At 35.0% G+C, this 60,948-nt stretch overlaps 3 protein-coding genes across 3 annotated transcripts; all 3 read right to left on the bottom strand.

The window, feature by feature from the left end:
- Window positions 1–10,740: 10,740 nt before the first annotated feature.
- LOC100248889 (wax ester synthase/diacylglycerol acyltransferase 5) lies at window positions 10,741–14,514 on the bottom strand. The gene is made up of 7 exons (XM_010663636.3): window positions 14,054–14,514; window positions 13,338–13,898; window positions 12,714–12,780; window positions 12,474–12,583; window positions 11,874–12,083; window positions 11,607–11,744; window positions 10,741–11,070 (listed from the first exon to the last, which is right to left on the bottom strand). Exons 1-7 carry the CDS (start codon window positions 14,384–14,386, stop codon window positions 10,921–10,923), a joined length of 1,569 nt encoding a protein of 522 aa, XP_010661938.1. The 5' UTR covers window positions 14,387–14,514; the 3' UTR covers window positions 10,741–10,920.
- Window positions 14,515–32,623: 18,109 nt separating this feature from the next.
- Window positions 32,624–33,394, bottom strand: LOC132255191 (wax ester synthase/diacylglycerol acyltransferase 11-like). The gene is made up of 2 exons (XM_059743058.1): window positions 33,126–33,394; window positions 32,624–33,025 (listed from the first exon to the last, which is right to left on the bottom strand). Exons 1-2 carry the CDS (start codon window positions 33,312–33,314, stop codon window positions 32,624–32,626), a joined length of 591 nt encoding a protein of 196 aa, XP_059599041.1. The 5' UTR covers window positions 33,315–33,394.
- A 3,516-nt stretch (window positions 33,395–36,910) lies between these two features.
- Window positions 36,911–40,907, bottom strand: LOC100852926 (wax ester synthase/diacylglycerol acyltransferase 11). Its single transcript, XM_010663638.3, has 7 exons — window positions 40,561–40,907; window positions 39,819–40,385; window positions 39,432–39,498; window positions 39,135–39,244; window positions 38,127–38,336; window positions 37,809–37,946; window positions 36,911–37,226 (listed from the first exon to the last, which is right to left on the bottom strand). Exons 1-7 carry the CDS (start codon window positions 40,843–40,845, stop codon window positions 37,071–37,073), a joined length of 1,533 nt encoding a protein of 510 aa, XP_010661940.1. The 5' UTR covers window positions 40,846–40,907; the 3' UTR covers window positions 36,911–37,070.
- Between the last annotated feature and the right edge of the window lie 20,041 nt (window positions 40,908–60,948).

The following is a 60,948-nucleotide window of genomic DNA, read 5'->3' as shown; positions in this document are numbered from 1 at the left end:
CAAAATGGGCTACTAAACCCAACACTGTCCTGATGGAAGTGTGTTTGACCATGGGAGAGAAGATCTCATCATAGTCAACCCCTTTCCTATGTGAGTAACCTTTTGCTACTAAACAAGCTTTGAAATTTTCACCATTTTTTTTTTTTTCTGAAATCGCTTTTTTCTTCTTGTACACCTGTTTACATCTTATTGCTTTCTTTCCCTTGGGAAGCTCCACCAAATCCCATGTCTAGTTTTTATGCAAAGACTGAATCTCTTCCACCATAGCACCCATCCATCTACTTTTCTCTTGGTTGTGTATTGCCTCTTGAAAAGTAGTAGGATCCCTGCTACTAGTAATCAATGCATAAGAAACCAAATCTTCAAAACCATACCTGGTAAGTGGCCTAATAGTGCGTTTGTGTTTGTCTATGACTATACTGTGATGCTACTGATATTTTGAACTAGACTTCCCCGTATTTCGAGCATGATCCTCTATATCATGGGTCTCTAATCCCACATGTATCAACTGCTCATTATTGCTACAATTTTTTGGTTCCTGTTTCTCTCATTTCTGAGTACACTATAACATGCCTTTCTCATCAAAAATCACATCTCTACTGATCACCACCTTGTTTGCCTTTGGATCCTAGAGCTTGAAACCTTTCACCCCTTTCTAATACCCTAGAAAAATACATTGTCTAGACTTCACATGAAGCTTTGATATCTCCTCATTAGGAATGTGCACATAGGCTGGGTTCCCAAATACTCTCAAACTAGAGTAATCTATCGGATTGCCTGTTCATAACTCCTTTGCTTCTTTCCCATCTAATGCTGCTCTGGGTGACCTGTTGATCAAGTAACATGCCATGTTCACTGCTTCTGCCCAAAATTTCTTTTCAAGGCCTACATTCAATTTGAGACATCGAGCTCTTTTAGCTATTGTTCTATTCATCCTTTCTGTTACACCATTCTGTTGTGGTGTCTTACGTACTGTGAAATGTCTCTTAATCCCATGTTGCTCACACAATTCCGTGAACTTTCAATCTATATTTTTAGTACCATTATCTGACCTGAGGCATTTTATATTTCTCCCTGTCTGGTTTTCTACTTTAGCTTTCCACAACTTAAACTTGGCAAATGTTTTCGACTTGTGCCGCATGAAGTACACCCAAACCTTTCGTGAGTAATCTTCAATAAAACTCATAAAATACCTATTTCCTCCCAATGATGCTACCCTTACTAGTCCCCAAACGTCTGTATGAACTTAATCAATAAACTCCTCTGTCTTGTGTGTGGCTGTCTTGAACTACACTTTCTTCTGTTTCCCAAAAACACAATACTTGTAGAAATCAAGTTTACATATTTTGATACCCTTCAACAGATTTCTCTTATGAAGCTCCATCATCCCACGCTCACCCATATGCCCTAACCGCATATGCCACAAGACCGTACTGTTTGACTCAAACTTTGTGGTTGCAATTTCACCTACAATTGTGGTACCTAATAGTTTATAAATATTTCTTGCTAGTTTTTACCTTTTCATCACTCTCATAGCACCTTTACTCACCTTCATTACTCCATTTGTAGACTTGTAACTAAACCCGTTACAGTCTAAAGTCCCTAAGGAAATAAGATTCTTACTTAAATCAGATACATGTCTAACATCACACAATGTTCTAACAACACCATCAAACATTTTAATTATGATATTCCCTATTCCAGCAACTTTACATGAAGCGTCATTACCCATCAGAACAGAACCAGAATTTACTGACCTGTAAGTGTTAAACCAATCTTTATTGGGTGTCATATGATATGAGCATGCTGAATCCAAGATCCAATAATCTGTAAGATGATCTAAATTGGATGAAACCAATAGCATATCACTATCACCACTCTCTGAGTCTTCTTATGCCACTACATTCGTAGACTTTGATGAACCCTCTTTATTTTCCGATATCGAGCTCCCTTTATTTTTCTCTAGACAATCTCGTTTCATGTGCCCCATTTTTCTGCACTTATAACATTGCATGTCATTTCTCTTCCTAGATTTAGATCAAGATTTATTGTTACTCAATTAGCTCTAGGACTTGTTTCTCCCATGTTTCGAATTACTCTTTGCCACAAGCCTTTCACCTTGAGAACTCTCATCATTGGTTTTCTTCCTTTAATTGAATCCTAAAAGAATACTCGTGATCTCCTCCAAATCAAGAGTTTCTTTCCTCCACATCAGAGTTGTAACCAGATTTTCATACATAGAAGAAGCGGGAAGATAATTTAGTAACATCAACGCCTTGTCTTCGTCTTCGAACTTCATATCAATTCGCTTCAAATCACTGATGATCTGATTGAACACGTTGATATGTCGGCTTAGATATGAGCCTTCTGCCATCTTAAGATCATATAGTTTCTGCTTAAGATACAACTTGTTCGTCAACAACTTAGACATATACCGACTTTCCAATTTCAACCAAATTGCTGCTAGTGATTCCTCATCCATGACATGGTACATCATGTCATCAGCCAAACAAAGCCTGATAATTGCCGCAACCTTCACTTCCAAATCCTTCCAATCCATGTTGTTCATTCTTTTTGGTTGCTTTTTGTATAACGCCTTCACCATACCTTGTTGCACTAACAGATCCTTAACCCTTCTCTGCCATAGACCGAAATTCCCATATCCATCGAACTTCACATAAGAAATCTCAGACATCGAACCTCACACTCTGATACCAATTGTTGATTTACGTGCAATGATTTATGGTGAAAATTAAAGAAAATGAAAATGAAGAAAGACACAGATTTAACGTGGTTCGACAAATTGCCTACGTCCACGGGAACAGGGAAGAAGACTTTCACTCCGCTTCGCTCTGACATTTGCCCATTTTTCTTCATATGTTTTTTTCAATAAATATGAGCCACATACTACAACAATAATAAAAAATATAAAAAATAATTCAAAAATTCATGTGTATTTTCAATTTTTATATTAGGAGATTATTTAAAAAGCTATATAGAAAATATATGTATACATATCAAGTTCAAATCTTTTTTTCATTTTTGTATTTTTTTTCTCTGTTTTATTTTCCACCTTCCTTCTCTCCTCGATTTTCTAATTTTAGAAGAAGCTTAAATAACATACTCAAAATTTCGTCTTATTGACGCTTTAAGATGGTAGAAACCACCTCAAATATTTTTCCAAACCATAATAATGACGAGAGTTTAATTTAAAATTGAAATTTCATGAGCTGATGAATAATATTCAACCTAGACATACTCTCCACATGTAATGAAAAAATCATTAGTTTTAATATATCTTCCTATCTATCTTAAGACTTAAATTTGAGTTCAAAAATTGTAAATGATTTGGGGAAAGTATTTATTCAAGTATAAAAAAAAAATAAAAATTCTAACTCAAAATTTTAGGTTTTGTTTGGTAACTGTTTTCGAAAACAGTTTTGAATTTTTTTTTTTAAGAACAGTTTTTAAAAATTGTTCTCTACTGTTTTATAAATTAAATAAAAGTCAATTTGAAAACTTAAAATGTTTTTAACCTATTTTTAAATATTTTTTAAAAATAATTTTATATCTACTACTTTATTTTTAATCATTCTATATGCTTACATAATTATTTTTTAAAACGGTCTTGACAAAAAAGTAAAAATAATAGGAAACAACTAAAAAATGATTTTTAAAAATAAAAACAGTTTCTGATTAATAAGCATGTTTCCTTAATTTTTCTTCTAAAAAATCAAAAATTGTTCTTGAAAATAGTTATCTAACGTACTCTTAAGTTTTTCTTTTCTTCCAATCAGTCACATGTATAACCTGTATTTCAAATTTCAACTTTCCTTATATTTCAATTCACATCACCATTACAATATTTTTTTTTAAAGATTTTCAATATTTGAAAATTATATTTTTCTTTTAATTTTTTGAAAATTTTTATCATTAAATATTTCTTTTAAAAAATGAATAGTATTCATATGCAAAATTAGTATGGGTAATTTTATCAACTATATTTTCAACTCTTTGATATTTCTTCAACGTTTTACTCCTTTATTGATGATTATAGGAAACAATCCTAATCCGAGGTCGATGTAAAGTTAAGTCATGTAATGTTGATTTGAATAAAAAGTCCAGCCTATCGCTAGTCGAGACAAATTATAAATGTTTTCAGAACCGGACAAAACATTGAACCGGAAAAGTTATTGGTTCACGGTTCACTGGTCGGATCGGTGGTTGAACCACGGTCGAATCGGTGACGTCATAAATATATAATTTATATTTTATTAAAATTAAAAATAATTTTAACTACATATAATTAAAAATTAATAATATTTGTAATATTATTTATTCATTTTTATATAAATGTATTAACATTTTTAATTTATTAAACAAAATATATACAATATTTCAATATGAAAAGAAAATGGTAAAAATCATATTTAGATATTAAACATATTGAAAATGAAAAAAAAAATGTATTATGTAATTATATATATATATCATTTTTTAAAAATAACCTATATATTTGTTCCTTGTTAAATTTCAACATAAGGATGGTTGTAGTAGAGTGAATAATATTGTATTAGGAAACGTCAAGGTCTATGGTTCAAGCTCTCCTGGTTGCAATAAAAAGAGTTGAGTTTTTCCTTAAATTTCTTGATTCCATATTGAAAGTAGATGAAACATAAATAGATTTATAAACCTCTTTCCATTCCTTGCAAATTAGTAGATTGTTGGGTCAGGCTATAGAGCTCATTGCCTAATTTAATAGGCCATTTTGCCAAGAAAACTCATCATAGGAGTGGACACTAGGCCAAAGGAAATGTGGGCTTGGCAAAAAGAAAAAGAGGTGGTGGGGTTTGACCCATTCGGTTCTTAAAGAACCATCCGGGTCATTGATCCAACCGCTGGTTTAATCGGTTCAAGACCAATCCAATTGATAGATGGTCCAAAAAGGGGAACTGGATAGGAAAGCCCTCCGGCTGGCGGTCCAACTCGTCATGTTTTTAAAACAATGCAAATTATCATCAACCAACCACAAAAAACCACAAAATGCAAGCACATCCTAATCAACCTAGCTAATTAGGATGATGCTCGATAACGAATTTAATCCAAATTCCAACTTATCCAATTGAGAAACAAATTTATAAGATACACTAACCAAAGGTTTATAGTCCCTATTTGGTAGCAATCAACATTATTAGTATACATGAAAGCAAAGATGAGTACACAACATTTTCCCAATTAACATAATTCAAGCATAATGTAATATGGTGATCAGTCTTTTTTGTGTGTAATCACTCTTTATTTAATGAGATTTTCCTTAACAATCCCTCTTGCTATAACAACATCCTTCATGAGCTTGAGTGTTTCTTCAATATCATCACATAGCTGGTGAGGGTCAGGAATGATCGCTTCATCAACCGATAGAATAAATGTCATTTTATTTGTGTAACTTAGAAAGTGAACGATCAATCCCGACACCAAAACACAATTATTATGCTTATTAAGACTAACCAAACTCAACTCTATGTTATAAATTATAATGTTTTCATAGCCAAATGAAATTAAACAAAAGGCATATTTTGGCTTAATGAGATGTGTATATATACTTACATGGGGTTGCTTGCCCACAGCAACTTGGAGCAATGAAAGCCTGACCATAAAAACCGATTTCTTCTATAGGTCCAACTATGTTTGAGAAGCACAATGTGGTGTGATTTGGAACTCTGTGGAGTAGAAATGCTGCAGCCTGTTTTACCAAATGATTTCTGAAGTAGAATGATTAATTTAGACTAGAAACACTGAAATTAAACAACCAAGGGGGAATTGCTAGCATATATATATGTGTCCAATTTTTTGTGTATTTGGTTCCAAAAAATTGCAAAGAAGTTCATACGCACCTTAATTCCAAATAACTTGAGGACTAACTTAACAATGAGAAATGTGTATGCAACTTCTTGAGACTGCTTCTTTCTGTCAGTGGTAGCCTTAGCTTGGCAAACATAGTCTAACAGGTCATCTTGTAACACAATAGTGAAGGGGAAAAGCACAGATCCAATGCAGTTACCCCATTTTGCTTTGGTCCCCTTCTCCATCATATCAGCTAAAGCCTAGCATTTTGATGATATGATACGATATAATCAATCAAATTTACAGTACATGGATAATTAATTTACTCAAGTTCATTTATAAATTTGAAAATTCAGATTTGATGCATACAAAAAATGTTAGTTGCACCATCATTTTTACTATCTTAACGACCATATTTTCATATAAATCTTTTGAATTCAACAGGAAAATGGCTCACATGAATCCCTGGGGAAGGTCTTATATTAACGAGATCGAGGGCCCTGAGGCGAATGTTCTCAGGAAGATTATTTTTCTTCTGTGTAGCTACTGCCTCTCCCTTAGCCTCACCTGCCATTAAGGAGATATGTTAAGAATCTCACCTTACATTAGATGAAGTATTCTAGTTGTTTAGGTATAAAGTTGCAAGCTCACCATATCTTTCTGTTGAGATATTGAGAAAGACCAGCCAATGACGCCCCCATAACCACATCGTTGATAGTCTGCAATGCACAAAACCACAATGATATTTTTAGTTTGTGTCATGAATAAGAGTGAGAAAATGATTTTAAGAAGCATTTAATTTTATATTAAGTATTTGATAAAATTTGAGAAACGCTTTTACAAATGTGAAAAATTATTTATAGTGTTAAAAAATCACTTGTATTGTTTTTTGAAGAAATATTTGATAGACAATTATCTTAAAACATTTTTAAAGAATATACTTTCATTAAAAATATTTTGAATAAAAATATTATCAAATACACTCTAAGAATGTACTTTGAAGTGTTTTTCTGAGAACCCTGTGATCCTAAGCTACAAATATGTGGTGTAACTCTATCGAGTTTAATGCTAAATACTTTTCTATGGTTTGGGAAATTTTCTTTTGATTTTTTTTTTTTAGAAATAATTAATTTTAATGTCAATGAGAATGATAGTACATAAATTAAATATTTAATAAAGCAAGATGCCTTTAGACGCAACATCAACATCCTTTTTCAATGTTTAGCAGTAGAAGTCATGTTAGGGCTTGTTATAGCAAGTGGAGGTGAAGTTAGGGCTTGTCATTTATGGTTCATAACTAGTTTGGAAATGAATTTATGGCAGCATGGATCTCATGTGTGTGACATGTTGGAAATATTTTTTATTTTAAATAAAATAAGATAAATGTTTTAAGTTTTGTGTTCTATTTAAATTTAAATTTAAATACATTATTTTCCCTAAAACATGTGACACATTGAATACAAACACATCTCTTAGTGTTGTAACCATCTTTTATAGTCATGACACACTTTTAGTGGTAACTACTACTTGGTATTTATTTTGTCTCCTTTGATGGAAAGAAAATATAAGAAAATATCATATTTTATATTAAAACTTTATATAGATAAGAGTCTCTAGTTTATAGGAAGTTTGTGAGTTTTCATAAGATATAAGGTCTTAGAAAAACTAGCCAAACAAATCCCTAATTTTATTATGTTTTTTATTTACTCCCAAAAATTGTGAATTTGATGGCCATAGTCAGAGGTATGATGTTGAATTTCTACTTTTATTATTTTCAATTTTGAAGAATGTTCTAATATGACATTTAATATTTAATATAAAAAAGGTACGTAGTTGATTATTTATGATTCCGATGTTAATGTCCACACATTTTGTTGATCCTTGTGTTGATTTTTAAGTCTTGATAGAGTGGCCTCAATCTTGGGTCCATTTGAGATTGCTAGAGAATAGAGAGATCAAAAACGAATTTGACTTATTTTATGACAAGTTTGGTCCGCAATAAATACAAGAGAAAGAAAATGAAGGGTAAATATGAAAGTTTTAAAAAATTATTAAAGAAAAAGTTTAGATTTAATGAAATTTCAAATTTTAATGTATGGTGAAATTTATCTTATATATATATATATTATTTTATTCTTTATAATTTGAAAAATAAAGGAAAACAACTTTTATCATGCCACTTCACCACCAAGCTAAACTTCATTGATATTTATAAAAGCACATAAAATCGATTTATTATAATCTAAAATATTAAAACTAATAATTTTTTTAAATTTATCAAACTACATAATCATTTTTGTAATTAAATTAACATTTTAATATTAAATATAAGAAAAGTATAAACTTGTAAATAAAATTTTAAATATTTTTAAATAATTAAAAAGTAGTCATATCTGTATCATGATTTTTTTATATTCTTAAATATATTTAGCTAAATAAATCATCATATTAAACTGTTTTTGAGTATATAAATCATTATTTTAAATGGGTTGTTGAGCATAATATATATTTTTTCTCTCTCTCTATATATATATACCACAATTTTTATCATTTATTATTTCTTTTAAATATAAAAAATCTTAGAGAATTACACCAAAAAACAATGACTTTTAAAAACTAAATTTTTTTTTTAAAAAAATTATCATCTAAAATTTTAAAATATTTAAAATAAATTATAAGGACACAGGGTAAACATGTACCTTTTTTTTAATATAAGAACTTCTATTTTCATATAGAAATTATTAAAACTTTTTGTTTCTAAAAAAGAAAAATGAAAAAGTGTATCCGAACGAGACATTTTTAGTTAGAATATTGTTTGAGGTGGTGCAAATCCCTCACAGTATCTCTAACAACCTATGTAGATATGTACCCAATTTTGTAAGAATCAGGAAAAAACTATCTTGAAATTTTGAGATATCATGGAACCCAAAATTTTGCAATTCTTTGACTTCATCGTTCTAATTAACCCAACTTAAGACCCAGTTAGGCTCAAGCCCAAGCCTGGCCCAAGTTAGGCCCATTCCCAGAACAAGGCATGACCCACATGTCTTATTCTCATATAAAAATTTCAAAGCATACATGCATGTGACATACATATAACATTAGAAAGTTCAAAATTTATTCGAAAATAAAACATTTCACTTAAAACACATACGATTAAAACTGCAAATGACCATAAGAACACACAGATCTTCATAGTTCACATAGATGTAACATGTACTAATCATTCTTATTTTATGGAAATTTTATGGACAAACCCTCTTGCAATGACAACATCTTTGATAAACTTAAATGACTTTTCAAGATCATCACATAATCGGTGAGGGTCGGAAATTATTTCTTCATCAACAGAAAGAACAAATGTCATTTTATTGATGTAACTTTGGAAATCAATCATGAATCCCTACCACAAAACACAGAGTAAAAAATCAGTCCAAATATAATTTCTTTTGCACTTTTTCATGATTTCTCATTTCTAATTTTTTATAAATTCTTTCTAATTGTTTTTACAACATATTTTTTTAGTCAAAATTTACATGAAGAATAAGCCCTAAAAGATAGTTTCTTTTAGGATTTATTATTGAGAAGAAAAAAGTTAATAGAGAAAAAAAAAAAAGGATAGGTATAGAAGAGAAGAATGTGAAGAGTGTTTTTATGATATTGGAAATTTGTAGGTGATGTGTTAATATAGTTAGTATTTTAAAGTGAATGTGTAAATATAATAAATGTAAAGAAAAATTTGATGAATACAAATATAATTTTTGGATCATAGTTCATACTTTCAAACCATGAAGGTCATTTTTCCAAATTTGGGTTTTCAATAATCCATTTAATCAAATAACTATATATATATATATATATACATGAGGTTAGCCGTAAACGCTTGGAGCAAGGAAAGCCATTGGATGGCCATAAAAACCGATTTATTCCATAGGTCCAACTACATTTGAGAAGCACATTCTTGTATGATTTATAACTCTATGGTATAAAAATGCTGCAACTTATTTGCCATGCAAAATAATAATAATAATAATAAAAATCCTAGGTAAGATCATAAGAAGAAAATAGAAAGGAAAGAAACAAAAAATAGACAATAGATTTTATTATTATTATTATTATTTAAGAACAGGAGTTTGAAAATCTATAATTTCCTAGGTGATCTATTTCAATATTAAGGATAAGGAAATTCATACCTTAGCACCAAATAATTTGAGAACCATCTTAATAATGAAAAATGTAAATATAGCTTCATGGTAATGCTTCTTTCGATCGATTGTGACTTTAGTTTGACTAACATAATTTAAAGGGTCATCGTATAAGACAATGGCAAAAGGGAGGAACATAGATCCAGTCCAATTTCCCCCTTTCACTTTAGACTCCTTCTCCATCATCTCAGCTAAAGCCTAATTAACATGAAATTTCATGATGAATAAACCAATCAATTTGTTTTGTAGCACATGAAGGATTTCAAGGTGATTGTTGTTAAAACATTCTTTTTCTTTTTTTACCATTTTGTCACTAACACTCTATTGAAGATATTTCTATAGAAAATTAATTAATATTTTCATTTAAATGGAAAATGTGTTTTGAAAGCATTTTGATAGTTATATCCATTAATAAAATGCTAGGGATCAATATAAACTAGGAGATGGGTTCTTCTGTAAGCCAGCCCAAAACTTCATATTAACGCTATTACAATTATTTAATAATAATAAAAATTAAAAATTATGGAAGAAATTAATGAAATGAAGTAGAAATTTAAGCCTTAAAATTAAAAATGGATACTGCAAAAGATCTGAGGAATCAAAAAAAAAAAAAAAAGAGAATAAAAAATTAAAAGATAAAATTAGAAAGAACCCATAATTAGTCATCAAAATACAGTAAATAAAAATGAAATAAAGTCCAAAAAATATGAACTTGAATTAAGATAAAAATACAGTAGAGAGGCATTTTTATTTAGTAGAGAGCCATCTAATACAACATCATTATTGCAGGAACCTTAAGACAATGATTTCAGAACATTATATATATTAATTACATTGACCCTAGCCCTTGCTACATGACATTCTGTGGAGTTTAGTCTCTAGCCATCACAACATTCTTGATGAGGTTGAAAGACTCTTCAAGGTCATCAAACAGCTGGTGAGGATCAGGGACTGTACTTTCATCAACTGATAGAATGATATTCATTTTATCCACATAGCTCACCACATGAATCATCAATGCCTGCAATAGATATTCAAGAGACTCGAATTCAGATTGAATCAACCACCATTTTTACAGTACTAAAAATGGCTAATAATTCATAAGAAAGAGAAAAGTTTATGTTTCATGAATAAGAGTTAGATAATGATTTTAACAAACATTTTTATCTTTAAGTATTTGATAAAATATGGGAAACGCTTTTACAAATATGAAAAATTATTTATAGTATTGAAAAATCAATTATCCTGTTTTTTGGAGAATTATTTGATAGACATTTATCGTAAAACATTTTCAGAGAATATGCTTTCATTAAAAACATTTTGAATAAAAATATTATCAAACGCATTCTAAGAATGTAATTTGAAGTGTTTTTCTCGAGAGTGTTTTACTTAAAAGTATTAAGAGAATTATCTATCAAATGTTTCTTTGAAAATATCTATAAGTGGCTTTTTAACTTTTTGAAAGTGATTTCTAAATTTTAATTTTTTTTTTGTAAAACATTTTATAGGCTAAAGCATTTTTTAAAACATTGTCAAACAAAGTTTAAGAAGACTTACATTGGGTTGACCAAAACAACTTGGAGCAATGTAGGCTATTGGATGGCCAAAGAAGGCAATTTCTTCTTGGGGTCCAACTACATTTGAGAACCATATTGTCGTACGAGAGGGGACTTTGAGGCATAGAACACTTCCAGTCTGTTTACCAATGAAAGAAGTGAGCCTATATTTACCACTTTTAATTGTTTATTAGACAGTGATATTAATTAAGCTAGAAGTACTTAATTTTGAGGAAACAAGCTAGGGTTGAGTGATATTAATTCATACCTTAGTGCCAAATAAGTTGGGAATTGACTTAGCCATGGAATGTATATAGAGAGCTTCAAGAGAGGCTTTTTTTCTATCCATAGCTTCCTTAGCTTTTTGAATGTAATCTAAAGGATTGTCTCGTAATGCAATGGATAAAGGGAGAAGGACATAGCCAATCCAGTTGCCCCATTTTGCTTCAGAGCCTTTCTCCATCATTTCAGCTAAGGTCTGTACGATATCAATGTATACATGCATGAGACAAGAAATTAAGGACTTGTTTGATAATTGATTTTAATATAATTTTTAAATTTTGAAAACAAATTTAAATAAAATAATTATTTAAAAATGATGTGTTTTCAGAAAATATTTTTTGATTATTTTTTAAGAACCATTTAATAAATAATTATAAAAATATGGAGATCAATTAATAATAAAACCTATTTTAAAACATAGAAAACATAAATAACATTAATTTTAGATTTTTAAACAAACTTTTATTCCATAAAATATCAAATAACAGTTTTCAAAAACTTTTGTTTCATTTTTTGAAAACACTTCCCAAAGAGAAATTAACTAATTCCTTCACGAGGGCTTGATAAAGAAAGTAGAAACACCCACATGGATCCCTGCAGATGGTCTTATGTTAATGAAGTGAGTTGCTCTGATAGAAAGGTTCTTGGGAAGATTATTTTTCTTCTCTGTTGCCCCTTTATTCTTCTTGCCTTCAGCTACCATGTAGAGCATACAAGCTTTATAACATCCTTTTATACATAGAGAGAGTAGCTAGGTGGTGTATTATAATTACTCTTCACCGTACCACTTAATATATGAATTTTGAAAATTAAAATAGGAGCTCACCATATCGCCTATTGAGGTACCGAGACAAACCAGCCTGTGTGATTCCCACCATAACATCATTAACAGTCTGCACATGAGAGCCACAAAAATTTTAGTTCTTAATCTCTCCACTAATGATTGAGAGAGGAGTTGTAAACTTCTTCAAATATATGATTACCCACTCTTTCATTGAAGTGATCGAAAAGTAAAAAAGCTTTGTATTTCTCTGCTTTAAAAAAATAAAAAAATTATGGGACATAGTCGAAAAAAGAAAAAATCATAGCTTTGTTTGTTAAGTGTTTTTTATAAACATTTATGGAAAATAATTTTTATTCAGGAATGACTCTAGAATATTTTTAACTTGATTTCTATATTTTTAAATATATTTTTGAAAATAACTTGTGCTTTTAATTTTTAATTATTATTTATATTTATATAATTATTTTAAAAAACAATTATCACAAAAACAAATGAAAATATAAATAAAAATAATTGAAAGTTGTTCCTTGAAAATACCTTATTTTCTAATTTTTTTTTATCTAAAGTGTTTTTCTATTTATTTTATTTGAAAAACAGGAAATTGTTTTTTTTAAAACAGTTGCAAAACATGTATTTGTTTTCCATGCATGCAACAAGTTGACTTACAGTGCTCATTGCATTTTTTATCATCACAACATCCTCCAGACTAATCGTCCTGTGAATAATTCTCCGTCCTGTGGATCCAACATTGGGCGGACCCCTAAGAGGCGTGTCTCTGTCCTTCAAGAACAACACTGTGGCGATCACCATCAAAACATCGATGATCGTATTCCAAACCAGTCTGAAAGCCTTCCACCACTTTCCAGACCCAGCCGATGATTTTGGTTTCTTCATCATGGGAACCGAAGGCAGAGCCGTGGGATCCGAGGCTTTGCGTGTGCATGCAAGTAAAAGAGACATGAGAGACGTGCCATCGCCGAGGGAGTGGTGAATCCTGAAAACGGCGACGGCCTCGGCGTCGGAGGTTTTGACGTTGAGGAGATGAAGGTCCCATAATGGCTTGGAAAAGTCTAGGGTTGTTTTAGTGAGGTTGCAAATGTAGTCTTCCACGTACTTGTCTGATGATGTTTCCATGTCGGAACACATGTCTGGAACTATAACGTGCTTTTCCAAATTAACTTTTGTCGGAACCCATTTCATCTCTCCTCCCTTTTCCTCCTCCATAACCTGATTTTGAAGATGATTTAATGGTTAGCAAACAATGGAAATAGATTAATAACACTGAAAAATTTCACAATGCCTTTTGGAATAATACCGCTGCATTTTAGTTCAAAAATGTTCAATGTAGCTTTAAATTACTAAATGGAAAGTTCATTCCTTACCTGCAGACTAAAGAAACGAGGGTGTTTAAGGAGACTATGCACCAGGTTGGCTTTAACCACGTCAGGGTCGATGCGAGTTTTCGAGCCTATCATGGCGATAACATAGAGATTGCAGTCAGGTTCATGAAACAAACAAGCCATTGGACTCAATGGCTGATGATCTTCCTGATCATGACGCTTAACCACCATTCCCTTTTCATCACCTTCTTTAGGCACAATTCTAATAGGCTTAAGTGCGTGCTTCAAACCTTCTAGGGTTTCCATGGTGCTAGCTGATTTCAGAATGAAAAACAACAGAAGAATAGAAATCGAAAGATGGCGTGCCTCCACCATCGTTGGCTGTGCTCCTATTTATAGGATCAACCTGGGTTTAGGACTAGAAGTCATATTGCCTTTTTCCAGAATCGAATTTCACATTGAATTTAGGATTAAGGACGAGAAGTCATATTACTTTTTTCTAGAATCAAATTTCAAATTGAATTTTGGATTAATGATGGAGGCCAGATAAATTTATTAAAAAAAAGAAAGGATTTGAGGGTTTTGCCACAAAAGATTAGTGATGGAATTTTTGAGTTATATGTGGACGGTCATTGAACAAGTCGTCTAAGTTTTGGACGGAACCTGGGCATCCCTTTCAAATTTATGATAACCCCCAACCACCATACCAAACTTTCATGCCACGTTTTAATTATAAAAAATGCCCAAAACCACATAAGGGCATGAATTGGTTTACGTAGGGTTTGTTGATTAATATAATGAAATGAAGGGAATGGGTAATGAGTCATCAATTCCCGGAATTAACTTTTCTCATTTGAGGATGAGTCATCAATTGTAAAGTGAGTTTCATTTTCATTTCAAATTAGATACATGCAAACTTCTCAAGAATATTCTTTCAAGTCCTTATATATATTATATCCTTTAAAATTTTATTAGATAATAATATCTTCAAGTATATGATTACAATATTAGCAATACACATTGTTAAAAGAACTAAAGTTATAATGCTTTCTAAATAAATATATGGAAACCATTCAAGAATATGTGAGTAATTTGAGATATAAATTATAGTACAAACAAATATAGCAAATCTTAAAAATGCTTCTTAAAATATAATACTTTAAAATATATTTCTAAATTTATTATACTTTATGTCACAGAGTTGAGTTGGGACGTGGGCATTTCAATAGGAAAATTAAGGATATATTTAGTAATGTTTTAGAAACTTGTTCTAAAAAACTGGTTTATAGGGACAATTTTTAAAATAGTTTTATGATTTTTTTTTCTAGAACAAAAATATGTTTGGGAGTTTAGAATATTCTCAACTTGTTTTTTATGTTTCCAAATATTTATTAAAAATAAATTTTATTTCTAATGCTTTATTTTTAATCAATCATTCTCCTTATTTTTATAATTATTTTTAAAACAATCCACAAAGACAAGAATAAATAATGGGAAAAATGGGTCTTTAATTACTAATTTGAAAAAATATGGAGAAAAGAACAACAAATTTTTTAAATATATGTATCGTTTTGTGAGTCATATAATTATTCCCAAAATGATCATTTCACTTGTTATGTTAATAACACCAATTGATATGATTCCCCTACGTAAATGTTTCTTTTCCTTTTAACACCTTTATTATTATTATTATTATTATTATTTGAGAGTTTTTTTTCCTCCAAAGACAAACATCTTGTAGGAAAAGTTGAGACATTTTTTTATTTTTTTTGCCTATAAACAAACCTCGAAAAAGTGAGGTGGTTTAAAGAGTGTAGGCTTTAGAAATGGTGAAGTTCATGGATTATAGATGAGTTTGGATTTGACAGGAAATAAGGTTTATAATTTTGGTTCATCATATTAGGACTTCTAGGAATTTTTTTTGTAGATTAAGATAAGGTTAATTTTAAGGACTTTAGTTGTTTGAGACATTTTCTTTGTTTTTGGTTTTATTTTCAATCTAAAGGGAGAGAAAGTACATAGATAAAAAGTAATATTACTATTTTATCCTTCCATTTCATTCATCAAGTTATGATATTTCTTTATCCCATAATAAGACTTTTTTTTTTTTAGTTTTATTATTAAGAAAAAAGAACTCTCAAAATTTATTTTAAAAAAATGAATTTTTTTTTTATTTTAAACTATATAAGGGTATTATTGTTAATTTTTTTTTTAAATTTTCATTAGAATGGAAACAAATAATAATTTAAATATTGAATTCCTAAATTCATACAAACACTAAAAATGCAATCACTAAATTTATTTTCATTTACCAAAAAATAGAAATAGAAATAAAATATTCATTTTCATTCCTTATTCCCCCTATATCAAACACTCCTAAGTTTATTTATTTTTTCAATGAGTTACCTTAACTTAATTACAACTAGATAGATGTGGACATGAGGAGTTAGTATCCACTTATTTTTTAGGAGTATATCTATGACTTTCTCACGACCATGGTTAAATGGATCGAATTAAATTTTCTTTGATTGAGTGAATGCGACTCCATTTTGATTTCTGTCTCGGTGGGATGTATTGACTTTAATCGAGTGTCCTTCCTTTTAGAGTAGTCCCTTTCAAGTTAGTATAAAATTATAAAACAAATTGGTCTATATACATAAAACATAAAATTGCATTAAGGAGTTGCAAAGAGTTTTATCTTTTGTTTTAAAATTTTTTTCCAACTTCTTTTTCGGTTTATTTTTTATTTTTTTTACTAGTTTATTTTTTTGATATTTATTTTAATTTTTCTCTTAATTTACTTTTCCAATTTTTTGTCTTTTATTTTATTTTAAAACATCCAAAGAGATACATTATAGTGGAAATATTGATGTCAATGAGACATGTTTTATTTCAGGCATCCATCCCTAATAAGATCAATTCGAGATAAAGATAAATGCCTTAGGTAGAAGTTTTGAGATTTTTCTTTAAAACTCCATTTGGTGTGGGTTCGGATGATATTGCATTGTTTCACCTCGCTCCACTTTGTTTATATATATATATATATATATATATATATATATATGTAGCTAAATATATATTTTAAATTTATTTTTTATTTTCCTTATATATATATATATTTGTGTTATGGATGTCAATGAAGCGGGTTTTATTTCAGGTATCCACTCTTAATAGAATCGATTTGAGATAAAGATAAATGTCATTGGGTAGGGGCTTTTGTATGGGTTTAGATATTGTATTGTCTCGTTACACCTAGTTTATATATATATATATATAACTAAATAAAAACTATTAATATTTTTTTTTATTTTCCCTCCTTTTATCATAATTAAAACAAAAAATTCATATAAATTGTAAAAATTATACTATTTAGTTATGAATTATATTTATTTTAATGTAATTAAAATTACAAAATTGAAAAAGGGTAAATGGCCTTAAGGTGCTTTATTAAATTTATTTTTAGGGAGGAGGACAAGAATAAATTTAAATGATTAAAACCAAGTTGAGACGGGATGACTCATCCCAAACTTGTTTTGTTCTCATCCTATATAGAAGCCATCAACATATTTTCTCTCTAAGCGTAATGTTAAATCTACCACTTAATGCACCCTTGAGTAATTACTCAAGAACAAAATAAGTCGATAATTTTCAAGTAATAGATTACTTATAAATCGTATGGGAAATTAATCCGACTTGTTAAATGGGCTTCTAACTCATTAGAACTCTAAAACAAAGTTGTTGTCCATGACCCAAGTATCATACTTAAGAAATGATGCAGTAGGAATCCAGCATCGATTCCTAGTACATAGTCCATGACAAAAATAAAAAATAAATGCCACTTTAATTAAACTAGTAAATATGAGCTACAATTTCTGTATGTTTGGTGGCCAAATAGACAAATCAAGTACAAAAACTTTATGGATATGACTTGTGAGACCCCGTGGTCCTAAGCTACAAATATGTGGTGTAACTCTCTCGAGCATTATGGTTTGGGAAATTTTCTACCGATTTTTTTTTTTTGAAATAATTAATTTTAATGTCTATCAAAATGATAGTACATAAATTAAATATTTGATAAAGCAAGATGCCCTTTAGACACAACGTGAACATTGTTGATACCTCGCGTCTCTTACGATCCACGTAGTTGCCAGATGGATGGACACGTGATTTCAACCCATAAAGGTTCTTGATCCAGTCGTTATACCTGCAAGAAGGCATCCGGACAGGGTGTCCGGACGCACCCTCCGATGGTTTTGTTAGCCATGGTCAGAGAGAGAGATATAAATCAGTTGGCCTTTTACCAGGTATTAGGAGGTTACCAGGGGGATCCCTTCCTTCTTCGTGTGAAGGCATATATATACAGCTTCAGGGGTACTGTTCCTCTCATTAATGGTGATGAGATATTTTATGTTGTTTATGATGACAATAGGCGTTAGTAGGAGCATCATCACCCTACGAGCGGCTGTCAGAAACCATGGTAGGTGATGCAGCTGTCAGAGATCGCGGGAGGTGACTTGCTGTCATTTCATCTTGTCTTCTCACTCTGAAGGTGGCAGGATGTGGGCCATGGCCGTTTGTTGTGATAGCGTGTAAGACTCGCTTTACTTTAATTGATGATCCAGACGATTATATCCGGATGACACATGCTGATTACCAGGATGTATTGTGGAGCGGATGCATTATGAAGGTTGTCCGGATGTCTGTGCTCTGCCAGCGACGTTTGCTCTTCCTTGGATAGGAGAAGCTGAAACGTCATTTGCCTTTCCTCGAGGCGGTCCGGATAGGAGGACTGCATTATGCGTATCCTTAGGGGGAATCCGGATGATGATGGTCCGGCTGATAACACGTGTCACTGTGAGATGCGTGCCACGTGTTTCCCAGAGGGAGGGGTCCCTACATTGCCCCCCTTTTTAACTTGCCTATTTTGCCAAAAAATGGGCGGGTTAAAAAATAACTGGCCTTTTTGAAAACTGAAGAGGTCTCTTCGTTTGACTGGGCCACGTGGCGAGTGGGGGTGCGGAAGCCAAAAAAGGCTTTTATGATGAGCCGCCGACCCTGTGTATCCCCAGGCAATATGTCATTTCAATGATGGCATTTGTTTGGACGTTTGGCTTTCCGAGGGCCTGTCCTCCTATAAATAGCGCACTGTACCTTCTTTTTGCATTTTTTCTACTGTATTCCCTTGAGAGCCTTTCTTCTTCCTGCTTCTATTGTGTCCTTTGCTTCTTTGAGTAAAGAAACTCGAAAGCTCTTTTGTACCGATGATTTTGTGTCGCGACATTCGTTTGCTGCTGGTAATTTTGTATCGAGACAACAACCTTTCTCCTTCAGGGCTTCATTTGGTACGTAGACTTTTGCTATTGTTGTTCCTTTTGTTGCGTTTGTTGGTTCTTTGATCTTGGTTTCTGATTTGTTTGGGTTTTGTTTGGGTAAGTCGCTTACGACTGTTTGTTTGAATGTTGGCATTTGTTGGTGCTCTGGGGGGTTTTTTGTTGGGGTAAAGTCAAGGATTTTGGAATGGGTATACTGGTGGTGCGAGGTTTTCTGAGTGTTGTTATTGTGTAGGGTTTGTGGGGTTGTTTTGGCTGTGTTTGACTGTTGCATTTCTCGTATGTAGGTTTTGGTTCAATTTTGGCCTGAAAAATGTCTTCAAAGAAGAAAGGTGCTTCATCTGCGCGAGTTGGCGACGCTTATGAAAAGTCCACAGACAAGTTGAGCGTGAAGGAGTTTCGAGATCGATTCTGCATTCCAAATGGCGTAATTGTTGAATTTCTTCATGGGGAGGACGTGGTGCCTACTGAGAAAGCCGAACAAGGTGCTGTCGTCTTCTGCAAGGAACAATTCAATGCAGGGCTCCGGTTCCCCTGCTAGCGTTGCTCATGGAGTTTCTCCATTTCACCAAGATTCCACCCGTCTTCATTCATCCCAATATTATCCGGGTGCTGATGGGATGCAGCATCATCAACATGCTGTACAACCTCGACCTTACAATGCTGGAGGTGTTCTTCGTCTACTCACTGAAGAAGGCGAAAACTGACATCTTCAGCCTGTCCGCGCACCTGTCTTCCCTTCAATTGGTGACGGAACTGCCCGACTCGACGAAGGGAGGGGCAAAGGGACGGGTGATGGTCCGGGGTGCATGGGCGGGGTCGAGGCATCCGGCGAGGCCCTTCTCTCCAAACTATTCCTTCAAGATTCTGGGTAAGTTTGCTTTGCGACTTCTGTCCTGATTTTTACCTTGTTGTTTTCATGTTGATCTCTCCGGATGGTATTCTCAACCTCTGTTGCTGTTAATGCAGGTGCGGAAAAAAGGGGCCACCTCGTGGATTGGGTGGAAAAGGAGTCTTTTGGCTGTCTCAGCAAACTTTTTGAGATAGACGCCAAGGAGAGACAGTGCAAAACGTTGCTGACTGTGCGGAACCTAATGGCGGTCGTCCGGGAGCCCCAAGAGTACGTCATCAACATTCTCCCCAGGAAGATGCCAAAGGAGGTAGTGTCTGGGGAGCATTATATTGTGAAGGATCTCCCGATTTACCAGGCGTCAAAAGAGGCTAACGTTGAAAAACGCAAAGCGCTTCTGGTCAATCGGGAGAAGAAGAAAAACGAAGGAACCCTTCGCAAGGCTCCCGGACAGAAACGCGACGCAGACTCTCCTCCAAAGAAAACTCCAGCAAAAAGGAGGAAGCTGGTGAAGAATGGGAAGGGAGTGAGGGAGCCCACTCTTCCCATGGAATTTGCTCCTCCGCCCATTACTCACGAGGCGGAGGTAATGATAGAGGAGCCAGTGAACCTCGCTCCTCATTCTATCTCAAGCGGGTCCGGACACATCGCGGGGCTGAATCACTCAAGCACCTCTTTGGCAGCGGTTGCCCGTCCGGCAAATTTGGCTGAGGAAGCTGCGTCCATCAACCATCCGGACTCCCCTACTCCGGGTGTTGATGCAGTTGAAGCCGTTTGCGCGGACCCGATGGAGGAAGCTGGGGCGGAAAGTCAGAGTCAGCCCTCTGACGATCCGGACCGCCTGGCTCTTGTTCTGGTGATGGGGCCACCCTCAAAGAGGCCTCGCTAGGTGCGCAATCTGAGGTCCGGACTCCACGGGCGGCTTCAAGAGCGGCAGCAAGAGATTGAAGTTAGTTGCTCATCTGCCCACGACGCTCATCTGGAGGGGGGCGAAGTGGAGATGGTAACTGAGCTCCAGCCGTCCCGGTGGTGGTCACGGCTGAGGTTGCACCCGGGGAGGTCCATCCGGCCGTAAATGTTGAGGCCCCTCATCCGGAACAAAAATCACCTTCTGCTGCTTCATCCGGGGGGGACCTATTAATGACGCATCTTGCTCCTCCGATAGCTCTTTTAGCTATGCAGAGTTGGAAGATAAGCTGAAACAAATTCCACCCGGCTCGCCTGACATCATGCCCTCAGCCCAGATGTTCGAGACGGTGGAAACGGTAAACTGTTTTTCGTGCTTTTTTTATTCTTTTGCTATTTTGATGTGTTGTTGTGGTATGATTTATAACTTTGCTTTGCTTGCTTACGTGTCAGCTGGTGAGTGGTCTCCGCGGCACGGCCAAACAACACGATCTCTTTTCTGACCTGCTGCGGACCACTGATTATATGAAGATCTTCGCCTCTCGGCGCAAAGATGTTGAAGATCAGTTGCGCCTGAGACTGGCGGAGGCTGAAACCAGCTTATCCACTGCTCGAGAGGACAATGAAGTCCTTCGGGTGGAATTAGCTGAGGCTAAGGACCGGGAGGAATCATCGATTGCCCGTCTGCATGAGGCAGAGGATGAGATAGCCCGGCTGAAGGGGGAGGTGAGGCACCTCCGGACAGAGGTTTCTATCGAAAAGAAACAGAGGGAAGATTTGCAGCTGCGCTTGGTTGCACAAAAAGAGGAGCTAGAACGGGAGTTTGCTGTAGAGAGGGAGGAACTTGAAGCAGAATACCAAAAACAAGTGGATGATACATTCATCTTTGGGTATCGGTGCTGCATGAAGAAGAACGGCATCAAGCGGGACGTCCCTTCAATTCCTCCGGGTGAAGAAAAGAAGCTCTATGAGAAGCCTGCTCCCTGATAGTTTATCTCTTTTTGCAATTTTCTGCTGTAATCTTCCTTTTGTATTTTTGTGGTCCGGAGACCTCTTTGTTCATACATTTATCCATATCAATAAAAATAGTTTTTTTTCATTTGCACTTGTCTCTGCTTTTTCATTGATAGTACTGCTTTAAATTAGACACATTCCAAGGTCTAAGTAATGGAGTTCCGTCCAATTTTTGTAAATGACAGGCTCCATTGTCATTTGCCTTAGACACTATATAGGGTCCTTCCCAGTTGGCTTGGAATTTCCCTGCACCCACTTCAGTAGTATTTTCAAAAACTTTTCTAAGGACTAGTGTACCATTTTTGAAGCTTCTTGGCCTCACTTTGCGATTGTAATGTGCTGATGCCCTTTGTTGATAATCTGCCATCCGAATGGCCGCGTTTTCCCTCACTTCATCTGCCCAATCTAAATTTCTCCCTAATTCCGCGCTTGCATCATCTTGCTTTGCTGCGTCAGTCCGGATAGTAGGAAGACCTATTTCAGTAGGAATGACTGCATCCATTCCATACGTGAGGGCGAAAGGAGTGTTTCCTGTTGGTCGTCCGGGTGTGGTTCGATAGGCCCATAGGACGCCGGGTAGCTCCTCCACCCACTTCCCTTTAGCTTGCTCAAGCCTTTTCTTTAGGGCATTGATTAGGGTCTTGTTTGTGGCTTCTACTTGCCCATTACTTTGAGGATATCGTGGTGTGGAGTATGAATTCCGGATGTTCAGCTCCGAACAGAAATTCCTGAATGCAATACTGTCAAATTGTGGACCATTGTCAGCTATGATGGTTTGGGGGATTCGAAAACGGCAAACAATGTTCTTCCACACGAACTTGGTGACATATTTGTCTTTGATGCCTGCATATGCTTCAGCTTCTACCCATTTACTAAAGTAATCAGTGGCAACAAGGAGAAATTTCTTCTGGGCAGGTGCTGCTGGGAGGGGTCCCACTATGTCCATGCCCCACTGCGCAAAAGGCCATGGGCCTGAGACTGTTTTCAATGTTGCTGATGGCGTATGTGGAATGGGAGCATACCGTTGACATTTATCACATTTTTTAACATATGCTGCCGCGTCTTTCTTCATTGTTGGCCAATAGTATCCTTGCGAATGAGCTCTATGTGCCAGAGATCGTCCTCCCGAATGATTTCCGCATATTCCCTCATGTAACTCAGCTACCACATACTGGGCCTCTGAATGCCCTAGGCACCGAAGGTAAGGTCCTGTGAAGGATCGCTTGTACAGGTGCCCCCCAATCAGGGTGAAACGGGCAGCTTGTACCCGGATTTTGTGTGCTTGTTTGGGATCTCCGGGCAGAATGCCTGTCCGGAGATATTCTGCGATGTGATACGTCCATTCTTGATCATCCGCTTGATTTGCCTCAATGGTGTTGCAAGTAGAAATTTCTACAACAGAGGGGTTGGGTTGCACATGTATGGGCAATAGAATGGCTTCTTTGATAGGGAGGGAGGCAGTTATACCGGCCAAAGCGTCAGCGCGCCTATTGTCAGCTCGCTTGATTTTTTCGATTGTCCATTCGGTGAATTGCTGCAAGGTGTTTCTTACTTTAGCTAAGTATCGCGCCATGTGTGCGTCCTTAGCCTCATATTCCTCCTGGACATGTTTTACCACGAGTTGTGAGTCGCTGAAGATCCGGAGTTTGGAGATGGATAGAGCAAGGGCGAGGTCCAATCCGGACAGGATAGCCTCATATTCTGCTTCATTATTAGAGGCAGGGAATCCCAGCCGGATGGCTTGCTCCAAATGTTCCCCAGTTGGGGACTGTAGTAAGAGCCCAACTCCAGAGCCTGATGAGCGTGAGGCTCCGTCAACTCGCAGAGTCCACCATTCTTTTTTACTTGATTCGTCATGTTGGCTGGGCCTTCGGGAATATTCTAGCACGAAGTCAGCCATTACTTGGCCTTTCATGGCCAATCTGGGTTGGAATTCGATTCCAAATTCGCTTAGTTCAATGGCCCATTGCAGCATTCTCCCGGTTAAATCTGGCTTGTGCAGAATGTTGCGAAGGGGCTGGTCAGTTAGTACGATCACTGGATGAGCTTGGAAATACAGGCGGAGCTTCTGGGCAGCGCTTCGAAGGGCTAAGGCTGTTAGCTCCATTTTTGAATATCTGGTTTCTACGTCTGCTAACGCCCTGCTGCCGTAGTAGATAGGCTTCTGCTCCTTGGGTGAGGGGCAGCGAAATAGAACGGCGCTGATTGCCCATTCTGATACCGCCAGATACATATACAATTTCTCCTTTGAAACGGGGCTGCTCAAGATGGGCGGTTGCGTAAGACAATACTTAATCTTTTCGAAAGCGTTCTGGCAACTGTCCGTCCATCCATGTGCTCCAACTTTTCGTATTGCCAAGAAGAAGGGTCGCAGTTCGTCAGTGAAGCGGGCTATAAAACGCCCTAGTGCGACGAGCTTGCCTGTGAGGCGTTGTAGCTCCTTCTTGTTCCTGGGAGGGGGTGTTTCCATGACTGCTTTGACTTGATCTGGGCTGACTTCTATGCCCCTTTGGCTGACCATAAATCCCAGAAATTTGCCAGCACTTACGCCAAAGGTGCATTTAGAAGGATTTAGCTTCATGCCATACTTTCGTAAGAGGTGAAAAACTTCTTGTAAGTGAAGGACATGCTGCTTTCGGGTTTTGCTTTTAACCACGATATCATCAATATATATCTCTACCGTGTGGCCTATTAGAGGTTCGAAGATCTTAGTCATCAATCTTTGATAAGTGGCACCAGCATTTTTGAGTCCGAACGGCATGACTTTGTAGCAATAGAGGCCGTGTGACGTTATGAATGCTGTTTTTTCTTCGTCGTCCGGGGACATGGGGATTTGATGATATCCGGAGAAGGCATCCAAGAAAGAGAGCATCCATTGCCCGGAAGTGGAATCCACAATCTGATCTATTCGAGGCAAAGGAAAACTGTCTTTTGGACATGCATTGTTGAGATTGGTATAGTCTACACAAACTCGCCACTTTCCTTCTTTTTTGGGTACCACCACTACATTTGCCAACCACTCCGGATAAGAAACTTCTCTGATGAATCCGGCTTCGAGCAATTTGTCCATCTCATCCCGGATGACTTTTTGTCTATCCGGGTGAAAACGCCTAATTTTCTGCCGGACGGGTCTGGCAGTTGAAAAGACGTTAAGCCTGTGAGATGCAATAGAGGGATGGATTCCCTTCATATCAGAATGTGTCCATGCGAAGATGTCATGGTTTCGTCTGAGAATACTTTGCATGCTCTGAGTTTCCTCTTGTGTCATGAGGGAACTGATGTTCGTGAGGTGAGTGTTTTCCTCCGAAATTTGGATTGTTTGTAAGGGATCTGCTGCCGGGGGATCTTTGTCCGCCGGATCCAATAATTGCTATTGGTCATGTGCAATGCTGGGTTCAGGGGGAGACGCATCCTCCTGGTTGGCCCCTGCTTCCCGTGCTATCTGATAGCATTGGCGAGCGGCTAATTGGCTGCCATATAGGTCGATTTGGCCATGGTTGGTGAGAAAACTCACCATTTGATGATATGTAGAGGGGATAGCTTTCATGTAGTGGAGCCATGTGCGCCCCAAAATGACATTGAAGGGTGATAACTCCTGTACTACTGAAAACTGTACGTTGAGAGTGACTGGGCCTGCTTGGACCGGCAGTACAATGTCTCCTAAGGACGTAGTTGAAGACCCGTTGAATCCGGATAGGATTCGTCCAGGGTTTTCGAGGCCTGTGAGGCTGTGTCCCATGTGGCCAACGACTGATGCTTGCACAAGATCGGCTGAACTGCCTGGGTCAACCAAGATACGCCGCACATCGAAGTCCCCAATTTCCAGAGACAAGATGAGGGCGTCGCGATGTGGTTGCAGTGTCTGGGTGGGATCTACCGGTGGGAAAATGATTGTCCCATCTATGGGGCGAGGGCCCCTTCCCGTTAGCCCAGACCGGATGGAATTGATGCGCTCGCGTATTGATGCGACCCGCAACAATTTTTGCCTCTTTCGCATAGAATCGTACTCCTCGTCAGATGGACCCCCGTTAATATAATTTATAACGGCCTTGGGGGCAGTTGGGGCCCTAGGGGCTCCGGGGTTGTGATGTTGGGATGCGTCCCTTCCTCCATTATCTGATCGGAGGTATTGCTTCAAATGCCCTGCTTTTATGAGCCTTTCGACCAGAAACTGGAAAGATCGGCATGTCTCTGTTGTATGGCCATGATCCTTGTAGAAGGCACATCTCTTACTGCGATCTCTTGTGGATGGGTCCGTTGCAATGGGTCTAGGCCATCTGAAGTCGGACAAGCCCTCGATCATTGGGAGAAGTTTCTCATATGATATGGAAAGAGGTGTGAGAGGCGGCATTTCCAGGCGACTTGACCCTTCCTGCTTTCGGTCAGACGGCTTTGGCCGATCCAGAGGTTTATTATTTCCCTCCGTATTATTTCTAGATGGCCGTCCGGCAACCAAAACTTGCTGGGTGGCTGCGCGTACGTCATCTTCGAGCATTGAATATTTGTTGGCGCGCCTGAATAAGTCATCCATCGTTGTAGGGGGTTTTTTGGCCAATGATTCGAAAAATGGAGTGCCCGGACAGATGCTTCGCTTGAAGATCTGTAGGACAACATCCATACTATAAGCCTCTACTTGAAGCACGGCCTGGCCAAATCGCTTCATGAATTCCCTCAAGGATTCGTTATCTTGCATTTTTATATTCTGCAGGGTGCTGATATTTTGCTTGTGTCATGCGGAGCACAAGTATTGCCCCACGAAAGCTTCGGACAGGTCCCTGAAATCGCCAACGGAGTTGGGAGGTAGGCGATGAAACCATGAGAGGGCCTGTCCTTGTAAGCTGGCGGGAAATACTTTGCATAGCAGTGCATCGTTGCCAATATCGAGCGTCATAAGCTGTCGATAATGCATGATGTGATCGAAGGGATCGTTGGTTCCATCGTATGTGGAAAACTTTGGTACGAGGAATCCCCTTGGGGGCTCGTAATTAATGATATGAGAGCAGAAAGGCGTGGAGAGCATGTCATCCAGCCTTTTGCTAATAGAGCCAATGGGTGGCCCATTTGGGATGTTTCTCCCAGTTGGTTGTTCCGCTGGGTGCGAATGAACGTTCCGCATCACGGGGGTGACTAAGGGGTCACGATGCGGGTGAACGTTTTGCACCATGGGAGTGGTCACGGGGTCAGGGCGTGGTACCCAGGTTGTGGCCATTGGTGGCCTTGATCTTCCAGGCTCTTGTGGGCCTAGTCTTGCGCGCATTGAGTTCGACAACTGAGATTTTTTATCACGTTGTCTTTTCGCTGAAAAGTGAGTAGAGTCTGAGCTTTCCTCACGGGGAGCTCGAGGCATAGGCGTGCGTGGCTCATGAGGTCTTACGTTGCATGCTCCTGGGATAGCTCCTGTTGTCCCAGGATGTATTGATTCTGGTTCTTGTTGAGGCCTTGAGTATGCTACTTGGCCTCTCGAACGCTGACGTCGAGGAGGTCCTGATGTTGAAGCCTGGATGCGTAACACAACGTTTTCTTCTCTCAATCTTTCTGTCTCCTGGAGGAGAGCTTTCAGCTGTCTTTCACTTGCCAACTGTCTCCTTTCGATGGCTAGGCGCCATTCAAAATTATCATCCCCTCCTCTACCAGATGAATGGCTTCGGGACGGTGTGGCCATCTTTTTTAGTGACTGAATCAAAGTAAAAAGTTCCCACAGACGGCGCCAATGTTGATACCTCGCGTCTCTGACGATCCACGTAGTTGCCAGATGGATGGACACGTGATTTCAACCCATAAAGGTTCTTGATCCAGTCGTTATACCTGCAAGAAGGCATCCGGATAAGGTGTCCGGAAGCACCCTCCGATGGTTTTGTTAGCCATGGTCAGAGAGAGAGATATAAATCAGTTGGCCTTTTACCAGATATTAGGAGGTTACCAGTGGGATCCCTTCCTTGTTCGTGTGAAGGCATATATATACAGCTTCAGGGGTACTGTTCCTCTCATTAATGGTGATGAGATATTTTATGTTGTTTATGATGACAATAGGCGTTAGTAGGAGCATCATCACCCTACGAGCGGCTGTCAAAAACCATGGTAGGTGATGCGGCTGTCAGAGATCGCGGGAGGTGACTTGCTGTCATTTCATCTTGTCTTCTCACTCTGAAGGTGGCAGGATGTGGGCCATGGCCGTTTGTTGTGATAGCGTGTAAGACTCGCTTTACTTTAATTGATGATCCGGACGATTATATCCGGATGGCACATGCTGATTACCCGGATGTATTGTGGAGCGGATGCATTATGAAGGTTGTCCGGATGTCTGTGCTCTGCCAGCGACGTTTGCTCTTCCTTGGATAGGAGAAGCTGAAACGTCATTTGCCTTTCCTCGAGGCGGTCCGGATAGGAGAACTGCATCATGCGTATCCTTAGGGGGAATCCGGATGATGATGGTCCGGCTGATAACACGTGTCACTGTGAGATGCGTGCCACATGTTTCCCAGAGGGAGGGGTCCCTACAAACATCCTTTTTCAATGTTTAGTCGTCGAAGTCATCATGTTTACCATGAAGACAACGTATCATAGCAAGTGGAGGTGGAGGTGAAGTTAGGACTTGTCATTCATGGTTCATAACTAGTTTGGAAATGAATTTATGGCAACATGGATCTCATGTGCGTGACATGTTGGAAACATTTTTTATTTTAAATAAAATAAATAAATGTTTTAAGTTTTGTGTTCTATTTAAATTTAAATTTAAATACATTATTTTCTTTAAAATATGTGACACTAAATACAAACACATCTCTTAGTGTTGTAACCATCATTTATAGTCATGACACACTTTTAGTGGTAACTATTACTCGGTATTTATTTTGTTTACTTTGATGGAAAGAAAATATAAGAAAATATCATATTTATATTAAACTTTATATTAGACAAGAGTCTCTAGTTTATAAGAAGTTTGTGAGTTTTCATCAGATATAAGATCTTAGAAGAACTAGCCAAATAAAACCCTAATTTTATTCTGTTTTTTATTTACTCTCAAAAATTGTGAATTTGATGGCCATAGCCTGAGGTATGATGTTGAATTTTTACTTTTATTTTTTCAATTTTAAGAATTTTCTAATATGACATTCAATATTTAATATAAGAAAGGTAGGTAGTTGATTATTTATGATTCCGATGTTAATGTCCACACATTTTGTCGGTCCTTGTGTTGATTTTTAAGCCTTGATAGAATGACCTCAATCTTGGGTCCATTTGAGATTGCTAGAGGATAGAGAGATCAAAAACGAATTTGACTTATTTTATGACAAGTTTGGTCCGCAATAAATGCAAGAAAAAGAAAATGAATGGTAAATATGGAAGTTTTAAAAAATTATTAAAGAAAAAGGTTGGATTTAATGAAATTTCAAATTTTAAAGTTGGGTGAAATTTATCTTTTATATATATATATATATATATATATATGTATATATTATTTTATTCTTTATAATTTGAAAAATAAAGGAAAACAACTTTTATCATGCCACTTCACCACCAAGCTAAACTTGATTGATATTTATAAAAGCACATAAAATTAATTTATTATAATCTAAAATATTAAAACTAATAAAAAAATTATTATTATTTTTTTAAATTTATCAAACTACATAATCATTTTTGTAATTAAATTAACATTTTAATATTAAATATAAGAAAAGTATAAACTTGTAAATAAAATTTTTAAATATTTTTAAATAATTAAAAAGTACTCATATCTGTATCATGATTTTTTTATATTTTTAAATATATTTAGCTAAATAAATCATTATATTAAACTGTTTTTGAGTATATAAATCATTATTTTAAATGGGATGTTGAGCATAATATATTTTCTCTTCTCTGTCTCTATATATATACCATAATTTTTATCATTTATTATTTCTTTTAAATATAAAAAATCTTAGAGACTTACACCAAAAAACAATGACTTTTAAAAACTAATTAAAAACTAATTAAAAACTATTTTTTTTTTAAAATTATCATCTAAAATTTTAAAATATTTAAAATAAACTATAAGGACACAGGGTAAACATATACCTTTTTTATATAAGAACTTCTATTTTCATATAGAAATTATTAAAACTTTTTGTTTCTAAAAAAGAAAAATGAAAAAGTGTATCCGAACGAGACATTTTTAGTTAGAATATTGTTTGAGGTGGTGCAAATCCCTCACAGTATCTCTAACAACCTATGTAGGTATGTACCCAATTTTGTAAGAATCAGGAAAAAACTATCTTGAAATTTTGAGATATCATGGAACCCAAAATTTTGCAATTCTTTGACTTCATCGTTCTAATTAACCCAACTTAAGACCCAGTTAGGCTCAAGCCCAAGCCTGGCCCAAGTTAGGCCCATTCCCAGAACAAGGCATGACCCACATGTCTTATTCTCATATAAAAATTTCAAAGCATACATGCATGTGACATATATATAACATTAGAAAGTTCAAAATTTATTCAAAAATAAAACATTTCACTTTAGATTTATAAAACACATACTATTAAAACTGCAAATGACCATAAGAGCACACAGATCTTCATAGTTCACACAGATGTAACATGTACTAATCATTCTTATTTTATGGAATTTTTATGGACAAACCCTCTTGCAATGTCAACATAAACTTGAGTGACTCTTCAAGATCATCACATAATTGGTGAGGATCGGGAATTATTTCTTCATCAACCGAAAGAACAAATGTCATTTTATTGATATAACTTTGAAAATCAATCATCAATCCCTACCACAAAACACAGAGTAAAAATTCAGTCCAAATATAATTTCTTTTGCACTTTTTCATGATTTCTCATTTCTAATTTTTTATAAATTTTTTCTAATTGTTTTTACAACATATTTTTTTAGTCAAAATTTACATGAAGAATAAGCCCTAAAAGATAGTTTCTTTTAGGATTTATTATTGAGAAGAAAAAAGTTAATAGAGAAAAAAAAGAAGATAGGTATAGAAGAGAAGAATGCGAAGAGTGTTTTTATGATATTGGAAATTTGTAGGTGATGTGTTAATATAGTTAGTATTTTAAAGTGAATGTGTAAATATGATAAATGTAAAGAAAAATTTGATGAATACAAATATAATTTCTCGATCATAGTTCATACTTTCAAACCATGAAGGTCATTTTTCCAAATTTGAGTTTTCAATAACCCATTTAATCAAATAACTATATATATATAGACTTACATGAGGTTAGCCGTAAACGCTTGGAGCAAGGAAAGCCATTGGATGGCCATAAAAACCGATTTATTCCATAGGTCCAACTACATTTGAGAAGCACATTGTTGTGTGACTTATAACTCTATGGTATAAAAATGCTGCAACTTATTTGCCATGCAAAAATAAAAAATAAAAAATCCTAGGTAAGATCACAAGAAGAAAATAGAAAGGAAAGAAACAAAAAATAGATATTAGATTTTATTATTATTATTATTATTATTATTATTATTATTTAAGAACATGAGTTTGAAAATCAATAATTTCCTAGGTGATCTTCAATATTATGGATAAGGAATTTCATACCTTAGCACCAAATAATTTGAGAATCATCTTAATAATGAAAAATGTAAATATAGCTTCATGGTAACGCTTCTTTTGATCGATTGTGGCTTTAGTTTGACGAATATAATTTAAAGGGTCATCGTATAAGGCAATGGCAAAAAGGAGGAGCATACATCCAATCCAATTTCCCCCTTTCACTTTAGACCCCTTCTCCATCATCTCAGCTAAAGCCTAATTAACATGAAATTTCATGATGAATATTAAACCAATCAATTTGTTTTGTAGCACATGAAGGATTTTAAGGTGATTGTTGTTAAAACATTCTTTTTTTTTTTTTTTTATACCATTTTGTCACTAACACTCTATTGAAGATATTTCTATAGAAAGTTAATTAATATTTTAATTTAAATGGCAAATGTGTTTTGAAAGCATTTTGATAGTTATATCCATTAATAAAATGGTAGGGATCAATATAAACTAGGAGATGGGTTCTTATGTAAGCCAGCCCAGAACTTCATATTAATGCTATTACAATTATTTAATAATAATAAAAATTAAAAATTATGGAAGAAATTAATGAAATGAAGTAGAATTTAAGCCTTAAAATTAAGATACTGCAAAAGATCTGAGGAATCAAAAAAAAAAAAAGGAGAATAAAAAATTAAAAGATGAAATTAGAAAGAACCCATAATTAGTCATCAAAATACAGTAAATAAAAATGAAATAAAGTCCAAAAAATATGAACTTGAATTAAGATAAAAATACAGTAGAGAGGCATTTTTACTTAGTAGAGAGCCATCTAATACAACATCATTATTGCAGGAACCTTAAGACAATTATTTCAGAACATTATATATATTAATTACTTTGACCCTAGCCCTTGCTACATGACATTCTGTGGAGTTTAGTCTCTAGCCATCACAGCATTCTTGATGAGGTTGAAAGACTCTTCAAGGTCATCAAACAGCTGGTGAGGATCAGGGACTGTACTGTCTGAAAGCCTTCCACCACCTTCCAGACCCAGCCGATGATTTTGATTTCTTCATCATGGGAACAGAAGGCAGAGCCATGGGATCTGAGGCTCTGCGTGTGCAGGCAAGTAAAAGAGACATGAGAGACGTGCCATCGCCGAGGGAGTGATGAATCCTGAAAACGGCGACGGCCTCGGCGTCGGAGGTTTTCACGTTGAGGAGATGAAGGTCCCATAATGGCTTGGAAAAGTCTAGGGTTGTTTTAGTGAGGTTGCAAATGTAGTCTTCCACGTACTTGTCTGATGATGTTTCCATGTCGGAACACATGTCTGGAACTATAACGTGGTTTTCCAAATCAACTTTTGTTGGAACCCATTTCGTCTCTCCTCCCTTTTCCTCCTCCATAACCTGATTTTGAAATACCGCTGCATTTTAGTTCAAAAATGTTCAATGTAGCTTTAAATTACTAAATGGCAAGTTCATTCCTTCTTGCATGCAAGATTTCTACATGCAGACTAGAGAAACGAGGGTGTTTAAGGAGACTATGCACCAGGTTGGCTTTAAACACATCAGGGTCGATGCGAGTTTTCGTGCCGATCATGCCGATAACATAGAGATCGCAGTCAGGTTCATGAAACAAACGAGCCATTGGACTCAATGGCTGATGATCTTCCTGATCATGACGCTTAACTACCATTCCCTTTTCATCACCTTCTTTGGGCGCAGTTCTAATAGGCTTAAGTGCGTCCTTCAAACCTGATTGGGTTTCCAGGGTGCTAGCTGCTTTCAGAATGAAAAAACAACAGACGAATAGAAATGGAAAGATGGCGTGCCTCCACCATTGTTGGTTGTGCTCCTATTTATAGGATCAACCTGGGTTTAGAACAAGAAGTCATACTATTTATTTCTAGAATCGAATTTCAAATTGAATTTAGGATTAATGATAGAGACCATATAAATTATTAAAAAGAAGAAAAAGAAGAAAGGATTTGAAGGTTTTTCCACAAAAGATTAGTGATGGAACTTTTCTTATTTGAGGATGATTTGATTCAAAGTTGTAAAGTGAATTTCATTTTCATTTCAAATTCTTGGTTAGATAGGCATGAAAATTAGATACATGCTAAATTTTCAAGAATATTCTTTCAAGTCCTTATATGTTATATCCTTTAAAATTTTATTAGATAGTAATATGTTCAAGTATATAATTACAATATTAGCAATACACCTTGTTAGAAGAAATAAAGTTATACTGCTTTTTAAATAACTATATAAAAACCATTCATGAATATGAGTAATTTGAGATATAAATTATAATATAAACGACTATAGCATATCTTAAAAATTCTTTTTAAAATATGATACTTTAAAAATATTTCTAAATTTATTATACTTTATGTCATCAAGTTGAATTGCAACATGGGCATTTCAATAGAAAATTAAAGATATATTTGACAATGTTTTAGAAACTTGTTCTAAAAAATTGTTAGAACAAAACTTCATTTGAGAGTTTAGAATATTCTTAACTTGTTTTTTTATGTTTCTAAATATTTATTAAAAATAATTTTTTTTATGCTTTATTTTTAATCAATCATTCTCCTTACCTTTATAATTATTTTTAAAACAACCCACAAACACAAGTATAAATAACAGGGAAAGTGGGTTTTCAATTCTTACTTTGAAAAAATATAGAGAAAAGGACCACAATTTTTCTAAATACACGCACTAGTCATATAATTATTCCTCAAAATGACCATTTCACTTGTCATATCAACAACCACTCTTCTACATAAATGTTTCTCTTCCTTTTAACATGTTTTTTATTATTATTATTATTTATTTTTTATTTTAGAGTTTTTTCTTTTATAAACAAACATTTCGTATAAAAAGTGAGGCGGTTTAAAGAGTGTGGACATCAGGAGTGGTGAAATATGTGGATTATAGATGGGTTTGAATCTTGCAGAAATAAGGTTTATGGTTTTCTTCCACTTATTTATTTTTTTAAGATCAAATTGAGATTAATTTCAAGGACTTTAGTTGTTTAGGATATTTTCTTTCTTCTTAGCTCCACTTTCAATTCAAGGGATAGAAATACAGATAAAAAAAAGTAAATTATTGATATTTTTTATTTTTTTTTTTCATGTAAAATTCTTGATATGATGATTGGTAGCCAAGAAAATCTGAAAAGAAAAACAAATCTGAGTCTTGACATCCTCTTGAATATCAATTCTAAATGGATATGTATGATCAGAAGGAAAGAAAAAAAAAGATTATTGGCTACCAATTAATTAGTAGATCCAACTCAATGCAAAGTTGAGGGTGCGGGCTGTCTCTTTCCCACTTGATTTTGAACCTTAAAAGTCCATACACAAAGAAATAAATAAAAATTTAAAATCTGCCACTTTAATTAAACCAGTAGATTTTGAGCTACAATTTCTGTATGTTTGGCGGCCAAATACACAAATCAAGTACGAAAACTTGATGGATGTGAGAACCCCGTGGTCCTAAGCTACAAATATATATGTGGTGCAACTCTCTCGAGTTTAATGCTAAGTACTTTTCTTTGGTTTGAGATTTTTTCTACTGAATTTTTTTTTTTGAGAAATAATTAATTTTAATGTCTATCAAAATGATAGTACATAAATCAAATATTTGATAAAGTAAGTTGCCCCTAACATCTTTTTTCAATGTTTAGCATAGGGATGACACATTAACCATGAAGACAACATATCACAGCAAATGGAGGCCAGGTGAAGTTGAGTTCTAGTTCATAACTAGTTTGGAAATGAATTAGGTTATGGTTCATAACTAGTTTGGAAATGAATTTGTGACAGTATGGATCTCGTGTGTGCGCATCGGCCTGACATGTTGGAAACATTTTTTATTTTAAATAAAATAAAATAAATGTTTCAATTTTTATGATCCATTTAAAATTAAATCCATTGAGACATTATTTTCCCTAAAATGTGAGACACATCTAGCTACCATGTGACTCATCTTTTAATGGTAACTACCCATCAGTATTTATTTTATCTTTTTTTTTTTTATGGGAAGAAGATATCAAGAAATATTATATTATATGTTAAAACTTCATAGGGATAAAAATCTCTATTCACAATAAGAAGTTTATGATTAAGTTTCCATTGGTGCATGGACATAAGGTTTTGGAAGAACTATCCAATGAATCCCTAATTTTCTTCTATTTTTTATTTACTCCCATAAATTGTGAATTTGATTACCGTATGGTGTTGAATTTTCAATTTTATTATTTGTAATTTTAAGAATTTTCTAACATCACATTCAATATTTAATATCAGGAAGGCATGCAATTGATTATTCATGACTCGTGATGTTACTGTCCACACATTTTGTTAGTCCTTGTATCGATTTTGAAGGCTTGAGAGAATGACTGGGTCCACTGGAGATTGCTAGAGGGGAGAGAGATTAGGAAGGAACTTGACAAAGTATTTTGTGACAAGTTTGGCCTGCAATAAATGCAAGAGAAACGAAATAAAAAATAAACATTGAAGTTTTTAAAATTATTAAAGAAAAAGGTTGGATTTAATAAAGGGAAAACAACTTTTATCACGCCACTTCACCACCAAGCTAAACTTGATTGATATTTATAAAAGCACATAAAATCGATTTATTATAATCTAAAATATTAAACCTAATAAAAAAATAAATTTTAATTATTTTTTTAAATTTATCAAACTACATCATCTATTTTGTAATTAAATTAAAATTTTTAATATTAAATATAAGAACAGTATAAACTGGAAAATAATATTTTAAATATTTTTAAATAATTAAAAAGTAATCATATCTGTATTATGATTTTTTTATGTCCTTAAATATATTTAACTAAATAAATCATTATATTAAACTGTTTTTGAGTATATAAATCATTATTTTAAATTTGTTTTTAAGTATAATATATTTTCTCTCTATATATATATCTATGAGTTTTTTCTAGGGTTCAGGCGGATTAATATCTCTAGCCATTAGAGCAACAGGGCTTGGGAGTTGCCAAGTGATGGCAGTTGTCGCCTTGCAACTTTAGCCGTTGATGTGGCCCGATATTAATGGCTTTAATCAATTTTACATTTTGAGATATCATGGAGCCCAAAATTTTGCTAGTCTTTGACTTCATCGTACTAATTAGCCCAACTTAAGACCCAATTAGGCTCAAGCCCAAGGCTGGCCCAAGTTAGGCTCATTCCCAAAACAAGGCATGACCCACATGTCTTATTCTCATATAAAAATTTCCAAGCATACATGCACGTGACATATATATAACATTATAAAGCTCAAAATTTATTCGAAAATAAAACATTTCACTTTAGATTTATAAAACACATTCGATTAAAACCACAAATGACCATAAAAGTACAAATCTTCATAGTTCATATATGGATGTAACATGTAATAATCATTCTTATTTTATGGAATTTTTCTAGACAAGATCTCTTGCAATAACAGCATCCTTGATAAACTTGAGTGACTCTTCAAGATCATCACATAATTGATTAGGATCAGGAATTATTTCTTCATCAACTGAAAGAATAAATGTCATTTTATTGATGTAACTTTGGAAATGAATCATCAATCCCTACAACAAAACACATAATAAAAAGTCAGTCCTAATATTATTTCTTTTGAACTTTTTCATGATTTCTCACTTCTAATTATTTATAAAAAAAAATCTATTTGTTTTTCAACTATTTTTACAAAATGTTTTTTTAATCAAAATTTACATGAAGAATAAGCCCTAAAAGATAGTTTCTCTTAGGATTTATTATTGAGAAGAAAAAAAGTTAATAGAAAAAAAAAGAAAAAAATGATAGGTATAGAAGAGAAGAATGGGAACGGTGTTTTTATGATATTGGAAATTTGTAGGTAATGTATTAATACGGTTAGTATTTTAAAGTGAATGTGTAAAAAAGAGAAGAATAGGAAGGGTGTTTTTATAATATTGGAAATTTGTAGGTGATGTATTAATACGGTTAGTATTTTAAAGTGAATGTATAAATATGATAAATGTAATTAAAAAATTGATGAATACAAATATAATTTCTTGATTATGGTTCATGCTTTCAAACCACAAAGGTCATTTTTGCATATTTGAGTTTTCAATGACCCATTTAATCCAATAACCACACACACACACACACACACATATATATAGACTTACTTGTGGTTGGCCGTAAACGCTTGGAGCAAGGAAAGCCATTGGATGGCCATAAAAACCGATTTCTTCCATAGGTCCAACCACATTTGAGAAGCACATTGTCGTGTGATTCATAACTCTATGGTATAAAAATGCTGCAACCTATTTGCCATGCCAAAAAAAAGATCTCCAAGGTAAGATCACAAGAAGAAAGTAGAAAGGAAAGAAAACAAAAAATAGAAGTTAGATTTTATTATTATTTTTTTTTGGAAGAAGAGGAGCTTGAAAATGTATAATTTCCTAGGTGATCTATTTTAATATTAAGGATAAGGAAATTCATACCTTAGCACCAAATAATTTGAGAACTGTCTTAATAATGAAACATGTAAATATAGCTTCATGAGAATGCTTCTTTCGATCGATTGTGGCTTTAGTTTGACGAACATAGTCTAAAGGGTCATCATATAAGGCAATGACAAAAGGGAGGAGCATAGATCCAATCCAATTTCCCCATTTCGCTTTAGACCCCTTCTCCATCATCTCCGCTAAAGCCTAATTACCATGAAATTTCATGATGAATAAACCAATCAATTTGTTTTGTAGCACATGAAGGATTTTAAGGTGATTGTTGTTAAAACATTTTTTTTTCATTAACAATTTATTGAAGATATTTCTATAGAAAATTAATTAATATTTTAATTTAAATGGCAAATGTGTTTTGAAAGCATTTTGATAGTTATATCCACTAATAATTAGAGTATCGAGTTTAATGTATATTATAATCCTCTTATTGAGAGAACTTTTTAAACATTAAAGTTACTATTAAAACATAACTTCATACTCTTATACACCTTTCAAAGTAATATATTGGTTGTTTGGTTTTCGGGAAGTAATAAGAAAATAAAAAAAAATGCTAAAAAAAATAGTTTTCTTATATTTGACTTCACCATAAAATTTTTTAAAGAAAATTAAATATAATTAAAATTAGTTAAAAATTTATACATTTAAAAATTATTTGATCTTTATATGATAGAAGAACTAAGTAGAATGAGTTTGAAGAAACGTATAAAAATAAATTATTGATTTTGAATTTAAATTTTATTTTCCTTCATTTTATTTTCTATTTTTTTCTTTAATAATTCCTATGTTTTATATACTATTTTTTATGTTTAAAAATAAAAAGTAAGAAATGCATCCAAACATGACCTTAACCGTTGTTGTTCTATACACTTTGAAAACAGAGGTTAAAAGCTGTTGAAAACAAAATCCCTATTATATCTTAAAGTTGGCCACACAGCAGCCACATTTTCCTACAAATATTCTTTCAAATTGAATATGAAAATCACTCACATGAAGCCCTGGTGATGGTCTTATGTTCATCATAAGAGTTGCCCTCAGGCGAATATTCTTCGGAAGATTATTTTTCTTTTGGGTGGCTCCTTTATCTTCCTTGGTCTCACCTGCAATTAATAAATGGAACACATGTTAAAGAGTTTCTACTCATATAGTTTAAAGATTATTTTATCTAGCTCTCTTCCAAATTTCCCAATCGATTATATTATATACATAGCTTCAATGTGACTTGTAAGCTTGGATACAATGGTTGGGTAGGTAGAGAAATTGAACTGAGAATTAATGAAAGCTTACCATATCTTCTATTGAGATATCGAGAAAGACCAGCCAATGACACTCCCATTACAACATCGTTAATAGTCTGCAATGCCCCAAAACAATATGATTTATTAAGTCTAAATAATGTAAACCCATAAGTTTACATTGTTATATATTTCACGTGTAGGCTATTTTATTTTTAAATAAAAATATAAAAAAAAATAATAATAAATTTGATAAAAAACATAAATTAGGTAATCAATTTATATTTATTTTAAATTATTTTTTAAAATAATCATTATTATTATTTTAATTGAAATTTGTCTTATTTTTAAAAATGAAAATGTTGTATTATGTTTCTATTTAAAGCACAAGTATACAAGGAAACTTAAAGGGTGGAGCCAGTTTTTGGAATCAACTTACTGTTTTCATCCCATTCTTGATTAGTTTAATATCATCAAGACTAACGGTTCGGTAAACAAACCTCCTTGGCACATGCCCACCTCCCTTTTTCCAACCATTGCTGAGTGGCGTCATGGTATCCTTTAAGAAGAGAGTTGTGGCCAGAAACATCAAAACATCTATAATAGTATTCCAAACCAGTCGAATTGTCCACCAAATCCTGCCGGACTTTACCGGATCAGGATTCGAAGTCTTTTTCACTGGCAAAGTTGGGAGAGCTTTCGGGTTGGAGATTTGACGAGAGCAAGCGAGGACAAGAGACATGAGGGACATGCCGTCGCCCAGGGAATGGTGGATTCGGAAAACGGCGACAGACTCGGCATCCGAGGTCTTAATGTTGAGAATATGGAGCTCCCAAAGAGGCTTAGAGTAGTCTATGTAGGTTTTACTGAGATTGGAGATGTAGTCTTCCACCATCTTGTCTGGTGAAGAAATGGTGTGGTGGAGGCTTGGTATTATAATGTGCTTGTCCAAGTCCACCTTTGTTGGAACCCATTTCATCCCTCCATCCTTTTTCACGTCCTTCACCTAATCGAGATAATATAAAAAAATAAATTGATAAGCCAAGAGGAGATGAGTTTTTATCTTTTAAAAACAAAAAAATAGGACATGCATTCAAATAAAGCCTTACGTAAAAGAAGCTTGGTTTAGATATATATCATGCTAAGATATTAATTAATGTACCAAAAAGCTTTTTTCATACCTGCAAGCTAGAGAAACGAGGGTGCTTAAGCAGAGTGTGCTCCAAATTGGCTTTAACAACATCCACATTGATTCTGATTTTGAACCCAGCAATGGCTATGACATAGACATTGAAGCAAGTTTCATGAAAAATTCGACCAACTGGACTCAAAGCTTCTCCTTCTTCTTCTTCTTTGATATCCTCGGGTTTTTTGCCATCTCCTTCAACTTCTCTTGCTGCTGATCTCTTTGTTTGAATGGGCTTGAGAGCTTGCTGTCTTGAATCCAGATCACCTACCGGCTCCATGACACGCAGCTCAGCTTTTGGATGAGACTGAAACTATATCGGAATGTCAAGTATTGTGCAAACACATATATAGCAGTAGTCCAACGTACTTAAATGAAATGACAGGAAGGTTGTTGCTAGTTGGAGCGCTAGGACACATAAGTCTTTCATGTGGGACACCAGTAACATGATTTACATCAATTTTGATAAGATTTTTAATCGCGCATCATATAGTTGAGATATTGAAATGTTTGACCTTCAACTGATGTGTGAAACACATTTAAAAAGGCTGTGTTGTATTATGTGGCTTTTATATATATATATATATATGGAGAAAAATGGTTAAATATTGAAGTAGAACATAGTGGAATGATGACATTTTTCATTCAAATTCATATTTTTATTATTGAGGGTGAACGATATGTTGGGGGTGCGAGAGGCAACGCCCATTCATGGTACGATTTAAGGGTATTTTTAGAATTTTAATATCTGATGGTTAATATAAATACTATTTTATATAACCTTAATTTTAGATATAATGAAAGTCTTCCTCTTTTTTCTCGTGGATATAGACAATTTGTCAAATCATATTAAATTTGTGTGTTTTCTTTTGTTTTTTTCTAATTTTTTCACTAAGAATCGTTGCAAGAAAATCAACAAACTGCATGAATGATCTTACCATATGTTATACATATATAAACATATAAAAAGAAGCATCTAATTCTTTTATGCATGCTTCATTTGGCTCAGGGTAGCTCACATGATAGAGCTTCACTTTTGTAGCTGGGGCATTTATTTGTCTAATAAACATCCTGCAATTAAGTAGGTAACTCTTACCTGCCAAAGTAAAGGGGAAAAGCTGATATCGTAAGTGAATGTTACTTGGAGTCTTTTACCCTTCCTAAGGTTTTCTCATTTGGGATCTCAAGAAAAGTCGATCAAATCGGTCTTTACGAATAGCTTAATGTACTGTCTTTTTTATATACTTCTCTTACTAAAGTCTTTTTTTGGCCGGGTACATGTTTTTAGTTTCTTCTTCATTATCTAAATAAACCGAAGCCACTTATTAATAGGTATGTAGGTAGGTAGGCCCCCCTTCAAGTCATCAATGGAAATGGAAAGATGGCGTGTCTCCACCATTGTTGGTTCTGCTCCTATCTAGAATCCAGTGGCATATGAGTTATAAGACCACATTGGAAATTAATTTCGAACTCATAATATTGAAGTTTGGAATTTCAAATTGAATTTAGGATTAATGATAGAGACGGTACAAATTTTAGTTCCAAGAAATGGATTTAAGGGTTTTTCCAGGAAAGAATTTGGCTTGCACATGGAGAGTAATTGAACCAACCGTCATTTTTGAGATTTGGACGGAACTTGGGCATCCGTTTCAAATTTATGATAATTTCAACCACCGTACCAAACTTTCATGCCATGTTTTAATTGTAAAAAATGCCCAAAACGACCGACACTGTCAGAAGAAATAAATTGTTCTACTACTTTTTAAATCAATAGAAACCATTCAAGGATATTTTTGAGTAATTTGTGATATAAATACAAGGATCTTATAATATAAACAAATATAGAAAAATTTTAAAATATTTTTTTAAAATATGATACCTTAAAATATTTCTAAATTTATGGTACTTTATGTCACATAGTTGCTACGTGGAACGTTAGGAATATTTTAGATACCCATTCTAAAAAAGTTATTTTTTGGGAATGGTTTTCTAAATTAGTTTTTGTTTTTTGGAATAAAAGGTTTTTTTTTGAAAATTTAGAATGTTATCAAACTATTTAAAATTTAGAATTGTCCACCAAATCCTGCCAGAGTTTACCGGATCAGGATTCGAGGTCTTCTTTACTGGAAAAAGATCAACATTGATTCTGGTTTTGCACCCAGCAATGGCTATGACTTAGACATTGAAGCAAGGTTCATGAAATATTCGAGCAGCTGGACTCAGAGGTTCTTCTTCTTCTTCTTCGATATCCTCGGGTTTTTCGCCATCTCCTTCTACTTCTCTTCCTGCTGATCTCTTTGTTTGAATAGGCTTGAGAGCCTGCTGTCTTGAATCCAGATCACCTACAGGCTCCATGATACTCAGCTCAGCATGTAGATGAGGCTGAAATTATATTGGAATGTCAAGTATTGTAGTCCATAACATACTTAAATGAATTGATAGCTAGGGAGGTTGTCGCTGGTCGTCTTTCATGTGGGACTTTACATCAATTTTGATAAGATTTTTAATGGTCTGAGATGTAGTTCAGATGTTGAAATATTTGACCTTAAAATGATGTGTGAAAGGCATAGAAGTCCAAAAGGCTATATAAATTAATTGGAGGGTGGCTGGTATTATTTCAACTAATTTCACCAAGGTTTCTACAAGTGATATTTCTGTGTTGTATATTAATCATCTGATTCATTTATGCATGCTTCATTTGGCTCAAGGTGATATAGTTCATTTGATAGAGCTTCACTTTTGCAGGTGGGTCATTTATTTGTCTAATAGACATCTTGTACTTGAGTAAGCAACTCTATTTTTTCAAAGTAAAGGAGAAGAGTAACAAAGATAGCCGATGAAGAATGATAGGTATCATCAATGGGATCAAATATAAATCATACATGAATGCTACTTGGAGTCATTTATCCTCCCGATCGAAGGTTCTCTCATCCGGGATCTTTGGGAAAATTGTTCAAGTTAGCTTTTACAAATAGCTTGATACATCATCTTTTTTACTATCAGCCATGCGTAAATGATGTAGGTTTTGATGTATGAAGGTTCTTCTAATTTGACAAACAGAATAGTAGAATCAGAAAAAGACACACAGACAAACAAGACGTACACTTGGTTTAAGGAATATACCGAGGTTCGTGAGATTACCTATGATATAAACAAAATAAAATAAATAGCTGGTATGCTTAGATTCAAAATTTGCCTTAACTTTTGATTAATCATCATCCTGACCAATCCTTATAATCCCTAAAAGGCTTAATGATAATATTAAGAAAATCAAATCATTCCTCCCAAAAACCAAAAGAAGCCATTTGTTAATTATGTAGGCAGGTAGCCCTTTCACCCTTGATAACCACTGTTTTCACCCTTCAAGGTTACAGCTTCTTCCATGGAGGCCTCGTCATCTAGAAATAACTTTTGATTGTCACCCGTCAAAATTTTATTGGCACGCGCATCGAATATAATAATAGTCTATTTTCGTACAAAAAGATTGATTTGATGACGAGGGAATAGGTTTGAATCCAATTAATAAAGTTCGACAGATAAACACATGGCGTGGAGGGTAACCACACAGAGCATGTGGCAGGCTGGTAGCCATGCAGACTGTTTCTGCACCAATTACAAATTCAAAGTCAATATGCTTCTATCATTCTCAGTCGGTTGAATGTTGAGATCATTCTAGACCTGCATTTAATTAATTGTCTGCCGCCCAGCTGCATGCCTTCACACCATGAGATGATTTTGATTCGCATGATATATCAATATCAATACTCTTTCAGAAACGTTGTACCTGGTGAGGAACGAAAGAAAATAATTGCGCTCCGATTACGTTTGAATTACAAAAGGAAAATTTTGGCTCATGAGTTATGATTGCGCTCCGATTACATCTCTTGTAGCCAATCCTAATCATGTAGGAGTAAAATCTTTTGTAGCACTGGACTGCTTCAACCCATGAAGTGATTTACTCAATTTACAGACCAAGTACTGTTCTTGTTCAGGTTGAATAAACCTTATTGGTTGTACCATATAAACCAACTCCTCCAAATCACCATGAAGAAAAACTATCTTTACATCCATTTGCTCCAACTGCATGTCAAAATGGGCTACTAAACCCAACACTGTCCTGATGGAAGTGTGTCTGACCATGGGAGAGAAGATCTCATCATAGTCAACCCCTTTCCTATGTGAGTAACCTTTTGCTACTAAACAAGCTTTGAAATTTTCACCATTTTTTTTTTTTTTTTTTTTTTTCTGAAATCGCTTTTTTCTTCTTGTACACCCATTTACATCTTATTGCTTTCTTTCCCTTGGGAAACTCCACCAAATCCCATGTCTAGTTTTTATGCAAAGACTGAATCTCTTCCACCATAGCACCCATCCATCTACTTTTCTCTTGGTTGTGTATTGCCTCTTGAAAAGTAGTAGGATCCCTGCTACTAGTAATCAATGCATAAGAAACCAAATCTTCAAAACCATACCTGGTAAGTGGCCTAATAGTGCGTTTGTGTTTGTCTATGACTATACTGTGATGCTATTGATCTTTTGAACTAGACTTCCCCGTATTTCGAGCATGATCCTCTATATCATGGGTCTCTAATCCCACATGTATCAACTGCTCATCATTGCTACAATTTTTTGGTTCCTGTTTCTCTCATTTCTGAGTACACTATTACATGCCTTTCTCATCAAAAATCACATCTCTACTGATCACCACCTTGTTTGCCTTTGGATCCTAGAGCTTGAAACCTTTCACCCCTTTCTAATACCCTAGAAAAATACATTGTCTAGACTTCACATGAAGCTTTGATATCTCCTCATTAGGAATGTGCACATAGGCTGGGTTCCCAAATACTCTCAAACTAGAGTAATCTATCGGATTGCCTGTTCATACCTCCTTTGCTTCTTTCCCATCTAATGCTGCTCTGGGTGACCTGTTGATCAAGTAACATGCCATGTTCACTGCTTCTGCCCAAAAATTCTTTTCAAGGCCTACATTCAATCTGAGACATTGAGCTCTTTCAGCTATTGTTCTATTCATCCTTTCTGTTACACCATTCTGCTGTGGTGTCTCGCGTACTGTGAAGTGTCTCTTAATCCCATGTTGCTCACACAATTCCGTGAACTTTCAATCTATATTTTTAGTACCATTATCTGACCTGAGGCATTTTATATTTCTCCCTGTCTAGTTTTCTACTTCAGCTTTCCACAACTTAAACTTGGCAAATGTTTTCGACTTGTGCCGCATGAAGTACACCCAAACCTTTTGTGAGTAATCTTCAATAAAACTCATAAAATACCTATTTCTTCCCAATGATGCTACCCTTACTGGTCCCCAAACGTCTGTATGAACATAGTCAATAAACTCCTCTGTCTTGTGTGTGGCTGTCTTGAACTACACTTTCTTCTGTTTCCCAAAAACACAATACTTGTAGAAATCAAGTTTACATGTTTTGATACCCTTCAACAGATTTCTCTTTTGAAGCTCCATCATCCCACGCTCACCCATATGCCCTAACCGCATATGCCACAAGACCATACTGTCTGACTCAGACTTTGTGGTTGCAATTTCACCTACAATTGTGGTACCTAACAGTTTATAAATATTTCTTGCTAGTTTTTACCTTTTCATCACTCTCATAGCACCTTTACTCACCTTCATTACTCCACTTGTAGACTTGTAACTAAACCCGTTACAGTCTAAAGTCCCTAAGGAAATAAGATTCTTCCTTAAATCAGATACATGTCTAACATCACACAATGTTCTAACAACACCATCAAACATTTTAATTATGATATTCCCTATTCCAGCAACTTTACATGAAGCGTCATTACCCATCAGAACAGAACCAGAATTTACTGACCTGTAAGTGTTAAACCAATCTTTATTGGGTGTCATATGATATGAGCATGCTGAATCCAAGATCCAATAATCTGTAAGATGATCTAAATTGGATGAAACCAATAGCATATCACTATCACCACTCTCTGAGTCTTCTTATGCCACTACATTCGTAGACTTTGATGAACCCTCTTTATTTTCCGATATCGAGCTCCCTTTATTTTTCTCTAGACAATCTCGTTTCATGTGCCCCATTTTTCTGCACTTATAACATTGCATGTCATTTCTCTTCCTAGATTTAGATCAAGATTTATTGTTACTCAATTAGCTCTGGGACTTGTTTCTCCCATGTTTCGAATTACTCTTTGCCACAAGCCTTTCACCTTGAGAACTCTCATCATTGGCTTTCTTCCTTTAATTGAATCCTAAAAGAATACTCGTGATCTCCTCCAAATCAAGAGTTTCTTTCCTCCACATCAGAGTTGTAACCAGATTTTCATACATAGAAGAAGCGGGAAGAGAATTTAGTAACATCAACGCCTTGTCTTCGAACTTCATATCAATTCGCTTCAAGTCACTAATGATCTGATTGAACACGTTGATATGTCGGCTTAGATATGAGCCTTCTGCCATCTTAAGATCATATAGTTTTTGCTTAAGATACAACTTGTTCGTCAACAACTTAGACATATACCGACTTTCCAATTTCAACCAAATTGCTGCTAGTGATTCCTCATCCATGACATGGTACATCACGTCATCAGCCAAACAAAGCTTGATAATTGCCGCAGCCTTCGCTTCCAAATCCTTCCAATCCATGTTGTTCATTCTTTTTGGTTGCTTTTTGTATAACGCCTTCACCATACCTTGTTGCACTAACAGATCCTTAACCCTTCTCTACCATAGACCGAAATTCCCATATCCATCGAATTTCACATAAGAAATCTCAGACATCGAACCTCACACTCTGATACCAATTGTTGATTTACGTGCAATGATTTATGGTGAAAATTAAAGAAAATGAAAAAGAAGAAAGACACAGATTTAACGTGGTTCGACAAATTGCCTACGTCCACGGGAACAGGGAAGAAGACTTTCACTCCGCTTCGCTCTGACATTTGCCCATTTTTCTTCATTTGTTTTTTTCAATAAATATGAGCCACATACTACAACAATAATAAAAAATATAAAAAATTATTCAAAAATTCATGTGTATTTTCAAATTTTATATTAGGAGATTATTTAAAAAGCTATATAGAAAATATATGTATACATATCAAGTTCAAATCTTTTTTTCATTTTTGTATTTTTTTCTCTGTTTTATTTTCCACCTTCCTTTTCTCCTCGATTTTCTAAGTTTAGAAGAAGCTTAAATAACATACTCAAAATTTCGTCTTATTGATGCTTTAAGATGGTAGAAACCACCTCAAATATTTTTCCAAACCATAATAATGACGAGAGTTTAATTTAAAATTGAAATTTCATGAGCTGATGAATAATATTCAACCTAGACATACTCTCCACATGTAATGAAAAAATCTTTAGTTTTAATATATCTTCCTATCTATCTTAAGACTTAAATTTGAGTTCAAAAATTGTAAATGATTTGGGGAAAGTATTTATTCAAGTATAAAAAAAAAAAAAAAAATTCTAACTCAAAATTTTAGGTTTTGTTTGGTAACTGTTTTCGAAAACAGTTTTGAATTTTTTTTTTAAGAATAGTTTTTAAAAATTGTTCTTTACTGTTTTATAAATTAAATAAAAGTCAATTTGAAAACTTAAAATGTTTTTAACCTATTTTTAAATATGTTTTAAAAATAATTTTATATCTAATACTTTATTTTTAATCATTCTATATGCTTACATAATTATTTTTTAAAACGGTCTTGACAAAAAAGTAAAAATAATAGGAAACAACTAAAAAATGATTTTAAAAAATAAAAAACAGTTTCTGATTAATAAGCATGTTTCCTTAATTTTTCTTCTAAAAAATCGAAAATTGTTCTTGAAAATAGTTATCTAACGTACTCTTAAGTTTTTCTTTTCTTCCAATCAGTCACATGTATAACCTGTATTTCAAATTTCAACTTTCCTTATATTTCAATTCACATCACCATTACAATATTTTTTTTTAAAGATTTTCAATATTTGAAAATTATATTTTTCTTTTAATTTTTATCATTAAATATTTCTTTTAAAAAATGAATAGTATTCATATGCAAGATTAGTATGGGTAATTTTATCAACTATGTTTTCAACTCTTTGATATTTCTTCAACGTTTTACTCCTTTATTGATGATTATAGGAAACAATCCTAATCCGAGGTAGATGTAAAGTTAAGTCATGTAATGTTGATTTGAATAAAAAGTCCAGCCTATCACTAGTCGAGACAAATTATAAATGTTTTTAGAACTGGACAAGACATTGAACTGGAAAAGTTATTGGTTCATGGTTCACTGGTCGAATCGGTGGTTGAACCACGGTCGAATCGGTGACGTCATAAATATATAATTTATATTTTATTAAAATTAAAAATAATTTTAACTACATATAATTAAAAATTAATAATATTTGTCATATTATTTATTCATTTTTATATAAATGTATTAACATTTTTAATTTATTAAACAAAATATATACAATATTTCAATATGAAAAGAAAATGGTAAAAATCATATTTAGATATTAAACATATTGAAAATGAAAAAAAAAATGTATTATGTAATTATATATATATTAGTTTTTAAAAATAACCAATATATTTGTTCCTTGTTAAATTTCAACATAAGGATGGTTGTAGTAGAGTGAATAATATTGTATTAGGAAACGTCAAGGTCTATGGTTCAAGCTCTCCTGGTTGCAATAAAAAGAGTTGAGTTTTTCCTTAAATTTCTTGATTCCATATTGAAAGTAGATGAAACATAAATAGATTTATAAACCTCTTTCCATTCCTTGCAAATTAGTAGATTGTTGGGTCAGGCTATAGAGCTCATTGCCTAATTTAATAGGCCATTTTGCCAAGAAAACTCATCATAGGAGTGGACACTAGGCCAAAGGAAATGTGGGCTTGGCAAAAAGAAAAAGAGGTGGTGGGGTTTGACCCATTCGGTTCTTAAAGAACCATCCGGGTCATTGATCCAACCGCTGGTTTAATCGGTTCAAGACCAGTCCAATTGATAGATGGTCCAAAAAGGGGAACTGGATAGGAAAGCCCTCCGGTTGGCGGTCCAACTCGTCATGTTTTTAAAACAATGCAAATTATCATCAACCAACCACAAAAAACCACAAAATGCAAGCATATCCTAATCAACCTAGCTAATTAGGATGATGCTCGATAACGAATTTAATCCAAATTCCAACTTATCCAATTGAGAAACAAATTTATAAGATACACTAACCAAAGGTTTATAGTCCCTATTTGGTAGCAATCAACATTATTAGTATACATGAAAGCAAAGATGAGTACACAACATTTTCCCAATTAACATAATTCAAGCATAATGTAATATGGTGTCCCCCTCAACCTAAACTTTGCTAGTCCCTAGCAAATGAAAAGAATAAAGAAGAATGAAAAATATGTAATGAGATTCATGAAACCATATTAACTCAACATAACATGTTTCACACACAAGATACCCAAGTAGACAAATTTCCTAGATTTGAGCAAGATGACACAAGATATGCAACTTCTTAGTTTTCTCACCTTATCTTCGTATACATAAATGTGCATCCATGTTTAGCATTCCTCTTAGTGTCTCTTGATTTTCCCTTGATTGGTTCTTTCCACCTAAACCTCATGTGCTTAATTTTGGTGTCCCCTCATAGTATTTTTCTTAAGACTTTTTCTTAAACTCAAATTTCATCATTCTTGAAGTTAAAGAGGAGGAAAATTTATTTTGATTTTTCTTTCTTAGTTTAGGAAATCTCCTTCTATATGGCTTAATAGGGATCCACCGGCAACTCCCGAGTTTTCACCCAAGGTACCAGGTATTGAGGACCTTTATAGGCCACTTACCCCTCAGGTATCACCCTAGCTCAAGGTAGAACAAGGTCGAATTTCCCAAACATTTTTTTTCTTCAATTTTTATTTATCTTTTTTTTTTTTTTTTTTTTTTTTTTAACTGAGTTTAGCTTATGTAACGAGCAAGATACCGATGACTCCTAACCAGTTGGTTTCGGGCACCAGGGCTTGAAGACACAAGGCCATTACCCCCTCAGATAATTGCTCAAGCTTAAATCAGTCATTTTCAATTTTTTTTTTTTTCATTTCCTCATTTTATTGCTTAAGAACAACTCTTTTTAAGCTAAAGAAATTATCTTAATCAAGATACCATAAGGGTACACGTGTTTTGTGTGTGCTTTGAGTCTTAAATAGAAAATAACCATCAAAGAAAAATTGAAGGTATTCCAAGGATTCAACCTAACTATTTTTGCACTTAAAGGTATATAAAGATAAGGTAAGTGAACTAATACTCTTGCTCTAACTGCATTTTTTTCTCAAATTCTAAAGAAATAATACTACTTAAAGCATTCTCATGCCAAATAAACCATGAGTTACCAAGGCAAATCAAGAATCTCATTAGCTAACCAAAGATGACATGCAAACTTTTGAAAAAAATTAGGGCTAATAGGCTAATAGGCCTTCCCCCCTCAACCTAAATTACACATTGTCCCCAATGTGTAGAATAATAGGTCAAAAGAAAGGAAAAAGGAAGATATTACCTTAAGATCATCAAGTGAGAAGTGTGTTATGAGGACTTCATATAAACTGTAGGAGCTTTGTCACCTTGAACACATATGAGGCTTACCTTTTCATTCCCTTGAAGTTCGCATTTACCTATATCACTCGGATGTTTGCAAGCTAAGTTGCTACAACTCATAAACTCATTAGTAAGTTAAAAACAACTAAAAAAATAAAAAATAAAAAATAAAATAAAAAATGCTAACCATATTGCTAATGACTAATTGAAAATGCAAAACTAAATAAAGAAAAATAAATAAATAAAATAAAACAAAATAAAAGTTTTACCTACTGGATTTTCAGAAAATGCTTCAACCCTTTTGAACATCCCCATCAAGAAAATGGAGATTCTCCTCTTGTGTCTCAAATCTTTCAATGAAATGCTTTAAGCGCTGACCATTAACTTTGAATTCATTACCTGTCCTCGGATTTTGAATGGTCACAGTGCCATAAGGGAAGACTTCCTTTACCACATAAGGGCCATTCCACCTTGACCTAAGCTTTCCTGGAAAAATGTGAAGCTTGGAGTCGTACAACAACACCTTTTCACCTTGCTTGAACTCCCTTCGTAAAATAAGCTTGTCATGGTAGAATTTGTGTTTTTCCCTTGCATTACGTAGGCATTCATAACTCTCATTTCGATATGCCTCAAGTTCATTCAAATCATATTTCCTTTTAGCTCCAGCTTGATCCGAATCAAAGTTCATCTTCTTTACAGCCCAATATGCACGATGTTCGAGTTCTACAGGCAAATGACATGCTTTACCATAAACAATTCGGTACGGTGACATGCCAAGGACAGTCTTATAGGCTGTCCTATATGCCCAAAGTGCATCACTCAACTTGGTAGACCAATCTTTTCTTGTGGTATTGACTACTTTGGTGAGGATTCTCTTAATTTCCCGATTTGCTAGCTCAGCTTGCCCATTCGTTTGAGGGTGATATGGGGTGGACACTTTATGCCTCACTCCATATTTCTGCAAAAGAGTGGAAAAGGGCTTATTACAAAAGTGTGAACCTCCATCACTAATGATTGCTCTCGGAATGCCAAACCTAGAGAAAATATTCTCCTTTAAAAATTTGAGCACCACTTTGTGATCATTGCTCTTGCATGCCACTGCTTCTACCCATTTAGAGACATAATCCACTCCCACCAAAATATAGAGATTACCAAAAGAAGGAGGGAATGGTCCCATAAAGTCCAGGCCCCAACAATCAAAGACCTCAACAACACAAATATGATTTTGAGGCATTTGATACCTTGTGTTGATTTTCCCCAGTTGTTGACATTGTGGACAACTTTTGCAATGAGTGTTACAATCCTTGAACATAGTTGGCCAATAGAATCCACTCTGTAGAATTTTTGCTGAAGTCTTCCTTGAAGCAAAATGACCTCCACAAGCTCCTTCATGGCACATTCGCAATATGTCTTGTTGTTCATCCTCTGGAACACATCTCCGCATAATTTGATCCGGGCAAAACTTATACAAATATGGATCATCCCAAGCATAGTGTTTTGCCCGCGAAAGAAAATACTTCTTTGTTTCCATGTTCCATTCTGATGGAAGCTCTCCGGTTGCCAAGTAATTGACTATATTTGCGAACCAAGGCAACTTCTCCACTGCACAAAGTGCATCATCAGGAAACTCATCATTAATTTGTGCTTCCTCGAAATGTGACTCTACTTTAACTCGGGAAAGATGATCAGCAACCACATTCTCTACCCCTTGCTTATCCTTGATTTGAATGTTAAATTCTTGAAGGAGAAGGATCCACCTGATAAGTCTTGCTTTGGCATCCTTTTTGTTGAGTAGATATTTCAAGGCCGAATGATCAGTAAAAATTACTATTGAAGTTCCCAAAAGGTAGTTCCTGAATTTATCAAGTGCGAACACCACTGCAAGGAGCTCCTTTTCAGTAGTTGTGTAGTTCTTCTGAGCATCATTGAGGGTTTTACTAGCATAGTACACCACATATGGTTTTCCATCCTCCCTTTGACCTAGTACAGCTCCCACTGCATAGTCACTAGCATCGCACATCAACTCAAATGGGAGAGACCAATTGGGAGATCTCACAATTGGTGCACTAGTGAGGAGTGACTTTAGCCTCTTGAAATCTTCTTGGCATGCTTTAGTCCATATGAATTCTGCATCCTTAAGTAGTAAAGCATAAAGAGGTTGAGCAATTTTTGAGAAGTCTTGTATGAACCTTCTATAAAAACCTGCATGTCCCAAAAATTGTCTCACCTCTTTAACAGTAGTAGGCGAAGGTAGCTTTGAGATGAGCTCAATTTTTGCTGGATCTACCTGAATGCCCTCTTTAGAGATGATATGACCAAGTACTACCCCTGAGGTTGCCATGAAGTGACACTTCTCCCAATTTAGAACCAAATCATTCTCAATGCACCTTTTCAAAACTTTTTTCAAATTTAAGAGACAATCATCAAAGGTCTTCCCATAAACAGTTAGATCATCCATGAAAACTTCCATGATTCTCTCTACCATGTCACTGAAAATACTAAGCATACACCTTTGAAATGTGGTCGGTGCATTACAAAGACCAAAAGGCATGCGCCTATAAGCATAAGTGCCAAATGGGCATGTGAATGTGGTTTTCTCCTGATCCTCCAATGCAATGGCAATTTGAAAATAACCTGAATAGCCATCCAAGAAGCAATAATAGTCATGACCAGCTACCCTCTCCAAAACCTGATCTAAGAAAGGTAATGGAAAGTGATCTTTCTTAGTGACTGCATTCAACTTCCTAAAATCAATGCATACTCGCCAACCTGTAGTCAACCTTGTAGGAATGAGCTCTCCTTCATCATTCTTCATCACAGTTATCCCGCTTTTCTTAGGTACTACTTGAGTGGGGCTCACCCAACTACTGTCAGAGATAGGATAAATAATACCTGCATCTAAAAGCTTCAATACCTCATTTCTGACTACATCTTGCATAAGGGGATTTAGCTTTCTTTGTGGTTGCCTTACTGGTTTTGCATTCTCTTCCAAATAAATATGATGTGTGCAAATCAAGGGATTTATCCCTTTCAAATCTGAAATGGACCAACCAATCGCTCCTTTATTCTCTTTAAGCACCTTCAAAAGTTTCATTTCTTGCTCTTCAGTTAATGTAGCTGAAATTACCACAGGTTTTTCTTCATTTGCCTCTAAATAAACATACTTTAAACCATGTGGCAGGGGCTTTAACTCTGGTTTGCTGATCTCAACCTCTTCCTTTTTGCTTTCTTCATCATTCTCAACACTGTTCAAAGATTGAATCGTATATTTTTCTTTCCATTCTGTAGCAACTTGAACACATTCTTCCTTAACGATTGTAGAGAAAAATTCATCTATATTTTCTTCCATTAACTTTTCTGTGTGTTTTTGCACCAAAGCCTCTATAAGGCATGCTTCCTCATTTTCCACATCATCATGGTCCATTGGTTGCTTGCATAAATTGAAGACATTCATTTCCACTGTCATGTTCCCAAAAGATAATTGCATCAATCCATTTCGACAGTTAATGAGAGCATTGGCTGTAGCAAGGAAGGGTCTCCCAAGAATAATTGGAACAGAATTCATACCCTTTTTCAATGGTTCTGTATCTAACACCACAAAGTCCACTGGGTAGTAGAACTTTTCAACTTGCACCAAAACATCTTCGACTACTCCTCTAGGTACTTTAATCGAACGATCTGCTAAAGAGAGTGTAATGGAAGTAGCCTTAAGCTCTCCCAATCCCAATTGCTTATAGATTGAATATGGAAGCAAATTCACACTAGCTCCCAAATCTAACAAAGCCCTTTCCACGAATGAATCTCCAATCTGGACTGAGATGGTAGGACAACCTGGATCTTTGTACTTCACCATTGCCTTATTCTCAATGATGGCACTGACTTGCTCGGTGAGGAATGCTTTCTTGCTTAATTTAATCCTTCTCTTCACAGTGCACAAGTCTTTGAGGAACTTTGCATAAGCAGGAACTTGCTTGATCATATCAAGGAGTGGAATGTTGATCTTCACTTGCTTCAAAACTTCCAAAATCTCTAAAGTCTTATCCCCCACTTTGTGTCTCTGCATAGCTGAAGGGAAAGGCAAATGATTGGAAACACTCATTTTATTTTTGCTCACAATGACTTCCTCATATTTTTCAGATGCTTTCTCATTTCTAACATTTTTCTCCACAGCTGGTTCATCTCTAGTAGGAATATCTTCTTCACTTACAGGTAACTTGGGCCCTTCGTATTCTTTCCCATTTCTGAGTGTGATAACTGCATTGCAATCTTCCTTTTGCACTTCAGAAACTTCATTTACTCCTCTCGGATTTTTCTGTGGTTGAGCTGGGAATTTTCCTTTCTCTTGAGATAAACTTACAGCAAGTTGGCTCAAAGTGGTTCGAATATCTACTAGTTCTTGAGATGTTTGAGCATTTATCCTATTTTGATCTTCATTACGCTTGTCTTGCTTCTGTATAAACTCTCTCATCATGTCTTCCAGGCTTGAGTTAGATGATGAGGCTTGATGTTGCTGTTGAAAATTCTGAGATGGCATACCTTGTGGTTGAAAACCTTGCTGCCCATTAGTTTGATTACCCTGAAATCGGTTTCCTTGCTGCTGAAACTGGCCATTGTTACCTCCCCTCCATGATAGATTTGGATGATTCCTCCAACCCGGATTATAAGTGTTGGAATATGGAGAATTGCTAGAATATTGCTTGTATGTCCCTAAGGCATTGGCTTGCTCCGTAAACATATCTTGCACTGCAGGTAGAGTGGGACAAGAATGTACACCATGTTCTGTAGACTTACATATCAAGCACAATTGAGTTACCCCATCATTGACTATTTGTACCTCTTGAACTCCCTTGGCTTCCAAATCATCCAACCTTCTCATAACGGTTGTTAACTTTGCTTGGACATCTAAACCCTCTGGTAGGGTATACACTCCACTAGCTCTTGCCCTGTTCATTGTTCTATCTCTAGATGGTTCCTTGACTATTGGTTCATCCCAACTTCTAGATACCTCGGCAACATAATCAAGGAATTGAAATGCTTCATCGGGGTTTTTATTCATGAAATCTCCTCCACACATAGTCTCGAGAAGTTGTTTCATTGGTGGTGCCATACCTTCATAGAAATACGAAACTAGCATCCAGTTGTCAAATCCGTGATGGGGGCAAGCTGCAACAATCTCCCTGAATCTTTCCCAACATGCAAAAAATTTCTCATCCTCCATAGCCTTGAAATTCGAGATCTCCTTTTTCAATGCACTGGTTCTATGTGTTGGAAAGAATTTTTGCAAAAACACTGATTGTAAATCACCCCAATTTCTGATACTATAAGGTCTAAGACTATTTAACCAAGTCTTAGCTTTATCCTTCAATGACAAGGGGAATAGCTTCATGCGAAAGATCTCCAAAGGAGTGTTGGCTTCTCGAAAAATTGAAACGATGTCCTCAAATTCCTTGATGTGAGAGTATGGATTTTCATTTTCTGTCCCCCTAAAAATGGGTAGTTGAGACACCACTTGAGGCCGAATGGTAACATGATCATGATTTGGAGGTAGCATAAAACACGATGGTGTGCTCAACCTGGGAGGATTTAGAAGCTCTCTCATAGTTCTTTGGCCCTGCACAGGTGGTCGTGGCCTGTTGTTATTACTGTTGAATTCTTCAGTGTCCTCCATATTTGGTTGAGATTCCTCAGTTGTTCTTTGAAGTCTACCTGAAATATCTCTTTCCCAACCAAGCATAAAATAGAAGAAAAATATGTATAAAGATAAAAATATAAAAGAACTAAAACAAAACAATGCACTATATCCTAGTTATGACGATTGCCAATCCCCGGCAACGGCGCCATTTTCTTGACCGAAATTTCTCTATTGTACCAAAATACTTAGCCTTTTTACGTAGTAACTCTGGTCAAGAAAAACTAGAGAAAGAGTCACTACGGCTTTTGTAGTATTCCGGGTATCGTTCTCAAGGACTGGCTTATGAAAATTGTCAATACTAGAATAAATGAATTGTTTTTGTTTAAATCCTTAAGTGAAAAAACAATATGTGAATAATGTGAAACTAAGTAAAAGAAATTAAATTAATAAGAGAAAATGAATATTGATTTTAAATTCAATTGATTCAAGTTTGGGGTTTTCCACAATCCAACCTAGGGTATAGAAATTATAGAAAACAAGGGTATTTTAAGTAATATGATCTTAGGGTTTTGGGATCCTTGGCCACTCGCGATCAAGTTGAGTTCTATAACTCAAAATTGCATCCGAAACCTAATTTTCCTTTTTAAAACAGATTCCTAAAACCATCAAATGAATGAGATTGATTATCAATTTAAGATTTGGCTTTTTAACTATTCCTACTCCTTATAGCTTTGTTTAGGGGCAAATAACGGTAGGGAAAACGAGGATAACTAATGATCAAGAATTACCAAGAATCACTAGTATCAAGTAATAACCTATCGTATCATTCCCTAAACGAACTCACAAGGATAGGATAAAAAAATATAATAAATTGTCACCCAACCAATAATTAATCTCATTGTTATAGTAATTTACCCATTGTCCCTATAGGTTTCCTAGCCCTTAGGTTTTCATGCTTCAAGCCCCAATTTGGATCTTAGCCTCTCATGGGGATGATGTCACATTCACAATCCATAGTAGGGTAAAAATCCATAATTTGAATCAAAAGAAACTAAAAACAATATATTCAATAAAGAAGAAAAAGAAAACAAACCAAAGTTCTCGTCCTCTTCCTCCTTCAATGTCAAAAACTCTAAAAAAAATCCAAGATTCAAGATCCAAGATTCCTAAAACCTAGAATTGAAAGAGTTTATATAATATCTTCAATTACCTAACATGTGGCACACTCTCATTGGCCACTTATTACAAAATAATTTCCTAAAAATGATTAAAAAATAATAAAATTGTGAATTCTAGTCGTGTGGGGTCCACCTAGGGCGGATGGAGTGCTTTAGATGCAATTCCCGAGGTAGAGGAGGCGGAACATCAAAGTGGCAGTGGGTGAATTCGAAATTGGTGTCATTTCGAAGTGGATTTCGAATTCATAAGTTGAATAGATGCAATTCTCGGGGTAGAGGAGGCGGAACATCAAAGTGGCAGTGGGTGAATTCGAAATTGGTGTCATTTCGAAGTGGATTTCGAATTCATAAGTTGAATTTCGAAATCATAAGTTGAATTTCGAAATCATTTCGAAATGACCCTCCAGCTTGGTGCAGTTGTCTTCAAATGGACATAACTTCTTCATTTCAGCTCCGATTTGCAAACCGTTTGAAGTGTTGGACTTCTGACTTCCCGAGCTTCGAAACGATATATAGTATGTATATAATGAACTCCAGAAAGTGCTCCAAATTTGTCCTCAAAGTCAGAGTATATAATGCCATCAGATTTTTGAGTTCTAAATTTCCATGCAGCTAAATCTTGCTTCATGCCTCATTCCCCATGCTTTCTTGCCTTCTTTCTTACTCCATAATGGTCATTTATCATCCTCCAACCTCATGATATCCTTGTTTTGCCTTTCTTTACGTTCAATGAGTCTTGACTCACTTATTTCCTCATTTAGCCCTTTCTTGATCTTTCAAAATCTAAAGTCATTCAATTTGCACAATTTTCTTCCCTTGAACCTGAGATAAATATCCAAAGTATAGATTAAACCCATGGCTAGGGCCTTAGCATTGATTTAGGTCAAGTTGGGTGATTTGAATGTCCTTTGGTGCACAAATCATATCGAATATGTGCCATTAGAGCACATATTTTGGCTCCAATCAATGGTGATCGGTCTTTATTGTGTGTAATCACTCTTTATTTAATGAGATTTTCCTTAACAATCCCTCTTGCTATAACAACATCCTTCATGAGCTTGAGTGTTTCTTCAATATCATCACATAGCTGGTGAGAGTCAGGAATGATCGCTTCATCAACCGATAGAATAAATGTCATTTTATTTGTGTAACTTAGAAAGTGAACGATCAATCCCGACACCAAAACACAATTATTATGCTTATTAAGACTAACCAAACTCAACTCTATGTTATAAATTATAATGTTTTCATAGCCAAATGAAATTAAACAAAAGACATATTTTGGCTTAATGAGATGTGTATATATACTTACATGGGGTTGCTTGCCCACAGCAACTTGGAGCAATGAAAGCCTGACCATAAAAACCGATTTCTTCTGTAGGTCCAACTATGTTTGAGAAGCACAATGTGGTGTGATTTGGAACTCTGTGGAATAGAAATGTTGCAGCCTGTTTTACCAAATGATTTCTGAAGTAGAATGATTAATTTAGACTAGAAACACTGAAATTAAACAACCAAGGGGGAATTGCTAGCATATATATATGTGTCCAATTTTTTGTGTATTTGGTTCCAAAAAATTGCAAAGAAGTTCATACGCACCTTAATTCCAAATAACTTGAGGACTAACTTAACAATGAGAAATGTATATGCAACTTCTTGAGACTGCTTCTTTCTGTCAGTGGTAGCCTTAGCTTGGCAAACATAGTCTAACAAGTCATCTTGTAACACAATAGTGAAGGGGAAAAGCACAGATCCAATGCAGTTACCCCATTTTGCTTTGGTCCCCTTCTCCATCATATCAGCTAAAGCCTAGCATTTTGATGATATGATACGATATAATCAATCAAATTTACAGTACATGGATAATTAATTTACTCAAGTTCATTTATAAATTTGAAAATTCAGATTTGATGCATACAAAAAATGTTAGTTGCACCATCATTTTTACTATCTTAACGACCATATTTTCATATAAATCTTTTGAATTCAACAGGAAAATGGCTCACATGAATCCCTGGGAAGGTCTTATATTAACGAGATCGAGTGGCCCTGAGGCGAATGTTCTCAGGAAGATTATTTTTCTTCTGTGTAGCTACTGCCTCTCCCTTAGCCTCACCTGCCATTAAGGAGATATGTTAAGAATCTCACCTTACATTAGATGAAGTATTCTAGTTGTTTAGGTATAAAGTTGCAAGCTCACCATTGTAGGGACCCCTCCCCTTGGGAAACACGTGGCACGCAGCTCATAGTGACGCGTGGCACGTGTTATCAGCCGGACCATCATCATCCGGATTCCCCTAAGGATATGCATGGTGCAGTTATCCTATCCGGACCGCCTCAAGGAAAGGCAAACGACGTTTCAGCTTCTCCTATCCAAGGAAGAGCAAACGACGCTGGCAGAGCGTAGACATCCGGATAGTCTCCACAACACATCCGGATAATCAGCATGAGCCATCCGGATATAAATCGTCTGGATGGTCAATTAAAGTAAAGCGAGTCTTACACGCAATCACAACAAACAGCCATGACCCACATCTTGTCACCTGCAGAGTGAGAAGACAAGATGAAGTGATAGCAAGTCACTTCCCACGATCATTCTACATGATCACCTTCCCACGATCTCTGACAGTCGCGTCACCTACCATGGTTTCTGACAGTCGTTCGTAGGGTGATAATGCTCCTACTGACACCTATTGTCATCATCACAACATAAAATATCTCCTCACCATTAATGAGAGGAACAGTACCCCTGAAGCTGTATATATATGCCTTCGCACGAAGAAGAGAGGGATCCCCTGGTAACCTCTTGAGACCTAGTAAAAGGCCAACTGATTTATGTCTCTCTCTCTTACCATGGCTAACAAAACCATCGGAGGGTGCGTCCGGACACCCTGTCCTGATGCCTTTTGCAGGTACAACCGCTGAATCAAGAACCCCTTGTGTGTTGAGAATCACGTGTCCATCCATCTAGCAGCAACGT

Source organism: Vitis vinifera, chromosome 15 (genome assembly GCF_030704535.1).
Source record: "Vitis vinifera cultivar Pinot Noir 40024 chromosome 15, ASM3070453v1".
Lineage (NCBI taxonomy): Eukaryota > Viridiplantae > Streptophyta > Magnoliopsida > Vitales > Vitaceae > Vitis > Vitis vinifera.
The sequence above is the reverse complement of the archived record's forward strand: the minus strand, read 5'-3'. Positions and strand labels throughout refer to the sequence as shown.

Excerpts from the sequence above, each read along its gene's own strand:
- LOC132255191 (XM_059743058.1), bottom strand. The coding sequence starts at position 33,314 with ATGGTAGTTAAGCGTCATGATCAGGAAGATCATCAGCCATTGAGTCCA. Across the intron at positions 33,026-33,125 it reads CTCGTTTCTCTAGTCTGCAT|GTTATGGAGGAGGAAAAGGG; the intron begins GTAGAAATCTTG and ends TTTCAAAATCAG.
- LOC100248889 (XM_010663636.3), bottom strand. The coding sequence starts at position 14,386 with ATGGTGGAGGCACGCCATCTTTCGATTTCTATTCTTCTGTTGTTTTTC. Across the intron at positions 12,084-12,473 it reads GACCATCTGCAGGGATCCAT|ACCTTAGCTGAAATGATGGA; the intron begins GTGGGTGTTTCT and ends GATATCGTACAG. Across the intron at positions 11,745-11,873 it reads CCAACTTATTTGGCACTAAG|ACTGGAAGTGTTCTATGCCT; the intron begins GTATGAATTAAT and ends ATTGGTAAACAG.
- LOC100852926 (XM_010663638.3), bottom strand. The coding sequence starts at position 40,845 with ATGGAGCCGGTAGGTGATCTGGATTCAAGACAGCAAGCTCTCAAGCCC. Across the intron at positions 39,245-39,431 it reads ATATCTCAATAGAAGATATG|GTGAGACCAAGGAAGATAAA; the intron begins GTAAGCTTTCAT and ends TATTAATTGCAG. Across the intron at positions 37,947-38,126 it reads TCAAATTATTTGGTGCTAAG|GTTGCAGCATTTTTATACCA; the intron begins GTATGAATTTCC and ends CATGGCAAATAG.